This window comes from Rutidosis leptorrhynchoides, chromosome 1 (assembly GCF_046630445.1).
Source record: "Rutidosis leptorrhynchoides isolate AG116_Rl617_1_P2 chromosome 1, CSIRO_AGI_Rlap_v1, whole genome shotgun sequence".
Lineage (NCBI taxonomy): Eukaryota > Viridiplantae > Streptophyta > Magnoliopsida > Asterales > Asteraceae > Rutidosis > Rutidosis leptorrhynchoides.
The window spans coordinates 566,811,943-566,884,031 of NC_092333.1; the positions used below are offsets into that span (position 1 = coordinate 566,811,943).

Sequence of the window (72,089 nt, forward strand, 5' to 3'; positions counted from 1 at the left end):
TTTGGAAAAATGCTGATAAAGCAGCAGAAACTGTAGACAACCGTAACAGTCAAAAGTTTGATGATAAAAAATAGTGTGTTGGCAAAGCTCAGAAAAAGAGAAGGTTTTGAACTGGAAAACGGATTGAGCAAAGTATGAAGGAGGCTGTGGACAAATCACCAAGACTAAATCTACCTTCAAAGAATCCAAATGATTCAGTGTCTGCTGAAGTCTTTAGCGAATACCTTATTCCTTACTCTAAAACTCTTACGGACAATATTCTTCATCATCCTCTTATATTAAATATTCTAAGATATCATCGTATCTTTCATTATAAATATCATCGATATTTCGGGAGATATATTCATAACTATTCTCATATGAGATTATTTATCTCTTCGCGCTATCTGTGTTACATCATAAAAGAAACTATTTTAGTTTCTAAATTATGAAATATTCGAGTTTAAAATATGAATGTTTTGAAGTAGTGTTGGAAACTGAAGCATGAGTTAGTATAATATAATGACACTTGATCAACGTGATTATATTACAGTAAGTCATGCTGAGTTTCTAAATGGAACGTGATGATTCACAGATCATAACGTCATCATGTGCCATGTTACACGACTCTTGTATTCTACTTAACCTCTAAACAGATCAAGAAAATATTTTTCTTGATGATTCGGTCTTTTTCGGGGTATTCTGGTAATTTGACAAATCAAGATCGTGTCATTACAAATTCCTTCTTAGAACATTAACTATGTTCATTTCAAAATCCATATCTACGAATTCTGGACCATTATTCGCTTGACTTGAATTCAGGAAGAGGAGACAAAGTATGGAACTTTTAAATATAAAAGAAAAAATATGAACCTCGACAACAACACATAAATTACAAACCGTGAATATCAATACGTATTGCAACGTAAAGGCACGAGAGAATTAAAAATACTATAATCCCAAGGTAATAGTAAAAGTAAATAAAATCCTCTGGTGGTAGATGAAAAAGAAGAATGACAGATATTAAAGTTAAGAGTATATCAAGAATCAGAACCGGATGGAGCATATTGACGAATGTTTTAAAGTATAAACTGAGGGAGAAAGAATAGAAGGTGTGAGTTGTAAGGAAACGAATGAGGTGGATTTATAGTGAAATATCCGGCAGAGAAATCGAGATGAATTATCGCATTAAATCGAAGAGAATCATAATTTCCTTAACCATCGAAGAATCAAATCCTATATAGATTACAAAGATTTTCTTTAATCCGGAAATCAACCGTGATGACGTTAAAGGATAAGGCAAATATCTATTTTCTCATTTCACTCTTTTACGATAGCTTCATTCATACGCTTCGAGATATCGAATTATTTTATTCGTATTTCTTAATCATGATAAAATTCTATGTATCAGCTTATATTCGTCATAATAACATTCTTACTGTTAGTCATGACGATCTCGATCAAGTTTCGGGGACGAAATTTCTTTAACGGGTAGGTACTGTGACAACCCGGAAATTTCCGACCAAATTTAAACTTTAATCTTTATATGTTTCCGACACGATAAGCAAAGTCTGTAATGTTGAAATCTCAAAAACTTTGAACTGTGTTCATATAATCAATTACCCTTCGACTGCTCTTGACGATTCACGAACAATTATGTGTAAATAGATATATATATATATATATATATATATATATATATATATATATATATATATATATATATATATATATATATATACATATGTATGATTATTAAATTGAGATATATTAATAAAACATTTAACGGTTTAGTTGATATAAATATAAGTTATGAGATCTATTTACGACTTGGAAACGTTAATAAAGTAGTGAATGAATAATACTTTACATGAGCTTATTTTCTTCGATATAAGTTTAATATATTTATCGGCGAGATTATAAGATAATATCAAATGGTTGAGTTATCAAGATTCATTGTGATATGATATGTGTGTCTCTGTTGAGAGGTCCACTTTGATTTAGAAAACCTTTCCTTTTTAACTAGTTTCGGAATAATTGGTAAAGTGATTTACAAATAAGAACAAGACATCAATTATCGAGAGTTAGACAAAAGTTAGTGGAGATTTCTATTTGATCTACAATGCATGCTTTACAATAATTCCCTCGTTACTTTTGATAAAGATAACAATTTAGTTTTTCATATTATTCAATGTGAAAATGAAATTAGAAAATACAGATAACTTAGAAAATGGATATTGACAAATTTAAGTAAATCAACGTTTTTACATTGAAAAGGATTTCATGCAATTGGCTATCCAATGAACTTTAACCTTCGTTTCATAAACAAACTGTAATTTAAAAAAAAAAACAGGAAACTCGTTATACCTTATATATGATTTTATTTCTTGAACAAAATCGTTTTATTATATAACAAGTCCTATTATATATATATATATATATATATATATATATATATATATATATATATATATATATATATATATATATATATATATATATATAATAATAATAAACTTTCAAAAATATATTTTTAGTTTTGATAAACTGTACGTTACATCATTAAATAAAATTTCGATTAAATATATATGTTATACAAATTCTTAGACAAAGATATAAATATATATATATATATAGTATAACATAAGAAAATATAATGTTAACTTCAAAATAAAATGTTTTGATTATGTATATTTTTTTAGAGAGTTAAGTAATATTATATATTTAATAGATAACGAGACTTTGAATTATAGAAGAAAATGACCACAACACTCAAATGAATAAGTTATACTTTGAGTAGAATTGTTTTTCATTAATTTAGGTCTAATTATTGATAATGGTACACGTCGCGAAACGTTAAGGGCTAGTTTTCTAAATGTACGAAACCTCGTTCGATAAACCAAAACCGAGACATAAATCATTTTTCAACGTACGTCTCAACGGAACTAAGGTTACAAGTCATTTATGTTTGTGAATATAAAATATTATATATATAATTGTATTAATTAAATATATATATAATAAATATTAAAATAATGAGTGTCGGCAGGGAATCAAGTGCGATGTGAGCTGGAAAAAGGTACCATGCGATCGTATGGCCCTTAAGCTCAATCCCCATGCGATCGCATGGGGAGGTTTGGTGACAAAAGTCTTTAAAACTCGACAAAATTGGTTCGGATGTTGCACACATTAAACTCCTTCTCTGATCCTCCATATTACTCCGTATGTATTTTATTTATTTTATTATTAATTATTATTATTAATCCAAATATATTATTATGAGTATTAGTATTATTATTAGTAGTATTATTATTGTATTATACATAAAATACTACGACGGAGTGCTGCTCGAGTGATCTAAAACGGATTTTTAAAATTTGTTTTTGCGAGGGATAGGGCTAAGGAAATTATGGGTTATAGCTATGGAGGTGATGGGTAATGTTCGTGGGTATGCTCGTGAGGTCAATCTAGTGTTTATCATCTTCGTTGCGTCTACGTATTTTCCTGCAATATTGAATCTCAGTATTGATACGTGAACACTCGTAACTTAACTTTTATATATTATTAGTGTATCTCTGACTAGTGCTCGAGTATATATGTTTATGCATGCTTGTATGTTTAATTTTGTCGTTAGATAACTTATGATAAATTATGAATTTGATACATATGCGATTGAGATAAGGTATATGATATGCATGTCGTTGGAAAGCTGGCGAAAAACTATAAACTTTTCATTTAGATATCATATGGTTTTGATGAACGGATTAAAAGATATCGTCAATTGAATTATTTATAATTTTAAAGTATTATTGTTAAAATGATTATCGTTATCGTTATCGTTATCGTTATCGTTATCGTTATCGTCGCTATTATCGTTATTATTATTTTTATTTAATAATAATAAATAATAATAATAATAATAATAATAATAATAATAATAATAATAATAATAATATTATTATTATTATTATTATTATTATTATTATTATTATTATCATTATTATTATTAATATTATTAAAATAATTAGTATTTTTTTTATCAAAACTATCAATTTATTATTTTTATCGTCATTATTATTATTAAAAGTATCACTAATATTAAAACCATCATTTTTATTAAAATTATCATTTTTAATAGAAATATCATTGTTATTATAAAATATCATTATTATTATCATTTTAGTATTATTATTATTTAAAAATTATCATTTTGAATAGAAATATTATTTTTATATAAAATATTATTATTACGGTTAATATTTAAAAGTATTGCTATTATTAAGATTGTCATGATTAGAATTATCATTTTATTATAATCATTAGTAAATATAAATATTGTTATTTTTATTAGTAGAATAATAATAATTATTATTACAAAATAATACAACTTTCACTTATTATTGTTATTATCGATAATATTTTATCAAATCAATATGTGATACAAAGATATTTTACTACATGTAATATAATTACATTAATAATACCTATCATTATATTTTTATGATATTAAATGAACTTTATAAATTTTATTACTTAAGATATATAAAAGTATATTTTTATTATATAAATTTTAATATAAAATTTTATTTATTAATAAATGAATTATATTATTACTCTAATAAAATCTGTTAAATATATTATATATAAAACGACTATATTTATGTTATATAATAAACACGTATAAATTTTGGAAATCATTTCTAGTCAGATTGACTTTTGTTGACTTTTGCATGATAATCTCGAGCATTAGGATTGTGGTACACTATGACATGACCTAAATTGTTAGACAGATATTGACCATTATATAAATATATATATACTTAATATAGGTTCGTGAATCCGAGACCAAACTTGCACTTGTTCAATGACGTCATATGTATTTTTACTACGAAATACAGTATTGTGAGTTTCATTTGCTCCCTTTTTAAATGTTTTTGCAATATATATTTTTGGGACTGAGAATACATGCGCTGTTTTATAAATGTTTTACGAAATAGGCACAAGTAATCTAAACTACATTCTATGGTTGGATTATCGAAATCGAATATCACCCCTTTAGCTTGGTAACCTAAGAATTAGGGAACAATACCCTTAATTGACGCGAATTCGAAAGATAGATCTATGGGCCTAACAAACCCCATCCGAGGTACGGATGATTTAGTACTTCGACTTATTATTATACAGATGAGAGGATTCTGTTTTGGGGATATTCTATATGCATCTTGTTAATGTCGGTTACCAGGTGTTCACCATATGAATGATTTTACCTTTATGCAGACGGGAGGATTCTGCTATTGGAATTATGTTTATAAAATAAAAATCTTGTGGTCTATTAAAATTATGGAAATGAATGATTACGATAAACTAATGAACTCACCAACCTTTTGGTTGACACTTTAAAGCATGTTTATTCTCAGGTATTAAAGAAATCTTCCGCTGTGCATTTGCTCATTTTAAAGATATTACTTGGAGTCATTCATGGCATATTTTAAAAGACGTTGCATTCAAGTCGTTGAGTTCAATAAAGATTATGATTAAGTAAATGACAGATTAGGTCATTTATAGTTGGATATTATGAAATGGTATGCATGCCTGTCAACTTTCAATGTAATGAAAGTTTGTCTTTTAAAAACGAATGCAATGTTTGTAAAATGTATCATATAGAGGTCAAATACCTCGCAGTGAAATCATATGTTATTGTATTCGTCCTTATGGATTAGGACGAGTCACTTCAATGTGTTCGACGTGAATCGTATGAGACCAATTTTAAGCCGTTTATACAAAACGGATACCGATCGATTTGTAAAACTCTGATCAGTAATACTATGATGTTGCATATGATTTAGCTGCTGAAGGTGTGAAAAAATCGCATGAATTTGTTGTCTGGTTTTGTGAAGATTGAAGGAGAGAGAGGGGTAATGTAAAGGAATGAAATTATTAGAATAGATGTATGGGACACGTGTTGCGTTCTTGTATTTTAGCTGAGAAAAAAATAAATAAAAGAAAATCAGTGGTGTATTACACGTGTAAGCTTGGAAGTGGGGTACATAAGGTTCTGAAACATTGGATGTGATGTTACGCTTTATGTGTGTAGGGGATATATATAGTAAAGGGATCAAATGAGAACTGATTGTCTCTAAGAACCCTGAGAACTCCCAAATACACCAAAATACACTAAAATTCGAAAAAAGGGCGGGCGAACAAAAAGGTGAAATTCTAACAAAAATTGTGAAAGTCGAACAAAAATAAAATGGCGGGCGAACAAAAAAGAGAAATTCGAACAAAAATGGTGAAATTCGAACAATTTTGTGTTCTACATTTTTCAAATTCGAACAAAAATTTGTAGAACATGTGAAATTCAAACAAAAAATTGAAAATCGAATTCCTTGTTTTTTGCTCGAATTTCAGTGTATTTTGGAGTTCCTAGAGTTCACACACTAAAAAAGTTCTCACTGGATTCTCTCCATATATAAAACAAAATTTGTTTCTTTAACAAAACTTCTACAGAAATATTTGCAGTTTATTTGCAATTATTTTGAAGGCCTTAATATTTTATTCCTTATAATATCTTTATAATTTATGATAATGTACAATTACATAGACATCAGACGTCTTATATAACACACAGTTTAATAAACTTTTAATAAAGATTTTTGTCTAAAAACTTGCAAAATTAACACGAACCTTTTTCACAAATATGTATATTGTCCACCATAAATGTTTATAAACTTTTATGTGAAGTGGTTATTGAAATTACACGTCTCGGACCATTTGTCAAAATGTAATTTTTGTGGTGTTGTGAGGGAAATTTTTGTTGATGTGATATTATTGTAGGATAGAAGGGGAAGTGCGGTAAATGTTGTCTTGTGGGTGTTTTGCTGATGCGATAAAATATAATTGATATTGGATTAATAAATAAATAAAAAAATTTGCTAACGCAATCAAATTTACTCCTTCTCCAAAATATGCATCGTTGTTCGTCCCACGACATTCACCAAGAAGCAGAGCACAACGGTGTCACAAAGGGCCGTTGTAATTGTTGTAACACAACGATTACCATCATTGTCTAGCGTAAGATGTGGTGTTAATGTGGTTTTATAAAGAAAATGTAAAACTGGATCAAAACTGGATCACTTGTAGTTTTTTACTGAAATGAAACATAAAGACTTTGTAACTCGTTATTAAAAGGTCATGAGCCTCTAATTGAACCCCTGACATTCACTTTAAAATCGTCGAGACCCTTAGACCATTTGTAGTGGTAGTTCGTGTTGTGCACTTTTTGTACTTTTTTGATGACTATTACGTGTTGTGTTGTTGAGTGGAGTAGTGGTGGTGCTGTGAGTTGGTGTTGTGTCAGTGGAATGTTGATGTGACATTTAATTTTATATTTTTCTTTTTTATTTATTTGTTTTATTTTATTTTTATTATTAATATGATTATTATATTTATATTTTAAAAATTTTATTTAAATACAACGGCTATATTTCCAACCGTTTGAATTTTTTTTTCTTTTCAAACGGCTATATTTTTCCCTATATAAACACCCACCCATCACAAATTATAACACACACTTCATTTCTCCTAAAAATCTATATAATTTCTCTCAAATTTCAAAATGAGTCCGTTGAATATTTGCGTAAAAGTTCATTACGGAGGTGAATTTGATCGAGAATTGATGAATTATACACCTCACGAAACACGTGATTATTATATTAATGTACGTGAGTATCGTTATTTTTATAGTTTGCTTGAAGTTCTCCATCAAGACATACCATACCCAGTCAGACAAGTATGGTATTTTAAAAAACCAGGAGTTCCCGCCACGCTACTTGAAGATGACCATGATTATTAATGTTTGATTGGAAAAGCTTTGGTACGTAGGCAAGCAATTACGATTTATACCGAATTTAGGGATGAAACCTACGCTCTTTCTGAATCGCCAAAAGAAGTTGCTTCATCTTCGAGTAGCGATGGCGGATTTTAGCAATATGATATCCGCGATTACTTAGATTGATGAAGGTGCTTGTTGAAGATAGCCGTTAGAAAAATAATGTAATCGTTTTAGGAACTAAGTTGTTTTTCAATTTTTAGGAAAATAATGTAATCGTATTTTTGCGAATGAATGAAATAAACGGCTACTTTTTATTAATGAAAATAAAGTACATTAATTCCTAAAACAATACATCAATTTAAAATTCCTAAACGAAAAAATAAAATACATAACATATTATTAATTATCAATATTAATATTAGCGCTACGAAAATAAGGTGATAAGTTCCAAACGTGCTCGGTTAAATCTGACTCTAACCGATTGTGAACTTGCTTATCTCTGATTTCCTTAATCCTGGCATCTCGATCCCTCAAATTCCTTTCCAACCTAATAGGTCGGTTACTTGGGTGAGCAATCATTTTTTCATCCCTTTTCGAAATCACAAACCGTTATTTTCTTGAATCATGTTATGTAATACAACACAAGCGTACATATGTCTTCTAATTTTGTTGAAGTCCATAGATCTTGCCGGAGTCTTTAACATGGCAAATCTACATTGTAGTACTCCAAATGCACGTTCATTATCTTTTCTTGCACTTTCTTGAAACCGTTTAAACTTTTTACGCTGTTCATCAATTGGATTGTGGGGAGCTTTGACCAACATAGCCCAATCTGGGTATATACCAGCACCTAGGTAATACCCTCTCTCGTAGTGATGACCGTTTACATTAAATGGTGAAGGTGGAGCAGTGCCCTCTTTTATAGTGTTAAACAACGGTGAATAATTTAAAACGTTAATGTCGTTGTTTGCACAAGCCATACCAAATAATGCATGCCATATCCACAAATCTTGAGAAGCCACTACTTCAAGCATAATAGATGGGCCTTTTTGATCACCTCGAGTATATTGTCCTTGCCAAGCAATTGGACAATTCTTCTATTGCCAATGCATACAATCAATAATACCGAGCATACCCGGTAGACCATGTTTTTGTTCGTGAAAATTATAAAGTCGGGCAATATCATCGGCGGTTGGTTTTCTCAAATACACGGGAGCAAACAAATGAAATACGCATCTACAAAAATTATCTAGACATAAAGCATCCATTTCTCACTAATTTTTATGTATTCGTCAAACATATCTGGTGTAGTTCCATACGCCATTTGACGTATGGCCGTGGTGCACTTTTGTAGGATCGTCAAACTTTGACGACCAACTGCATCTGGACGTCCCCTAAAATACAAAAAATAATCGGGAATATTTGTACTATTAAAGTTAGATATACGTTCGATGATTCGAAGAAATAATTCACGACTCATTCGAAAACGTCGTTTGAATTTTTTTCCCGGATACACGGGTGTTTCCGAAAAATAATCATTGTATAACCTCACAGCCGCATCTTCACGATCCCTTGCAATATAAACCCGTGTTCGAGGGACTCATGAACTACTCGCTTCTCCCTCCACTTCTTCTTCCGTTAAACTCTTAACAAAAATTAACCACCTTTTCATCATCGGAATCATCAATGATAAAACCGAACATTTTGTATGCATTTTTCATTGTATGTGTTTTTTTTCAAATAATAATAGAAATAGAGAAAGAAAGATATTTGTTGTGTGTGTAAAAATGAAATATAGATTAGGTATATATATAGATAAATAAATAAAAATTATATCCGTATATTTCATTTAAATCGTCAACCGCTAGTAAAAATCAACCCAATCACTCGCGAACACGTGGCCAAAACGGCCGTTGAGCTTCACGTTGGACCAGTCCCAACACCGGCAAAACGCCGGCCGGAAACGCGACGATACGGCTGTTGCTAGGCGTTTTGGTGGTGCCACATGGGATCCAACGGGGTTGGATGGGTGCCGATACAACTGGTCTTAATGTTAGCCTGTTTCTCTGTTAGGCATGGTAACTTGGTAAGTAAAGGAAAAATAAGTTAGAAATACGGAATGGAAGATGATACATTCACTTCCCTTTTTACTTCTTCCACCCAAAATTACTAAAATGCCATTAATGATAAATTTACATGATTTTTTTAAAAAAAATTATTATAATTTATAGAGGGGTATTTTAGAAAAAAAGTGATGAAATGTTAGTGGAAGAAGTAAAAAAAAATGTGAATATATCATCTCCCAATAAGAAAAAAGGAAAACAGCAAAAAGACAAAAATGGATACAGAGATACCAAATACGACGCCGCAGTAGGATGAAACGGGAACATAAACGACAACGTTTACTGGAAGGTGTCGGCCAAGCTGTCAGTCCAGCTAAGACGACATCAATTAGCATTGGTCGCATGCTGGCTATGGGCCCCACCTATTGTTTGAAACTTTCATTTGCAATTTTGCATGTTATACACGTGTCATTCACCTACATTTTACCTCACCCACCACACCATACATTCCTTTTTTTTTTCTTTTTTTCCCTGCTACTCCTATATTTCCGTTTGGTATAATTATATTTTTTTTTGAAAAACAACATTATTAATACGGAGTAATATAATATACGTTCTTTTTTATTCTCTATGAGAAAATCATGTTTTAATACTATCACCTAAAAGCACCTTAGGTTTTGGCCATACACAAAATCTAATGTATTTACGTTTGTGTAGATGTGTAGATTAAATAGCAACTTTTGTAGGAAAATACAAAAATAAAATACTTTTAAAATTATTTTTTTATATATTATATATAAATATACATTTTTTTTAAATACTCCGTAATTTTTTTTTTGTGACAACAGTTAGTTGAGATTATTCAGAAGAGACTTAACCACCATTATTATCCACATTGTAAAAGTTTTCATATTCTCTATTTAATATAATTACATTTGTAGTTTTATAATCACGGAAAATACATGTAATTATCAAATTATTATAATTGTCTATTGTCTATTTGTCTTAAATTACACTCGTAGATAGCTATATTATATGCCATGAATTATTATGTGTGGTTGTTATAGTATTTTCTATCATAATAATCACAATTAACGATTCAAATCTAGCCATATCAAAATATGAGGTCGACTCCTATAAATAGTTATTGAAGTGGATATTCATTTAAACATTACAAGAATAACGACTTTTCGTGAAGATTTTAACCAAAATATATACTGATAACATGTCATTGACAGTTTTATTTAAATTATTTTAATTTAACTCTAATCAAAAAATAAACTCACGATAAATTTACTGACAACATATTGTCAGATTACCTTACATTTTTTTAACATACTTTTTTTTTTTTTATAAATATGTTCATTTTTTATTTTATTTTAAGTTCGCCAACGACAAGTTGTAGGCAGTGTTAAGTTATTTAAATTTATTTTATTTACTTCATTTTTCTTTAATTGTAATTTTTATTTCATTATTTAATAACTATTTAATTATTTAAATACTTCCTAATATTTTATATACTCAATTATTGTCAATTTTGCTATTTTTGTTTATTTCAATAAATTTTTCTACTGATATAAAATAAATATTAAATATCATTAAACTCTTCTATTGATTTTATCAAATACGTTGATGGTATTTCCACCAAATAATCAGATATATCCACAAATTTATGCATTTAAATTTTTATTGTGAAAATATCATACACATGTAATAGTGAGAGAGTAGTAGACTGGTATATTTTAAGTTCAAGTTGCTATTCAAGAATTTCAACTTGATAAACTCGTTTTACAACTTAACTTAGAATTTACATTAGATAATTTAGAGGGTGAATTTTGTACGTTAATATTATTGCGGTGTCGTTGAGTATGAGATTGATTATATATCGTTGTTCATATTTTTTTTTTTTAAAAAAAAACAAAAAGTATTATTATTATTATTCGAATTATAATGTTACAAGTCCCTACACGCATCTATACAATTTATATGAACAATACACAAAGACGGAAATATAAATGGTGAGAATATTATTTTGTATCGATGGAGGCGACGTATACTAACGAACAATATGAGGGAAACGAACTTGGATAACAAGCTGGGAGAGAGGAGATAACCGAGTCGATCGAGCGGCAACATAGCTATGCTCATAAAAAAAATAGTTGTATTTATAGTAGTTCTATATAACTTTGTGTTTTATTTATAACAAAATTATTGCTTTAAGAAAAGCGATATTTCCTTTTATTTTTTTATATATATGTTTTTTCTCCAAAAAAAAAAAAACAAATTTTTGTTATAATAATAATAATAATATAGATATGGATAGTCAATTTTGGTGTATACATATAGTCAATTTTGGTACACAAAGTATGTATTTTTATATTGAGATTTTAGGCTATAAATACTCATGAATGCAAGCATTAAACTTGCACCATTTCTCACACTTACAAAGTGTTTCTTTCTTTCTCTCCATTATCATCTTTGTTCTTACACTTCATTATTAGTATTCTAAATCAAGAATCAAACCACTAAAGGTAGTTATAAGCCTACTGAATTATAACATCAAGAATCAAACCACTAAAGGTAGTTATAAGCCTACTGAATTATAACACGTTATCAGCACGATAATCTTAATACTAAATATGGTTGGCTCTGCCACCAAAATGATATATGGTCGGTTATACCACCAAAATGATATATGGTCGGTTATACCACCAAAATGATATATGGTCGGTTATACCACCAGAATGATATAGGTCGGTTATACCACCTGAAAAAATATATGGTCGACACTGTCGCCAAATTTTCATTTATGTTTACTAATATTTATATTTTTGTTATATAACATTTATTTATGATTGCTTACACATGGTCGACACTGTCACCTACTTATCATTTATGTTATATTAAATTTATGTTTAATGTTTATATACTTATGAATATAAATTGACTCTAATTTATCATGATGTTTGTTTTAATTTTTGATAAAAGAAAATGTCGAATCTGGAAAAGCTTAAATTTACTCCTTTAGAATCAACTGGAAACAACTACATGCCATGGGTTATAAAAGTAAAAATGCATCTTAAATCAATGGGCATTCTTGAAACCATAAATGAAAACAACACTTGTTCTGAAAAAGAACAAGCTACGGCATGTTGCTTTATTCATCAACATATTGATGAATGCTTACAAAATAATTATGTGACTGTAGAAGATCCCCATGTTTTATGGGAAGGTCTCAAAAGCAGATTCAATAATCAAAGAGAAATTTTACTTCCAGCTGCAATGGAACAATGGAGAACATTAAGGTTCCAAGACTTTAAGAAAGTAAATGAATACAGCTCAGCTCTGTATAATACATGTTCACAACTTAAATTCTGTGGACATGAAATTAGTGATGCAGACATGATGGAGAAAACTTTCTCCACAATGAATGCTGCAAACATCACAGTGCAAAGAAATTTGAGAATGCTAAAGTTCAAAACATATCCTGAACTTAATTCATATCTCTTAGTTGCAGAACAAAATGATGAGCTATTAATGAAAAATCAGCAATCCCGTCCTACTGGTACACTTGCAATCCCTGAAGCAAATACTGCAAATAATTATAAACAGGGACAAGGACGCGGGCAAGGTCGTGGTTATAATAACCATCACCATCATCATGCCAAAAGCCATAACTATGGTAGAAACCATCCTTATGGTAATGGTAATGGGCGTGGACGTGGTCGTGGTCGTGGCCGTGGTGGTCAAAGAAATAGTAATCCACGAAAATATAAATATCAACCACAAAACAAGCCCATTAAACAAGATGTTGAAGAAAATTCTTCTAAAAATTCTGAAGAATCTTGCTACAGATGTGGTAGAATGGGCCACTGGGCTAATACTTGCCGAACATCTAAACATCTTGTTAAGATGTATCAGGATTCGCTGAAAGGTAAAGAAAAGGAAGTAAATTTTGTGGATAATATTGATCCAACAGTCACTGAGAAACCATCTGATTTATATGAAGATTTCTTGAATGTTTAAGTTGTGTGTCTTTTGAAAAATAAACGATTTAATATCGTCTGTCTTTGTCATTATGTTTGCTAAATGTTTCAGTACTATCTATTTGCGTTTAAAATATTGTGTAATATTAATGTACTCACTATTTATTTCTTATATATGAAGTTCAATATGAATTTTGCTGGAATACAACATCAATCAAGTGGTGGAGATCTCTGTATAGCAGACAGTGGAACTACACACACTATACTTAAATCCGAGAAATATTTTATTGATCTAAAACCAACGGAAGGAACTATACATACAATATCAGGACCTGCTAACTTGATAAAAGGGATAGGAAAGGCAAACTTCATACTACCAAATGGTACAAAATTTTTAATAAATGATGCCTTATTTTCTCCCAAGTCAAGCAGAAATTTATTGAGTTTCTCCGACATATACCTTAACGGGTATGATTATCAGTCAGTGACAACAGAAAATGAGAAATATTTAAGTATCACTGACAAGAGTCATGTGGTTGAAAAACTGCCAAGACTTAGTTCTGGATTACATTATACACATATAAATGTACCAGAAATACATATGGTAGTTAACGAAAAATATATTGATCCTGGTGTATTAAGTTTATGGCATAACAGATTAGGCCATCCAGGATCAACAATGATGAAAAGGATTATTGAATGTACTCATGGACATCCACTAAAGGATAGAAAAATCCATCATGATACAATGGTTCCATGTACATCTTGCTCTCTTGGAAAATTGATAACTAGACCCTCACCACTTAAGGTTGAGAAAGAATCACCAATGTTTCTTGAAAGAATTCAAGGTGATATATGTGGACCAATTCATCCACCATGTGGACCATTTAGATATTTCATGGTTCTAATAGACGCATCTAGCAGATGGTCTCATGTTTGTCTGTTATCAAGCCGTAATGTGGCATTTGCAAAATTTCTTGCCCAAATTATTAAATTGAGAGCTCATTTTCCTGATTACACCATTAAAAGGGTGAGACTTGATAATGCTGGTGAATTTACATCTCAAGCATTTAATGACTATTGCATGTCTATAGGAATTGTTGTTGAACATTCTGTTGCTCATATGCATACACAAAATGGTTTAGCCGAGTCATTGATTAAACGTTTACAGTTAATCGCTAGACCATTGATAATGAGAACAAAACTCCCTGTATCTATATGGGGTCATGCAATTTTACATGCTGCTGCATTGATTCGCATCAGACCAAGTGCAAGTCATAAATATTCCCCCCTACAACTTACTTTTGGTCAAGAGCCAAATATTTCCCATCTTAGAACATTTGGTTGTGCAGTGTATGTTCCAATTGCGACACCACAACGTACAAAAATGGGTCCTCAAAGGAGGTTGGGAATATATGTTGGATATGAAACATCTTCAATATTAAGGTATATTGAACCTATGACAGGTGACGTTTTTACAGCACGTTTTGCTGATTGTCATTTTAATGAAACATTGTTCCCTAGATTAGGGGGAGAAATGAAAAATAAAGAAAATGATGTTTCATGGTGTGAACCTCAATTAAAGTATCTTGATCCTCGCACAAAAGAATGCGAGACAGAAGTTCAAAAGATAATGCATATACAAGAACTTGCAAATCAATTGCCTGATGCATTTACAGATACAAAAACGATGACAAAATCATATATACCAGCAGTAAATACTCCAGCTCGAATTGAAATTCCAAAAGCTGGCAATAACGTCACTCATGAATCTTTGCCACGTCAGAAACGTGGAAGACCAATCGGTTCAAAGGATAAAAATCCTCGAAAAAGAAAATCAGCTGATAATGAAGTAAAAGAAAGTGTTCAAGAAGAACCACAAATCAGTACTCCTCCTGCAGAGGAGATTGATGATGTCAATACAGAAATTGCAATCAATTATGCATATTCAAAAATATTATGGAACCGAAATGAAATGAAAAATCTTGATGAGAAATTTTCATTTAATGTTGCATATGACATCATGAATAATGATGATGATCCAGAACCAACATCTATGGTTGAATGTCAAAATAGACATGATTGGGCTAAATGGAAAGAAGCAATACGAGCTGAATTAGAATCACTCAATAAAAGAAAAGTTTTCGGATCCATCATTCTCACTCCTAAAGATGTGAAACCTGTAGGATACAGATGGATTTTTGTTCGAAAAAGAAATGAGAAAAATGAAGTTACAAGGTATAAAGCTAGACTTGTAGCTCAAGGTTTTTCTCAAAGACCGGGAATTGATTATGAAGAAACTTATTCTCCTGTTATGGATGCAATTACTTTTAGGTACTTAATCAGTCTGGCAGTTTCTAAAATTTAGAAATGCATCTCATGGATGTTGTGACTGCTTATCTATATGGATCACTTGATAGTGATATATATATGAAGATACCTGAAGGATTTAAGGTACCAGAAGCATCAAATGCAAAACCCAAAGAAATGTATTCGATTAAATTACAAAGATCTTTATATGGGTTAAAACAATCGGGACGTATGTGGTATAACCGATTAAGTGATTACTTGATAAGCAAAGGGTATACAAATAATCTTACTTGCCCTTGTGTTTTCATTAAGAAAACAACATCCGGATATGTGATCATAGCTGTTTATGTTGATGATCTTAACATCATAGGTACAAATAAAGAGATCCATGAAGCCATTCAACTTCTAAAGAAAGAATTTGAAATGAAAGATCTCGGAAAAACCAAGTATTGCCTTGGTTTACAAATTGAGCATATGCCTAATGGTTTACTTGTACATCAAACAACATATACTGAAAAGATTTTGAAACGTTTCAATATGGACAAGGCAAAACCATTAAGTACTCCTATGGTTGTTAGATCACTCAATGTTGAAGCTGATCCATTTCGTCCATGTGAAGATCAAGAAGACATTCTTGGACCAGAAGTACCATATCTTAGTGCAATTGGAGCTCTTATGTATCTTACAAATTGTACAAGACCTGACATTTCTTTTGCAGTTAATTTGTTGGCAAGGTTCAGCTCTGCTCCTACCAAAAGACACTGGAATGGGATCAAACACATATTTCGATACCTTCGAGGAACTACTGATTTAGGATTATTTTATTCTAACGAATCAAAACAAGATTTGGTTGGTTATGCAGATGCAGGTTATTTATCTGATCCACATAAAGCTAAATCTCAAACTGGATATGTATTCCTAAATGGAGGTACTGCAATATCATGGCGTTCTCAAAAACAAACACTTGTTGCTACATCGTCAAATCATGCCGAAGTGATTGCATTACATGAAGCTACTCGAGAATGTTTTTGGTTGAGATCAATGACACAACTCATTACTGATTCTTGTGGACTAGAACGCGATAAAAGTCCAACAACTATCTATGAAGATAATGCAGCTTGCATAGCACAGATGAAAGAAGGGTATATCAAAAGTGACCGAACAAAACACATACCACCTAGATTCTTCTCATACACTCAAAATCTCATTAAGGACAACCAGATTGAAATGAGATATGTGCAATCTAGCAAAAACTCTGCTGATCTTTTCACGAAAGCACTTCCAACTGCTATTTTCAGAACACACGTTCATAACATTGGCATGAGACATGTTCAAAAGATGTAACAGCTGAAGCGATGTCTACTTGAGGGGGAGTCAACTCCATGCTGCACTCTTTTTCCCTTAGCTAAAGTTTTTTCCCACTGGGTTTTCTTTAGCAAGGTTTTTTAACGAGGCAGTAATTTATAGTTGATCTTCAACAAAATAAAATTGCTATCCAAGGGGGAGTGTTATAATAATAATAATAATATAGATATGGATAGTCAATTTTGGTGTATACATATAGTCAATTTTGGTACACAAAGTATGTATTTTTATATTGAGATTTTAGGCTATAAATACTCATGAATGCAAGCATTAAACTTGCACCATTTCTCACACTTACAAAGTGTTTCTTTCTTTCTCTCCATTATCATCTTTGTTCTTACACTTCATTATTAATATTCTAAATCAAGAATCAAACCACTAAAGGTAGTTATAAGCCTACTGAATTATAACATCAAGAATAACATAGGAAGGAATGATTCTTGATGTTATAATTCAGTAGGCTTATAACTACCTTTAGTGGTTTGATTCTTGATTTAGAATACTAATAATGAAGTGTAAGAACAAAGATGATAATGGAGAGAAAGAAAGAAACACTTTGTAAGTGTGAGAAATGGTGCAAGTTTAATGCTTGCATTCATGAGTATTTATAGCCTAAAATCTCAATATAAAAATACATACTTTGTGTACCAAAATTGACTATATGTATACACCAAAATTGACTATCCATATCTATATTATTATTATTATTATAACAATTTTAATAAAAAAGCTCTGTAAAAAGCTTTTATGGGGCATGGTCTTCCTAGTGAAGTAAAGATTAAACAGTAAATTAGCTAAAGATTCGATTATCACCCAAAATTCTTGGCAATTCTGACCGACCTTTTTGTTCTGGGCCTCCTTTATTATTGGCACAAACAAAACCTTTTTACTCCGTAATATTTTCTAGCTAATTTATTTATTTATAGTTAATAGTTATAGTTTTAGTTATAAATAAATAAATAATTTATTAATTGAATACATAAATGAAAGACTTGTAATTATTGTTTTTTTCTCTTCATCTTCCCTCCGTCCTCGTACCCAAACCCCTATTTTTCTACTCAATTTCCACCCCTTGTTTATCGGTGGAGTATTGATTTTAATTTTACATGTCAGGTTTGTATAATCACAATTTCTCTCCAGCAAGAGCTGCATCTCCACTTATCAGAACCAACCCAGATGCTGAAAGGTTTGTATCTTTTTTACACTTATTCTTATTATTGTTTTTATTAGGTTTCTTGATAATTTATTTATTTTGATCTAATACTTTTTATCGGCTAATTTTTAGTTTGATTTATTTGTTTGTTTGTTTGTTTGTTTGTAGTCAATACTTGACTGAACTATTGGAGGAGCATCAAAAGCTTCAACCTTTTATGCAAGTTCTTCCAGTATGCAGCAGATTATTGAATCAAGGTTCCATTTCTTGTTGGATCTTTATTTCTTGGTTTTTGAAATTTTGGTTGTGTGATGTAGATCTCTTTTGATTTTTTGGGGACCAATAATAGAGTGTATGGAGTTTATGAATTGACTAGTGTGATAATTTTAGTCATTTTTGTCAAATTATTTAACAATTTTGTTGCCTTTTTAGTGAAATGTTTAGGTCATAGAGGGATAAAGATAGATAAAGAGTTCATGCAACTATAGTCTGATTGCTCATATATTTGCCAAACTACTAACATAATGTGGAAGACAGAAAATCTGTTAATTATTTAAATTAAATGTGTTGCATTTTTTAATGGGAAAGGAAATTTTATATATATATATATAAAAAAAAAAAACTAGCAAGAAACTGGATGCAACAAAGAGGACAGCCACCACCAACATTTAAATTAGGTTTTGTTTGTTTTTTAAGATGTTTTTGTCTGACCATGTATGTAAAGAAAATGTGACATAAAGGTCTGTAAGTTGAATAAAGAAGACTGTTTGTTTTTACGTCTACAAAATAACTTAATTCTGTCTGCAACACTTTGAAGCATAATTATAAGTCTGCAAATGCGAGTTCGCAGACAGAATAAGACAATATTTCACTTTATGTCTTCAGAAAAACAAATAGTCTGAAACATCTGCGGGTGCACATACATAAGACATAACGAGTTTTGCTGACTGAATAACAAACAACACCTAAGTATTGCATTTGGTCTTGCATAGTGGTTAAAATGCTGATATGTGGACTTTTGAACACATCGATGAAGCATAGTTCTATATGTAGTGTTTGGGCTTTAAGTTACATCCAGCACAAGAATCACAGATACACGATTATTTTTACAATATTTATAAATCAAGGATTTTGATTGATGAAGTGTTTGGAAGTTCAAGTAAATCAAAATTATTATTACCCTTTTTTTAATTTTATAACTAATCAAGTCAAATTCTTGTTGTTTCCAGAGATCATGAGGATTTCGGGTATGCTTCCAAATCAAGGGTTTAATGAGCTCGATAGACTGCGACATAGAAGTCCGAGCCCGATGGCGTCTTCAAATCTGATGGGTGGCTGGAATGGTCTTCCACCGGAGGTACTTATGAATCTTTTGTAATTAATATTTCGAAACATCTACGATATGCCTCTTAATGCGTGTTTGTTTGTTTTCTGTTTTTTTCCTATATATGTTTTTGTGATAATTTTCTGGCTGAGCTTTTTTTGGGTAAAAGGTCAAGACGACCCGGTAAATATGATAACCCGCAAGGAACAATTAAGTACAATGAATGTAGATGAATGCCACACTCAGGCCTAGTTGGGCTTTCTGGAAGCTATTACTATTATAATTCATAACTAGCACATTACCACAACAAAAACACCCGAAACACCTCCCAGCATAGCTTATTACTTACTCATCACTAACCAGTTGGGACCCACATTTTTTATTTATTAACACCGTTTTAGATACAAGAGAAACAAAATGATACACGTTCGATATGTGCACTATGGACACGAGCACTATGAGGCGGTGCAAGGTAGACAACGCACACCACCTCCCCTATGTGGACTGCTCTTAGAGGAGTTTTTATATATTTAACGAGAATTTGGTGAATTAGATGCAATGCTGCTTGTAAATATGTTAATATATAAATTTAAATCTGGACATTGAGGAGTAGCTTTCTAAACAACCTGATTCTAAACGAGGGTTAGGGTCATGGATTAGCAACATATCATCAGTTGTGTTGTAAAACTCGGCCAATTCGGCCGAGTTCTCGGCTTAGATCACCAACCGAGTTTTCGGTGCCCAACTCGGTCAACGACCAAGTTACTTGGTCAACAGCTGAGTTTCTCGGCCAACTCGGGGAGTTCTCGGTCAACTTTGCCAACTCGGCAACTCGGTCAAAAACTCGGAAACTCGGTCAAAAACTCGGCAAATTGGCCGAAGTCTCTTAGAACTTATATTAGAACATATATTTGTTTATTAAAAAACTATAAAGTCAACGTTAGTCAACATCTGAGTTACCCCTCAGTTCTTCCTGAGATCTCCTCGAATTGCCGCGAACTCCCCAAAATTTTCCGACTGAGTGCTCCCTGTGTTCTGAGTTCTCCAACCTTGATCGTCCCGTTTTGTGCTACTTGCCTATTTCTGTGCTGCCCCGGTCATTTTAATTCTAAAAACAGTGTTTGGTCTTGGAGTCCTGGACAACGATGCAGCCTAGTTCGTTAAACAAAATTGATGATTGGAAATTATTTTATTTTGTTATAATTTTATTATAAATAGGGTTAAGGCTACTCAAGGGCCATATACTTTTTATTTTGTCCTGATGTAGTCCATATACCCAAAAAAATACTGTTATAGGCCATAAACTTTGAAAAAGTGTATCGATGTAAACAAAAGGTAACATGTTACTGGCTAAACAGGTCACCTTTTGTTTACATCGATACACTTTTTGAAAATATGTGACCTACATCGATACACTTTTTGAAAGTATGTGAACTACATTAGTACTTTTTTTTGTATAAAGCTTACATTGGAACAATAAAAAATTATACTTTTTTGAATATCAACCTACAAAATCGATCAACCTTATTTATCAGGTCAACGGTTTACATTAACACATTTTTTTAAAGTTTATGGCCTATAATAGTATTTTTTTGGGTATATGGACTACATCGGGACAAAATAAAAAGTATATGGCCCTTCAGTAGCCTTAACCCTTATATATATATATATATATATATATATATATATATATATATATATATATATATATATATATATATATATATATATATAGGGGCAGGATCAATGGGGAAGTAACCAATCGGGGGGAAGCAAAAAAAAAAAAAATTCGTTTTTTTTTTTAATTTTTTTTTTCCGGCATCAAGATCACACGAAAATATGAACATTTAGAAGAGACACTTCGATGAATGTTATTATTTAGGCGGGAAAACGATCGACAAAAATAACATTCAAGATAATATTGTTCGTGAAGAATATGAACGTTTTTTTTCCCATGTTTTATGAAGTAAAATTTAGCCCGATTTAGAGTCTAGGGTTTAGGGTTTAGGGTTTGGTGTTTTGGGTTTATTCCATAAACCCTAAACCCTAAACTCTAAACCGTTCGTGTTAAAAACTCGATCTAAATCCTAAATCTAAACCCTAAACCCTATAAACCCTAATATCTAAACCCTAATATCTAAACCCCAATAGCTAAAACCTCAAAATACGCTCGAAAAACACGATAATTGTTATATATTACTTCTTCGAGCGTTTTCCCGCCAAAATAAAAACATTTATCACAAAGTGTCTCTACTAAATGTTCATATTTTCATCTCATCTATAATGTTCGTGAACAAAGTTTTTTCAAAAAAAGAAAAAAAAAAAAAAAGTTTTTGCTTCCCCCGCTTCCCGCCGAATGGTTACTTCCCTCTTGATCCTACCACTATATATATATATATATATATATATATATATATATATATATATATATATATATATATATATACACACACACACACACACACACAAACAAAAATACAATCATAGCCCTCGAACTTTGGCATAGTGTTTTTGAGTATTTGCGTGCCGGATAAATGGGACATGTTCGGTGAAATGGCACATTTTGATGGTATAAATAGGGTTTTATTATATATTTTTTTGGTTGATCCATGACGATATTTATCGTCCAAAACCAAATGAAGAGAAAAGACATAGTATAAGAAAAGAACGAATGAGGCGATGGTTGTGAGTAAGACCTTGCATATTGGTGCTGTTGAGATCAAGAATTCGAAGATCAGCAGAAGAATGTGGTTGCTTTGCGAAAATAGTTATAGAACACCTAAGTGCCATGTCACTTAAAAAATGTGACAACTTACTATAACATTTCACACACTTTTACCAGGCAATAAGTTACCTTATGATCTGGTTTTCTGCTGACGGTGTACAAAAAGATTTATATATACAATGAATATTTCAGAAGTTATGTTGCAATTTTATGCCATCAACCCTTTAAGTATCTACTCATGCATGATAATAAATTCCCTTTGCTAGTTGTAAGATTTTAGCATTAGCAATAAAAAAATTTTAGGAGGTAAACTTATTTGCTATGTTTTCATTTTGTCAAGCTCGGAGAGCATAAATTTTGTAGTTCCCTACACTCCTGGTTCACTCAGTACACATTGCGGTATCGTCTTCATTTTGACTTTGAATTGATCTAATCCTGTTTCCTCAAAAGAAATTATTTGATACATTTGAGATCTAGTACAGCCCAAATGCACTTTATCTGTAAATGGGTTGAAAATGACACCTCTTAGAGATCATGTAAACCATTATGTTACACCTTTTCTGTTTAAATGATTATGCTACCTCATTTGTTAAATAATAGTTATTGTTAAATTGCAATGTAAAACCTGCGTTTTGCCAGTATGATTGATACAATTTGGGTTGGATATTGTTCATGACCAAATGTCTTGTTTTTCATGGCAGAGGTTAAGTGGGCCACCAGGAACAACTATGGACTGGCAAGGAGCTCCTGCAAGTCCGAGTGCGTACACGGTGAAGAGAATTTTGCGATTAGAGATACCAGTTGATACCTATCCAAATGTCTGCATATTATATTAACTTTTTACTGCTTTTTGGTTATTTAATCACATTGTACTGAGTTTGTCTATCTTTTTGGATTGCAGTTTAACTTTGTTGGAAGGCTTCTCGGTCCCCGAGGCAATTCACTAAAGCGGGTAGAGGGTACAACTGGTTGTCGGGTTTATATTAGAGGAAAAGGATCTATCAAGGACCCAGAACAGGTATAGTTTAATCCCAAAAAACTGTTTTCTTATAGGTGATGTGTTTCTTAAGAACGCAGGTGACAATTTGACCCATTTACATTTGAATGGGTCGATTCGAGTTATGATATAACTTTGACGAATGCAATGGGCACATCCCATAATTTTCTATAATGAAATTGGTCGAAACGGTCGTAAGTCATCAAAATGTGAAATTATAAATATGAAATTTCTAAAACTTTTGTTTAGAAAGTAGTGCTGGGTCAACCTGACCTGTTTTGAACCTTGCAAAAGAACATACCCGTTATGACCCACTACTGAAGCTGTCAGACCCGCCCATTTTACCACCTTTACATGTCAATTGTCAATGCCATTTGTTGATTATTGATTCTACAGGAAGATAAGTTGAGAGGACGACCTGGTTATGAACATCTAAACGAGCCTCTTCACATTTTGATTGAGGCTGATTTACGTGCAAGTGTTGTTGATATCAGGCTGAGGCAGGCACAAGAAATTATCGAAGAACTGCTTAAACCTGTGGTATCTTTCTTTACCATCAATGCTCCTATTTCTCAGTAATAGAGGCCGCGAGACACTGAAACGTGTTGGTTTTGGCAGATTGGGTAACGGGTCAGAGGTAGTTCGGTTAAAAACGAGTATTTTTTTAATGCAGGTTGAGTTGACTCACAAACACTTTGTTGGTTATTTTTGTTCTCCTGAATTGACCCATTTCAATTTTATAGGATTAATTCTCTCACATTGTATACTTGTGTTTACGTATGTGATCATGTACACAGGATGAGTCCCAAGATTATATAAAAAGACAACAATTACGTGAACTAGCAATGCTCAACTCAAATTTCAGAGAAGATAGTCCTGGACCAAGCGGCAGTGTATCACCATTCAATACCAGCAGTGGAATGAAACGTGCAAAAACAGGCCGGTAATTAAAACTGAAACGATTAAAAGTGAATATCATGAAATTAATGAATTTGGCTTCAAGAATCATATACATACATGTACACAGAGCCGGTGGTATGCCATCTTCCTGTACGTACTCCTTCGTATATAACATTACATGGATTTTGAAACAAATATCAAAAGTATAGGATGGAGGGTGTGGCCGGTGAATCTCGTTTTTGTCTCTTTTTTTTTTATTTATCTTTTTTGAAATTTAATGATGGATATAGCAATGAAGTACAAAGTAAAAAAGTTTATCGTTTTTTATTTTTATTATTTTATTTTCTTGGTTCGGTTTTATTTATATTCTTCTGGTGATTTATAAAGGTGATGGGTGTATCGTCACTTTGATTCATTCGATTTATTCTTGTGTTGTTAAGACTGTGAACAGTATCATCATTTATAAATATATAAGTAGATTGGTTGATGTGAACATGTTTTGTTGCTGTGTTATAATATTCGAATTGTGGATAGATCCAGGTCATTCTTGTACTGTCTGAATACATTCTCGCCTTTATAAACATTATGTCGTCGTTATGTTGTTGAATAAATATTTAGTTTGGTAGAGAATGTCTTTATTTTTCTTTATAGAAAGGAGTTAAGTGTACAATGTCAACCCAAACGAGATCTCGAAACTGAATATCACTGAAAACCTCTAAACTCGTACTAAGGAATCATCCATACAACTCTCACATCAGAAGACCATACCATTGTCGGATGAAACCCGAGACAAACGAAGGTATTAATGCCATAATTCAAAACGGCATTTAATGTAGTAAAAGGAGTAGTAGCAGCTTCTTTGTAAGTTTGTAACTGCATTTTGATAGTCCAACAATAGTTGATTATAAAATAAGAGTTTTTCTAAACATAGCACTAAGGGCGATGTTTAAGAAAAGATTGTCTAATGAATGATAGTAAAAAAGGTGTTGAAGGTGGTTATTTAGCAAGTTATTGCGGTAGTTTTGAACTAGTTACAACTATGTAATGCATGTCCTAAAAGCTTAAGTATAGCCCTTAGGGCTATGTCTAGAAAAATTCATAAAATAATGTTTGTCAAACCTTATCATATGAGGTGATCATCACACATTATTTTTTAATTTATGTACACTTAATTAACTATTTTACCTTTAATAATAATAATAATAATAATAATAATATAAATTCAACTTTCTAGGTTAACCATAAATTTATGAGACAATCAAAATGTGGTGTGAGAATCACCTAGCTTTGCTTTGTTTTTTTCACTACTAGTACTACTACTAAATGCGTTTTCTCAACTTCACTCACTTACTTGACTGCCGTCGCGGTCTCATTCCGGTCATCCACTACACCCCTTCAGGTAAATCCAATCCAATATAGGACTATAATATTCTCAGTTCTCCGTTTTATTCATTCATTCATTTTAATTCATTTTAAAAATTATAGTTAAATTATTATTATTATTATTATTATTATTATTATTATTATTATTATTATTATTATTATTATTATTATTATTATTATTATTATTATTATTATTATTATTATTATTATTATTATTATTATATAATTTTAATTATTGTTATTGTAAGTGGATTAGTTTAATATACGTTTTCTTTTTATTGTAAGTTGATACCTCTCCAGTTTGATATTAAGATTGTATCAGTCGTAGTTTGTTAGTAATTACACAAACTACAAACTGTAGTAAAATTGTATCAATTTAATATCGCGTGATTATAATGTTGATTAATTAATTAATTATGATGATCATGATTTTCGTTGATTGTAAGTTTATACCTCAGCATTTTGTTGATAGGGTTTTATCGAATCAAAACACAGATTATAGTTTATAAATGTTAATATTAATTTTATTTTATTCAATGGCTTATTCATTTTCAGGCTCGGTTTTGCTCTTCAACAATTTTGAACCCTTGTTTTATCTTTTGTCAGAGAAAGAGTAGTTTCTATGGCATCTGTAGCTCAGGTTCATTGCTCACACATTATCGGTAACAGTTGTCCTATATTTCGTCCTGCATCACACATTTCTAACCACCATTTACCTAACCTTGCAGATAATAATCAGTTATTTAAATCATCGCTAAAGTCGAAGCCTTTTAAACCTAGTTTACTAGCTTAAATACGGCCACTTCCATGTGCTGGAGGTGGTAGCGACGGTGTTGGTGTTGTTGGCCATGGTGGCGGAGATGGTGGCAGTGGCGGCAGCAGTAGTGGAGGTTTTGATAGTTTTGGACCGTTTGGGGCGTTTCTAAGTGGGTGGAGATCGAGAGTTGCTGCTGATCCTCAGTTTCCGTTTAAGGTCTTAATGGAAGAAGTGGTTGGTGTAAGTTCAGCCGTGATTGGTGACATGGCATCTCGTCCTAGTTTCGGGCTTAATGAGCTCGATTTCGTGTTTTCAACACTTGTTGTAGGATCGATCTAAAATTTCACCCTTATGTATATATTAGCACCTACTGTGGGGTCTACCTCAGCAGGCCTTCCTTCAATTTTCGCTAACTGTCCAACTAGCCACATGTTTGAGCCCGGTTCGTTTACTCTTGTGAATTGTTTAGGAACACTTGTTTGCAAAGGAACCTTATTTGCAGCGGTTGGTTTTGGTGCTGGGCTAGTGGGAACTGCGCTATCGAACGGGTTGATTAAAATGAGGAAAAAGATGGATCCTAAGTTTGAGTCACCAAACAAACCGCCACCTACGTTGTTGAATGCTGTCACGTGGGCTGTTCATATGGGCTTTAAGGTACCAAACTTTGAATGGGATTGAGTTTTTGTTGGAAAAAGGGTTGCACCCTGTTTTATTTAAGTCGTCAGTGGTTGGATTGAGATTGGCGAATAATGTTGTTGGTGGGAGGACGTTTGTGATGTTGGCAGGAGTGACAGGTTCACAAAGTTCCGGTGCTGAAAAGAAGGCAGATAAGGTGGATAGTCTTCTTGATGAAGAGGATTGGGTTCAGGTTAAGTGAGTAGTGTTAGGTATGTATCTATTGTTCTTCAGTATTTATAATTCTATAATTTATAATGAAAGTAAAACAAATGCTATGGTTCTCGATAGCTGAATGATTTTTGATTTCTTTATAGATCTTTAGATAACATCAACTTGTTAATAAGATGTTTTTTTTTTTTTTTTTTTTTTTTTTTTTTTTTTTTTTTACAGTTTTTGTTGCCATGTTCTGCTCAAATCTTTCGGCTTTGGCTTCCTTCGAGTTGTTTGTAGTGCTTTATTTGACTGTCAAATAAAAAAGATTAGGTAGTAATTTCAATCCATTTAGTTAGATGTGTGGGACTTGGTGTCTCAGTCAAATGGGTTTCCAACACCATTGTAACCTTTTTAAAGCGAGCAACAAAGTTTGTGGGTCAAGCTGACCCGCACCAAAAGCAACCCATTTCAGTGAAACTATCATCCAGCATTTGCATTTCGTCATCTACAAGGTTAAAATTGCTAAAAACTTACTACTTTTTGTTACAGAATGAAACTCCATAATCATAATCCTAATAACTTTATTATAACATGATATTTATAGATTACAAAGTAACCCTAATCATCTAATCAACCCTAATGGACTCAAGCCCACATATTGAAATTGAGCCTAACTAATATGCAAGGTTGGAGAACTCGAATCTCGGAGAGATCTTGTTTGGACATTTTTTGGGAGATCTCGGCATCTTGAAAAAATCTCGGAGAGATCTCGGACATTGACTTACGTTGACTTTTTAGTTTTTTTAATATAAATTAATATATAAAAATTAGTATATGTATATTTATACATTTTTACGAGATTTTACAAGAAAATTCGTAAAATGAGTGAGAAAATCCGAGTTTGACCCTATTGATCGAGAAATCTCGGGAGATGGACATCTCATCTCGGTTGCCTTTTAAAATGAGATATCGGGAAGAAATAAGGAGATTTACAACAATGTTAATATGTCTAACACTTTTTTATTCAAAATGTTCATTTTCTAGTATTTTTCTCTAAGGAAACTGTATTTTTATTAGACCTAATCATACTATACTAATTCCTAATCATATAGGAGTACAACAAATGGTGATATATCTTAAGAGAATAAATTCAACTATTTTTCTAAATATATCTTATCCTTCATTTCAAATAGCGAATGGTAGAAATAAGTAGAATAAACTTTAGTTAATTAGGTTTGTGGATATTAAAAGTTCTTCCACGTGATGTCTTTCTTGCTAAAAAGAATAGAAAAAAATTTTAATCAATCGTATCGGGTAACACATTTTATGAGTGGCCAACACCGGGCAAAAAAGTTCAAATGGATCATTTTATAGGGATGGGTCAAAAAAGCATAACCTAATAATCAATTACCATTTAAACCCCTTTCAATTTTACAACTGATAACAACTTATTAGAAAAGCATTATATCATCATTATTTAATTATTTGATTTTTAATAGCTTATGAAAAAAGCATTGTATCATCATTATTTATAATGTAAAATTAAATATCATAGGTGGCTATTTGACGATCCGGAAATTTTCGACCAAATTTAAATTTAATCTTTATATGATTTCGACATGTTAAGTAAAGTCTATTTAAATTAAATTCCAAAATGTTTGAACTATTTTTCATGAATGCATTTGACATTCGACTGTTCCTACGATTCACGAACATTTAATTGTAAATAAATATGTATATATTTTAATATATATATATATATATATATATATATATATATATATATATATATATATATATATATATATATATATATATATAATTGATAACTTGATATATAATTTAAAATAATATATGATTTAATTATTATAACTAAATATGTAAAATAAAAACTATTATGTTATTAAATATATATAGATATATATATATACATAAATACTACTTGTAAGTATATAATATTATTATTTTTGATTAAAAAGATATAATTAATATATTTATTCAATTAATAAAACTTGTTAATTAAAATTGCTTGTAAATATAGAAAGTGTATATTATTATTAATATAGTTATATTTATTAATTATTAAAATCAAATATAATAAAAAAAATATGTACCCGCCTGTCTATCACTTTACTTTATGAGTGTAACAGGTAACAAACTCTTATAATTCACCCGTGAAGTTTGAATTATGAACCTAATTCTTACGTGTATTACTATTATTAAATTGATTGCTGTTTTCTTTTAGTATCTATCCATCTTATATATACATACAAACATGATATATCAAACATATCATCTATCTTCTTCTTGCTTCCTCATAACCTTGAACTACCATTACATGAAACAAATGCTACTGCTTGATTCGTTAATGGGTTGTCTTGCCATGCTCGTTGTATACTTCGGTTTGATCACCAAATTTTCATCACCTTCGAACAGACCACCAAGAACACCTCATATAATCACCAACTAGTTACTGTTTCCATCACCCATCCGTCACCATTTATAGTCGCCATTTTAATGTTTCTACTTGCTGTAAACACCAATCCACAAACCCATCATCGAACCACCACTTACACCATGATCCGTCATCTTTCAATCACCAACCACAACAGTTATTTTAATATTACTATTCGCTGTATTGAGGATACTACTGCAATACTTTCTCGTTTCTGTTTGAACCAAATCATGAATTAACCAAACCGCCACCATTGACTAGCGAATTATTACTACTACTTTTCGCTTTTTCCTTGCTGTATTGCATTTTTCTATATTATTCTTTTTCTCTTTAGCCGACAAGTACCAAAAAGGGGATACCTACTTGTGCAAATTTGGTGATCTAATATTATTGTTAATTGATTTCGGTGGAGCCAGTCAAGGACAATAATACACGCACACCTTCCTATCTCGTTCCTTTTATTTTTTTTCCTTCTTTCTTCGCTGTTACTTTCCAACTCATGAAACCTTTGGTGGCTGCCCTATTTGTGGGCCGAGAAGTTGATTTAAATATTATAATTGAAACAAATGATGTGGGAATAGTCGCATGGTTGCTGCAACTTACATCGTGCGTGTTATATTTTTTTAAACCGAATCCTAAATCCAAACATTTAACATGGTTGGGCCGCACTCCAACTAATTTCTGTTGGGCTGTGATTTTCTGTTTGCAAGATTGGGCCGTGAGATAACTTCTGTTTCTCAGTTGGGCTATGAATGAGTTTTTATTGTTGGGCCATGTTGTTGTGTAGATGGGCCGAAAACTATGATTGATGATCAGATTGGCAATTTAGGTGATGATAGGATGATAAGAGATGGCGAAGTGGTCATGATGATGATTATAAAATGATGATGTTATGGTGATGATAAGGATACATGATATGATAATGATGGTGATAAATAGACAATGATAGATTATGATGACGATTATGATAATGAAGAATGATGGAAGTTGATGATGAGATTAGATGATTAAGATTATGATGATTAGATATTAAGTTACTATAATGATGAGGATGTGACGATGATAATATTGAAATGTCCCGTTCATATTGATTATAAACGTACCATATTAATTGATTTCGTCGCGAGGTTTTGACCTCTATATGAGACGTTTTTCAAAGACTGCATTCATTTTTAAAACAACCATAACCTTTATTTTATCGATAAAGGTTTAAAAAGCATTACGTAGATTATCAAATAATGATAATCTAAAATATACCGTTTACACACGACCATTACATAATGGTTTACAATAAGAATATATTACATCAAAAATAAGTTTCTTGAATGCAGTTTTTACATAATATCATACAAGCATGGACACCAAATCTTGTCCTTATTTTAGCATGCAACATCGGAAGCTCTTAATAATCACCTAAGAATAAACATGCTTAAAACGTCAACAAAAATGTTGGTGAGTTATAGGTTTAACCTATATATTATCAAATCATAATAATAGACCACAAGATTTCATATTTCAATATACATCCCATACATAGAGATAAAAATCATTCATATGGTGAACACCTGGTAACCGACATTAACAAGATGCATGTAAGAATATCTTCATCATTCCGGGACATCCATCAGACATGATATAAAAACTCGAAGTACTAAAGCATCCGCTACAACGGATGGGGTTTGTTGAGCCCAATAGATCTATCTTTAGGATTCGCATCAATTAGTAGACTGGTTTACTAATTCTTAGGTTACCAAGTAAAAAGGGGCATATTCGGCTTCGATCGTTCAACCATAGAAAGTAGTTTCATGTACTTGTGTCTATTTTGTAAAACATTTAAAAAGCTGCAGGTATTCTCATCCCAAAAATATTAGATTTTAAAAGTGGGACTATAACTCACTTTCACAGATTTACTTCGTCGGGAAGTAAGACTTGGCCACTGGTCGATTCACGAACCTATAACAAATATGTACATATATATCAAAGTATGTTCAAAATATATTTACAACATTTTTAATACGTTTTACTATTTTAAGTTTATTAAGTCAGCTGTCCTCGTTACTTTGAGTTGTGATCTAGCCTGAGGCTTGTATACACGAGGTCGTGGATTGATTCGAGATATTATATATTGCTTTATTTTTGTACATCTAATTGTGGACAACTAGTTGTAGGTTACTAAAAAATGGCTTGATGAACCTATAACAAATATGTACATATATATCAAAGTATGTTCAAAATATATTTACAACATTTTTAATACGTTTTACTATTTTAAGTTTATTAAGTCAGCTGTCCTCGTTAGTAACCTATAACTAGTTGTCCACAATTAGATGTACAAAAATAAAGCAATATATAATATCTCGAATCAATCCACGACCTCGTGTATACAAGCCTCAGGCTAGATCACAACTCAAAGTATATAATATTTTGGAATCAACCTCAACCCTGTATAGCTAACTCCAACATTACTGCATATAGAGTGTCTATGGTTGTTCCAAAATATATATATAGATGGGTCGATATGATATGTCAAAACATTTTATTCGTGTCTATGGTATCCCAAGATTACATAATATATTAGAATACATGTATAATACAATATAAGTTAGCTAGGATATGATTTGTATAGAATTGATACAATATTTCCCGTAGCTACAACAATCAAAAAATATCCAATCTTGTTTTACCCATAACTTCTTCGTTTTAAATCCGTTTTGAGTGAATCAAATTGCTATGATTTCATATTGAACTCTATTTTATGAATCTAAACAGAAAAAGTATAGGTTTATAGTTAGAAATATAAGTTACAAGTCGTTTTTGTAAAAGGTAGTCATTTCAGTCGAAAGAACGACGTCTTGATGACCATTTTGAAACACATACTTCCACTTTGAGTTTAACCATGATTTTTGGATATAGTTTCATGTTCATAAGAAAAATCATTTTCACAGATGAACAACTTTTAAATCAAAGTTTATCATAGTTTTTAAGTATCAAACCCAAAACAACCCGCGGTGTTACTACGACGGCGTATGTCCGGTTTTACGGTGTTTTTCGTGCTTCCAGGTTTTAAATCATTAAGTTAGCATATCTGTGACGATCGCTCCAAATCCATATGGACGAACACGTCATTCATTGATTTCATTGCGAGGTATTTGACCTCTATATGATACGTTTTGTAAACATTGTATTCTTTTGAAAAGGCACACCATAAATGAATATTTAAATCAAAGGTTTTTGACATCTGATGATTTCTACATATAGACAATCACCGTAAATAATAGTTTACAATAGTACTTCCGTTAACAATGCAGTCAAAATAAGATACATGGTGATGATTTGGTGAATGCAACGTTTCCTTGAAAAATATGTCATATAAGACTCCATGCACATAGCTTGTCTATCATATAAGCAAACAGCGGAAGACTTCTAGGGAACCTGAGAATAAACATGCTAACAAGTGTCAACACAAAGGTTGGTGAGTTCATAGTTTGTATGTTTCGCATAATCTGTATATAAAGATTGATCACAAGATTTCAGTTGTTTCATCCAGAAACGTTTATCAAAATATTCTACAAAATTGAGCACCCTGGTAACTAAACTTAACGTATATATAATTTATACCCTTTGTATAATCATCTTAATAATACACGCAAACCAACGTGTACGCTTCTCAAATAGCATACGTCCGTTAAAAGGCTAGTGCTCTAGCTCGGACGGGGATATCAAGCCCTATGGATCCATATACTACTACTCGTGCCCACCAGTTCTTATAACTGGCAGTTACTAGTTACCAAAGCTAAGGGATTTTCGGTTCAAACTCGGTGTAGAATTTAGTATGTACTTGTGTCCATTTCATTTAAAACAAAGTGCATGTATTCTCAGCCCAAAAATATAGATTGCAAAAGCAATTAAAAAGGGAGCAAATAAAACTCACCTTAGCAGCATATAAAGTCGTTCACCAAAATGTGACCGAAACTCAGATTACCAAATAACCGTAGATCTCAACGTATCAATATTGTGATTTAATATTTTAGAAAAGTAAGTAGACGCAACAGAGATGATAAACACTAGGTTTGACTTGAGAACAATACCCTTGAACATTACCCATAACCTCCTTGGCAATAACCCATAATTTCCTTAGCTCTAACCCGTTCAAAACTCATTTTGAAAGTGACACTCTCATGACCTCGTCGTAGTATTTTATGTCTAATACTAATATTACTAATAATAATATTAAGATAAATAATAATATTAATCTTAATAATATTAATAATAATAATAATAATAATAATAATAATAATAATAATAATAATAATATATTTATACGGAGGAATATAAGAGAGAAGTGAATGAGCAAACAAAAACAGGATTCGATCGAATTTATAGCACTTGGCCTGAAATCCACTGCCATGCGATCGCATGGCTTGGTAGAAGGATTCCCATGCGATCGCATGGGGTCCTTTTCCAGCTCACAAAACTTTTGTCCAAACGTTTGACGACATAATTTTTATATTAATATATAATATATATAATTTATATAATTAATTATATATTATATTAAATTCACGTGCATAGTTGACTTGTAATTTTTGTTCCGATATGTCGTACGTCGTCACTCGACTTATGTCCCGGTTCCGATTTTTCGAATGTCCTTTCGTACGCTGAGAAAACTTGTACATTACATTTTAGGACACGTACCTTAGTCAAAATATAGCCTTAAATTATCCCTAAATTATATCACTCAAAATATAACTTATATATTTGAGTGTTTTGGTCATTTACTTCTATAAATCATCGTCTCGCTATTTGTTAAAATACATTTTAAAATAGTGTTTTACTGTAGCAAAGTTACTGTAGCAAGGCCAATTTTTTACTGTAGCAATTCGCTGTAGCAAAGCCAATTTTTACTGTAGCAATTCACTGTAGCAAATAGTGATTTTCGAAAACACTGTAGCATTTTGAGTACTGTAGCAATTTGAAAATACTGTAGCAAATTAGTGTTTTACTGGTTCATCTTAAACGCTTTAGTTAACTTATCTAAATATCAATCGAATCAATAAACGAATGTTACTATCGTTTACTAAATAACTTGAAATTATATATATGTATATATCTTTTTAATATACATAAATCAGTTTTTAAATACACATTGGAAGTTATTTATAAATAAATTTTAATAATAAATATTTCAACTTATCATATATATTCAAATAGATATTTAAACCAATAAGTTTAATGTACGGTATCAAACAATTAATACATTGTTACCTTTTCAAGTTATAGTATATATGTATCTATTTACATATAATTGTTCGCGAATCGTTGAAAACAACCGAAGGGTATTTAAATATATAAAAGTAGTTCAAAAATTTTGAGATTCAGTTTTACAGACTTTGCTTTTCGTGTCGGAAATGTTAATCATACAAAGATTAAGTTTAAATTTGGTCAGAAATTTCCGGGTCATCACAGTACCTACCCGTTAAAGAAATTTCGTCCCGAAATTTGAGTGAGGTCGTCATGGCTAACAATAAAAATGTTTTAATGACGAATATGTGTTGATAATAGAGTTTTATCTATGTTTGAATAATATGGATAAAATAATCCAATTACTCGAAGCGTATGAGAGAAGTTATCGTAATCAAGTGAAATGGAGAATAGAGATGCGTCTTATCTCTTGATGTAGTAACGATTGATTTCCGAATTTTAAGGAATAGAAAATCTTCATAATTTAAATAAGATTTGATTTTTCGGAATTTGCGGAAATTAGGATTTTCTTTGATTAAATGCGTAATCTGCCTCTACTGCTGCGTCCGATATTTTGCTATAAATTGACCTCTTCCGTTTCATTATTTTCACTACTCATACATCTTCTTCCTCATTTCATACTTTCAAAAGATTGTGAAATGCTTCATCCAGTTCTGATTCTTGATATACTCCTAACTTTCATATCTGTCATTCTTCTTTTTCATCTACCACCAGAGGAAATTACTTTCTTCTACCATTACCTTGGGGTTATAGTATTTTTCATTCTCCCGTGTCTTTATATTGCTATACGCATTGATATAAACGGTTTGTAATATATGTGTTGTTGTCAGGCTTTATATTTTCCCTTATATTTAGGAGCTCGATGCTTTCGTTTTTCCTTCCCAACTTCAAGTCAAGCGAATAATGGTCCAGAATTCATAGCTATATATTTCGGAATGAACATAGTTAATGTTCTAAGAAAGAAATTGTAATGACACGATCTTGATTTGTCAAATTACCAGAATATCTGGAAAAGACCGAATCATCAAGAAAAGTATTTTCTTGATATATTTAGAGATTAAATAGAATGAAAGAGTTATGTAACATGGTTCATAATGAGGGTGAGATCTGTGAACCTTTATCACGTTCCATTAGAAACTCAGCATGATTTACTGTAATATAATCATGTTGATCAAGTGTCATTATATTATACTAACTCATGCTTCTGCTCCCAACACCACTTCTAAAATATTCATATTTTAAACTTGAAAGTTTCAGAATTTAAAAACTAAAATAGTTTCTTTTATGATGTAACACAGATATCGCAAGAAGAAAATTGATTTCCGATACGAATGATTATGAAATTATCTCCAGAAATATGGAGGATATTTATAATGAAAGATACGATGATATCTTAGAATTTCTAATATCAGAGGATGATGAAGAATATTGTCCGCAAAGGTTTAGATTCAGAAGCAAGGTATTCGTTAATGGCTTCAGTAGATACTGAATCATTTGGATTCTTTGAAGGCAGATTTCGTCCTTGTGATTTATCCACAGCCTCTTTCATGCTTTGCTCAATCCGTTTTCCAGTTCCAAACTTTCTCTTTTTCTGAACTTTGCCAGCACACTATCCTTTGTCATCAAACTTTTTACTGTTAAGGTTGTTTACAGTTTTTGCTGCTTCATCAGCATTTTTCAAGATTTCGAGAACTAGTTCGTAGTTTAAGGTGTTTTTAGAAACTTCTCATTCAAAATCTGTAAGTCTAGAAGATCGATGTTATCTATATATAACTGTTGTCGTAGAAAATGCTGCGAGATTCAAAATACTGATTGTTAATTCCCGGTAGTTGTAATGGAAATTACCGTTACAAGATGTGGATGAGTACATGATAGGGTTTCAATGAACAATTATAATGGTTTTTTGGAGAGACTTTATGTCACAGATTAATGAATTTGATGGTACCTTTACTGTTAATGTGGTGCAACATGAAAGGTTCCCCAAGTAACAAAAACGTATATGCCAAAGTTACAAGTCTGAAAGGTCGTCGTTGACTGGTTGAACAGTTGATAATACTGGATACTTTTGAAAAGGAATTGCAAAGTTATTTTCGGTAAAAACAATGCTAAAGGATCTTACACAGATTTAAAGTCAAAGTATAGCTTTGAAAGATGTAGAGATCTAAGAATGATGTCACTTGTTAAATCTTGACTTGGATTCTGCTCTGTCAATATCAGAATATGTAATTGAATTTGTATGGAAACGATTGTATATCGCTGTGAGCATAGTTAATAATTTTTGAATCAAAGTTGAAGAATGTACAGTGTAATATATTAATTGCGAACTTATATATTTCCCGGGTATTACCTACCCGTTAAATATTTCACAATTAATACTTTGTACAAAAGAATTTTTATTACCATCTTTATGAAAATATATGTATGTATATTTTTTTCAGATGTAATACAGATTTAATGAGTTAATATCATATTAAGCTAATTTAATTTTCGACTTGACTTAGAAATGATTAATCTCTAAAACATTAAAGATTACATAATCTTTGCGGAGTTTTTCACTAATGAAATCAACACTTTATTATTTATTCTTATTGATATTCCTCGGTGAAGGATGTTGGTGCTCGTGGAATTTTTGTGAAGCTTACAAGGCACAGATGATGTTTTCTGAAAAGTTTCGAGTATATTGAAATTGAAAATGTAAAATCAATTATGTAATTGATTAATACACTTGGTTTATTATGAAATGGAATTCATGGAGTTGAAACAGAGATTGTAGTTAACGAAGGTTAAGTTGTTAACGAAGGATGTACATCATAGCATATTAGTAATATGAATTTAACCGAGTAGTATTTACCCTTTTTTAATTCATACTTAATAGCTTAGTACGAAAATATTTATGATGGTTTTAAAATATATATAAGATATACATATAAATTCTTCAGAGGGAATGAGTTAATATTTCATAACTCGTTGATACAAATATACGCGTTGTTGACTTGTAATAATATCCACGGTGCTTTCTTGAACTGGCGGAGCTTGTGATGTTAGAGGTGCTGATGATTCTAATGATGTTGACAGCACTGACTATGCTGGTGAGGCTAAGGGTACTATTGATGCTGTTGGTAAAACAAGTCTAACTTGTACCTTACGCATCATTCTTGTCAGGGTTTCTATTCTTCCTTCTATTCATCTGAATTGCGGTTAGAACTGGGATAAATAATCTCTAAGATTTTAGAGATTACATAATCGCCGTAGAATATTTCTTCGATGAAGTTATGAATCAATACTTCATCATTTATTGTTGTTGGCACTCCTTCGTATCTACGGTGCGTATGATGGTGATATCCGAAGTACAATTTTTATATGTGATATTGAGGTGTGGGATACGGATGTGGTTGTTGGTGGTGGTAATGGTACTGTTGTTGTTGATGATGGTGGTACTGGTTATGCTGCTGGTGCTGCTGCTGGTGTTTGTAACCTTCGCACCATATTCTCCAAAGCCACTACCCGAACGCGAAGCTCGTTGACTTCTTCTATTATACCGGGATGATCGGTGGTTCGGACGAGCGGACGAATAAGATTCAGAATTTGAGATATTATATTATCGTGATGAGATACTCTGGAAATGAGAGAGAAAATGGTATTACGAATAGGTTCGCCGGTAAGTGCTTCAGGTTCTTCGCCAAGAGGACAATGTGGTGGATGGAAGGGATCGCCTTCTTCTTGTCTCCAATGACTAAGTAAGCTACGAACCCATCCCCAATTCATCCAGAATAGATGATGGCTAATTGGTTGATCCATTTCGGTTACACTGTCTTCGGAGTTCAGGTGAATATCCATATCGGAATAGCGGTCAGAATTTAAGGAATTTGGACTAGATACATGATCCATCTTGTATAATCAGGGAATTGATTTTTGATATGAATTAGATTATAGAATTTAGTTTGGTATTCTTCAATACATAATTTACATATGTATATATAATACCAAATTCGATAAATCACGGAGAAATTTTCGGAAGATGTCAGGAAAAGTTTACAGTAACAGATACGCTAAGATATGAATTTTTGTCTATACACTATTTATGCAATAAATGCAAGAAAACGTGTCTAGACTTAAGAATGATAAGTATGTAATTTCCGACAAGAAATGATAAGCAAAACTTTTAACATGCAGACACGGTCGAAGTCCAGACTTACTGATGCATCCTAACAACTATCAGTTAGACACACTCATGCAAGACCTGGTTCACTAGGACCAACGCTCTGATACCAACTGTGACGATCACTCCAAATCCATATGGACGAACAAGTCATTCATTGATTTCATTGCGAGGTATTTGACCTCTATATGATACGTTTTGTAAACATTGCATTCTTTTGAAAAGGCACACCATAAATGAATATTTAAATCAAAGGTTTTCAACATCTGATAATTTCTACATATAGACAATCACCGTAAATAATAGTTTACAATAGTACTTCCGTTAACAATGCAGTCAAAATAAGATACATGGTGATGATTTGGTGAATGCAACGTTTCCTTGAAAAATATGTCATATAAGACTCCATGCACATAGCTTGTCTATCATATAAGCAAACAGCGGAAGACTTCTAGGGAACCTGAGAATAAACATGCTAACAAGTGTCAACACAAAGGTTGGTGAGTTCATAGTTTGTATGTTTCGCATAATCTGTATATAAAGATGGATTACAAGATTTCAGTTGTTTCATCCAGAAACGTTTATCAAAATATTCTACAAAATTGAGCACCCTGGTAACTAAACTTAACGTATATATAATTTATACCCTTTGTATAATCATCTTAATAATACACGCAAACCAACGTGTAAGCTTCTCAAATAGCATACGTCCGTTAAAAGGCTAGTGCTCTAGCTCGAATGGGGATATCAAGCCCTATGGATCCATATACTACTACTCGCGCCCACCAATTCTTATAACTGGCAGTTACTAGTTACCAAAGCTAAGGGATTTTCGGTTCAAACTCGGTGTAGAATTTAGTATGTACTTGTGTCCATTTCGTTTAAAACAAAGTGCATGTATTTTCAGCCCAAAAATATAGATTTCAAAAGCAATTAAAAAGGGAGCAAATGAAACTCACCTTAGCAGCATATAAAGTCGTTCACCAAAATGTGACCGAAACTCGGATTACCAAATAACCGTAGATCTCAACGTATCAATATTGTGATTTAATATTTTAGAAAAGTAAGTAGACGCAACAGAGATGATAAACACTAGGTTTGACTTGAGAACAATACCCTTGAACATTACCCATAACCTCCTTGGCAATAACCCATAGTTTCCTTAGCTCTAACCCGTTCAAAACTCATTTTGAAAGTGACACTCTCATGACCTCGTCGTAGTATTTTATGTCTAATACTAATATTACTAATAATAATATTAAGATAAATAATAATATTAATCTTAATAATATTAATAATAATAATAATAATAATAATAATAATAATAATAATAATAATAATAATATATTTATACGGAGGAATATAAGAGAGAAGTGAATGAGCAAACAAAAACAGAATTCGATCGAATTTATAGCACTTGGCCTGAAATCCACTGCCATGCGATCGCATGGCTTGGTAGAAGGATTCCCATGCGATCGCATGAGGTCCTTTTCCAGCTCACAAAACTTTTGTCCAAACGTTTGTCGACATAATTTTTATATTAATATATAATATATATAATTTATATAATTAATTATATATTATATTAAATTCACGTGCATAGTTGACTTGTAATTTTTGTTCCGATATGTCGTACGTCGTCACTCGACTTATGTTCCGGTTCCGGTTTTTCGAATGTCCTTTCGTACGCTGAGAAAACTTGTACATTACATTTTAGGACACGTACCTTAGTCAAAATATAGCCTTAAATTATCCCTAAATTATATCACTCGAAATATAACTTATATATTTGAGTGTTTTGGTCATTTACTTCTATAAATCATCGTCTCGCTATTTGCTAAAATACATTTTAAAATAGTGTTTTACTGTAGCAAAGTACTGTAGCAAGGCCAATTTTTTACTGTAGCAAAGACAATTTTTACTGTAGCAATTCACTGTAGCAAATAGTGATTTTCGATAACACTGTAGCATTTTGGATACTGTAGCAATTTGAAAATACTGTAGCAAATTAGTGTTTTACTGGTTCATCTTAAACGCTTTAGTTAACTTATCTAAATATCAATCGAATCAATAAACGAATGTTACTATCGTTTACTAAATAACTTGAAATTATATATATGTATATATCTTTTTAATATACATAAATCAGTTTTTAAATACACATTGGAAGTTATTTATAAATAAATTTTAATAATAAATATTTCAACTTATCATATACATTCAAATAGATATTTAAACCAATAAGTTTAATGTACGGTATCAAACAATTAATACATTGTTACCTTTTCAAGTTATAGTATATATGTATCTATTTACATATAATTGTTCGCGAATCGTTGAAAACAACCGAAGGGTATTTAAATATATAAAAGTAGTTCAAAAATTTTGAGATTCAGTTTTACAGACTTTGCTTTTCGTATCGGAAATGTTAATCATACAAAGATTAAGTTTAAATTTGGTCAGAAATTTCCGGGTCATCACAATATCATATAGATATAGAACATGTGTTTAGTTGATTTTAAAAGTCAAGTTAGAAGGATTAACTTTATTTGCGAACAAGTTTATAATTAACTAAACTATGTTCTAGTGATTGCAAGTTTAAATCTTCGAATAAGATAGTTTTATATGTATGAATTGAGTGATGTTATGAACATCATTACTAGCTTAATTTTAGTAGGTAAACCTACTGGAAATGAGAAAAATAGGTCTAGCTTCAAAGGATCCTTGGATGGCTTGAAAGTTCTTGAAGCAGAATCATGACACGAAAACAAGTTCAAGTAAGATTTCTACTCGAAATAAGATTGTTATAGTTATAGAAATTGAATCAAAGTTTGAATATGAGTATTACCTTGTATTAGAAAGATATCTTACTATAAATAAGAAAGATTTCTTGAGGTTGGATGATCATTTTACAAGACTGGAAGTAAGCTAGCAAACTTGGAAGTATTCTTGATTTTATGAAACTAGAACTTATAGAATTTATGAAGAACACTTAGAACTTGAAGATAGAACTTGAGAGAGATCAATTAGATGAAGAAAATTGAAGAATGAAAGTGTTTGTAGGTGTTTTTGGTCGTTGGTATATGGATTAGATATAAAGGATGTGTAATTTTGTTTACTTGTAAATAAGTCATGAATGATTACTAATATTTTTGTAATTTTATGAGATATTTCATGCTAGTTGCCAAATGATGGTTCCAACATGTGTTAGGTGACTCACATGGGCTGATAAGAGCTGATCATTGGAGTGTATATAACAATAGTACATACATCTAAAAGCTGTGTATTGTACGCGTACGAATTGTTGATGAAACTGAACGAGGATGTAATTGTAAGCATTTTTGTTAAGTAGAAATATTTTGATAAGTGTATTGAAGTCTTTCAAAAGTGTAAGAATACATATTAAAACACTACATGTATATACATTTTAACTGAGTCGTTAAGTCATCGTTAGTCGTTACATGTAAATGTTGTTTTGAAACCTTTAGGTTAACGATCTTGTTAAATGTTGTTAACCCATTGTTTATTATATCTAAAGAGATGTTAAATTATCACATTATCATGATATTATGATATATTAATATATCTTAGTATGATATATATACAGTTAAATGTTGTTACAACGATAATCGTTACACATATGTCTCGTTTCGAAATCATTAATTTAGTAGTCTTGTTTTTACATATGTAGTTCATTGTTAATACACTTAATGACATGTTTAATTATCATTTATCATGATTAAACATAGTGTATCAATATCTTAATATGATTCATATGTATTTAGTAAGACGTTATAACGATAATCATTATATATATCGTTTCGAGTTTCTTAATTCAATAAACTCAATTTTATGTATATAACTCATTGTTAAAATACCTAATGAGATACTTACTTATCATAATATCATGTTAACTATATATATATAATCATATATATGTCATCATATAGTTTTTACAAGTTTTAATGTTCGTGAATCACCGGTCAACTTGGGTGGTCAATTGTATATATGAAACCTATTTCAATTAATCAAGTCTTAACAAGTTTGATTGCTTAACATATTGGTAACACTTAATCATGTAAATAACAATTTCATTTAATATATATAAACATGGAAAAGTTCGGGTCACTATAGTACCTACCCGTTAAATAAATTTCGTCCCGAAATTTTAAGCAGTTGGAGGTGTTGACGTATCTTCTGGAAATAAGTGCGGGTATTTCTTCTTCATCTGATCTTCTCATTCCTAGGTGAACTCGGGTCCTATACGAGCATTCCATCGAACCTTAACAATTGGTATCTTGTTTTGTTTAAGTCTTTTAACCTCACGATCCATTATTTCGATGGGTTCTTCGATGAATTGAAGTTTTTCGTTGATTTGAATTTCGTCTAACGGAATAGTGAGTTCTTCTTTAGCAAAACATTTATTCAAATTCGAGACGTGGAAAGTGTTATGTACAGCCGCGAGTTGTTGAGGTAACTCAAGTCGGTAAGCTACTGGTCCGACACGATCAATAATCTTGAATGGTCCTATATACCTTGGATTTAATTTCCCCCATTTACCAAATCGAACAACGCCTTTCCAAGGTGCAACCTTAAGCATGACCATCTCTCCAATTTCAAATTCTATATCTTTTCTTTTAATGTCGGCGTAGCTCTTTTGTCGACTTTGGACGGTTTTCAACCGTTGTTGAATTTGGATGATCTTCTCGGTAATTTCTTATATTATCTCCGGACCCGTAATCTGTCTATCCCCCACTTCACTCCAACAAATCGGAGACCTGCACTTTCTACCATAAAGTGCTTCAAACGGCGCCATCTCAATGCTTGAATGGTAGCTGTTGTTGTAGGAAAATTCTGCTAACGGTAGATGTCGATCCCAACTGTTTCTGAAATCAATAACACATGCTTGTAGCATGTCTTCCAGTGTTTGTATCATCCTTTCGCTCTGCCCATCAGTTTGTGGATGATAGGCAGTACTCATGTCTAGACGAGTTCCTAATGCTTGCTATAATGTCTGCCAGAATCTTGAAATAAATCTGCCATCCCTATAAGAGATAATAGAGATTGGTATTCCATGTCTGGAGACAAATTCCTTCAAATACAGTCGTGCTAACTTCTCCATCTTGTGTCTTCTCTTATTGGCAGGAAGTGTGCTGATTTGGTGAGACGATCAACTATTACCCAAATAGTATCAAAACCACTTGCAGTCCTTGGCAATTTAGTGATGAAATCCATGGTAATGTTTTCTCATTTCCATTCCGGGATTTCGGGTTGTTGAAGTAGACCTGATGGTTTCTGATGTTCCGCTTTGACCTTAGAACACGTCAACCATTCTCCTACGTATTTAGTAACATCGGCTTTCATACCCAGCCACCAAAAATGTTTCTTGAGATCCTTGTACATCTTCCCCGTTCCAGGGTGTATTGAGTATCTGGTTTTATGAGCTTCTCTAAGTACGATTTCTCTCATATCTCCAAATTTTGGTACCCAAATTCTTTCAGCCCTATACCGGGTTCCGTCTTCCCGAATATTAAGATGCTTCTCTGATCCTTTAGGTATTTCATCCTTTAAATTTCCCTCTTTTAAAACTCCTTATTGCACCTCCTTTATTTGAGTTGTAAGGTTATTGTGAATCATTATATTCATAGCTTTTACTCGAATGGGTTCTCTGTCCTTTCTGCTCAAAGCGTCGGCTACCACATTCGCCTTCCCCAGGTGGTAACAAATCTCAAAGTCGTAATCATTCAACAATTCAATCCACCTGCGCTGCCTCATGCTCAGTTGTTTCTGATTAAATATGTGTTGAAGACTTTTGTGGTCGGTATATATAATACTTTTGACCCCATATAAGTAGTGCCTCCAAGTCTTTAATGCAAAAACAACCGCGCCTAATTCCAAATCATGCGTCGTATAATTCCGCTCGTGAATCTTCAATTGTCTAGACGCATAAGCAATTACCTTCGTTCGTTGCATTAATACACAACCGAGACCTTGCTTTGAAGCGTCACAATATATCACAAAATCATCATTCCCTTCAGGTAATGATAATATAGATGCCGTAGTTAACTTTTTCTTTAACAATTGAAACGCTTTCTCTTGTTCATCCTTCCATTCAAATTTCCTCCCTTTATGCGTTAATGCAGTCAAGGGTTTTGCTATTCTGGAAAAATCTTGGATGAATCTTCTGTAGTACTCAGCTAGTCCTAAAAATTGGCGTATATGCTTCGGAGTTTTCGAGGTTTTCCATTTTTCAACGGTTTCAATCTTTGCTGGATCCACCTGAATACCTTCTTTGTTCACTATGTGACCGAGGAATTGAACTTCTTCTAACCAAAATGCACACTTTGAAAACTTAGCGTACAGTTTTTCTTTTCTTAACAACTCTAGCACTTTTTTCAAATGTTCTTCGTGCTCTTGGTCATTCTTTGAGTAAATAAGTATGTCATCGATGAAAACAGTGACAAATTTGTCAAGGTATGGTCCACACACTCGGTTCATGAGGTCCATGAATACAGCTGGTGCGTTAGTCAACCCAAACGGCATTACCATAAACTCGTAATGACCGTAACGCGTCCTAAAAGCAGTCTTTGGAATATCATCCTCCTTCACCCGCATTTGATGATACCCAGAACGTAAAACAATATTAGAATAAACCAATGAGCCTTGTAGTTGATCAAATAAGTCGTCGATTCTCGGTAGTGGGTAGCGATTCTTGATGGTAAGTTTGTTCAACTCTCGGTAGTCGATACATAACCTAAATGTACCATCCTTCTTCTTGACAAACAAAATAGGAGCTCCCCATGGTGATGTGCTTGGTCGAATAAAACACGCTTTAAAAGTTCTTGTAATTGGCTCTGAAGTTCCTTCATTTTGCTGGGTGCGAGTCTGTATGGAGCACGAGCTATTGGTGCAGCTCCCGGTACAAGGTCTATTTGAAATTCAACGGATCGGTGTGGAGGTAGTCCCGGTAATTTTTTCGGAAATACATCAGGAAATTCTTTTACTACGGGAACATCATTGATGTTCTTTTCTTCGGAATTGACTTTCTCGACATGTTCTAGCACAGCATAGCAACATTTTCTTATTAGTTTTTGTGCCTTTAGGTTACTAATAAGATTTAACTTCGCGTTGCTCTTTTCTCCGTACACCATTAAGGGTTTTCCTTTTTCTCGTATAATACGAATTGCATTTTTGTAACAAACGATCTCTGCTTTTACTTCTTTCAACTAGTCCATACCGATTATCACATCAAAACTCCCTAACTCTACTGGTATCAAGTCAATCTTATATGTTTCGCTAACCAGTTTAATTTCTCGATTCCGACATATATTATCTGTTGTAATTAATTTACCGTTTGCTAATTCGAGTAAAAATTTATTATCCAAGGGCGTCGGTGAACAACTTAGTTTAGCACAAAAATCTCTACTCATATAGCTTCTATCCGCACCCGAATCAAATAAAACATAAGCAGATTTATTGTCAATGAGAAACGTACCCGTAACAAGCTCCGGGTCTTCCTGCGCTTCTGCCGTATTAATATTGAAAACTCTTCCGCGGCCCTGCCCATTAGTATTCCCCTGATTCGGGAAATTTCTACTAAAGTGGCCCGGTTTTCCACATCCAAAACAAACTATGGCGGTGTTATTGGTTCCGACATTATTTGTTCCTTTAGTTCTGTTATGCATTGGTCTGTAGATTTCGCACTTCTTCGCGCTATGACCATTTCTTTTACACCTGTTGCAAAATGTCATGCAGAACCCCAGGTGATGCTCTTCACATCTTTGGCATGGCTGTTTTTGGTTTTTATTGCCATTGTTGTTATTGAGATTGTTGTTGGGATTGTTATTGTTGTTGTTGTTATTGTTGTTGGGACGGTTATTGTAGTTGTTGTTGGGACATTTGTTGAAATTATTGTTGCGATTGATGTTGCGGTTATTGGGATAGTTATTACGATTGTGGTTGTGATTGTTGTTGTTGTATTGGTGACTCTTGTCATTGGTTTCTTCCCACTTTCTCTTGACTTGTTTCATGTTAGCCTCTTCAGTCGCCTGCTCTTTAATCCTTCCTTCGATCTGGTTCACTAATTTGTGAGCCATTCGACTTGCCTTTTGTATGGAGGCGGGCTCGTGTGAACTCACATCTTCTTGAATTCTTTCCGGTAACCCTTTTACAAATGCGTCGATCTTCTCTTCTTCGTCTTCGAACGTTCTGGGACACAATAGGCACAATTCTGTGAATCGTCGTTCGTACGTGGTGATATCAAAACCTTGTGTTCATAATCCTCTAAGCTCTACCTTGAGCTTATTGACCTCGTTTCTGGGACGATACTGCTCGTTCATCAATTACTTGAATGCTGACCATGGTAGTGCGTAAGCAGCATCTTGTCCTACCTGCTCGAGATAGGTATTCCACCATGTTAACGCCGTACCTATGAAGGTATGTGTAGCGTACTTAACTTTGTCCTCTTCGGTCCACCGTTTCAATCCAATTGGTCCTTCGGTTCCATCAAATTCCAAAGGTTTGCAGGCAGTGAATTCTTTGTAGGAGCATCCTACACGATTTCTTGCGGAATTAGTTCCACTGCTAGATCCAGAGTTATTGTTATTTTGCATCGCAGCCTGCACTACGGCTATGTATGCAGCAAGGAAAACACGAAAATCTTCCTCACTCATGTTCAAGTTCTGACGAGTCGCCGGTGCCATTTCCTTCTAAAATAGCCAAAAGAATTGAGTTAATCATATAGAATTTAAGAGTAGTCAATAGTATTTCATAGCATAATATGAACTTATTTATAAAAGCCTTTTCTTCATATTAGCATTTTATAGTTTTAATTCGGGTAACACCTACTCGTTAAGTTCATACTTAGTAGCTATTATACAATTCAACTACTACGATTCTATATGAAAAACTTATTACAATAATATTTCGCGTCCAAACTTTATACAATATTTTACAAACTTACAATACCGCTAATAAACATATATGATGAAATATAGCACATAATAACTTTGCTACTCGGCAGCTATGAAGGCAATTTTAGTTAATACGCAAGTTGTTCAGCAAAAGAAATAAAGACACATAATTCATAAGTCCAGAAACAAGTCATGCATTCAGGTTTTACTAAGACGACTTCCCATCCTTGATCTTGTGGAAAGTAACCGTTATGACCATTGGCTAGGCAGCATGTTGTAATGTCGTCAAAAGGACGAGGGTTTCGTAATGTCCATCAGCCCTGTAATAATCTAAAAACCTTGTTTCTCACCCCAATTACTGAATCCGTCACTTGTGGGAAGGTTTTATTTAAAAGTTGTAATTTGATGTTTCTTTTCTCACTTTGGTAAGAAGCGAACATCACTAACCCGTAAGTATAACATGCTTCTTAAAGTTGCATGTTAGAAGCTCTTTCTAACTCACGAAATCCTATGTTGGGATATGTTGAGTCAAAATAGGTTATTAACCCGTAGCGTAAAATTGCATTTGGGTTTCCCGCATTTAACGCTTTAAAGAAAACACGGCGTAACTTACGGTCTCCCCAATGTGATATACCCCACCTATCAAAGGAAAGCCTTTTATAAACTAAGGCATTTATGGAAAGTCTTTCAAATGTTTGACAAGTTAATTTCGCCATAACTAAATGTGCTTATGAATTCTGACCGACTCTAGACAAGATTTCCTCAATCATATCCTCTGGTAGGTCTTCTAAAATATTCGGTTGTCTACCCTTAACGTCCATTTTGTTTTTATATTGTAAAATAGACAAGGATTAGATTCGTAAAAGATAATTACTAAATAATACAAGCAATTTTTACATAGAACATAAAAGTACAAGCACACTACAATATATATAATACACAACATGATTACAACCTTCTAATCTGAATCACGGGTTTCTTCTTCTTCGGACTTGGTTCGTTTTCTTAATTTTCTAGGGATATATGGTGTTCCTCTAATACGAGCCATCGTTTTCCACAATGGTTTAGAAAAACCTGGTGGTTTAGAGGTTCCCGGGTTATTGTTACATTTTAGGAAATACGGACGTTGCCGATACATATAAAGTTCATCGGGGTTGGAATCAGGTTTCTATATTTTTATACCTTTTCCCTTATTATTTTCTTTTTCTTTATTAAATTGGGTCGAGGTAATTTCTATAACATCATCAGAATCCTCATCGGGATCCGATTCATCGGAAAATTGGTAATCTTCCCAATATTTTGCTTCCTCGGCGGAAACAACATTGACCAATTTTAACTTTGGTCCGTTGGTTGATGATTTTCTTTTATTTAATCTATTTATTGTAGGAATCAATATTTCTTCACCTCTTCTTCTTCTTCCGGTTCATCCTCTTCCGGTTCCTCCTCTTCTAATTCCTCTTCTTCCGGTTCCTCTTCTTCCGGTTCCTCTTCGGGAATTTGTGAATCTTTCCAAATTATATTCGACTCTTCATTATTATTAGGTGAGTCGATGGGATTTGTACTAGTGGTAGACATCTATCACACAATATCAAACATATTAAGAGGTTAATATATCACATAATATTTATATGTTAATAATATATAGTTTCCAACAAAAGTGTTAAGCAATCGTTTTTAAAGAAAACACGGTCGAAGTCCAGACTCACTAATGTATCCTAACAAACTCAATAAAACACACTAATGCAAATTTATGGTTCTCTAAGACCAACGCTCGGATACCAACTGAATTGTCCCGTTCATATTGATTATAAACGTTCCATATTAATTGATTTCGTCGCGAGGTTTTGACCTCTATATGAGACGTTTTTCAAACACTGCATTCATTTTTAAAACAACCATAACATTTATTTTATCGATAAAGGTTTAAAAAGCATTACGTAGATTATCAAATAATGATAATCTAAAATATACCGTTTACACATGACCATTACATAATGGTTTACAATAAGAATATATTACATCAAAAATAAGTTTCTTGAATGCAGTTTTTACATAATATCATACAAGCATGGACTCCAAATCTTGTCCTTATTTTAGTATGCAATAGCGGAAGCTCTTAATAATCACCTGAGAATAAACATGCATAAAACGTCAACAAAAATGTTGGTGAGTTATAGGTTTAACCTATATATTATCAAATCATAATAATAGACCACAAGATTTCATATTTCAATATACATCCCATACATAGAGATAAAAATCATTCATATGGTGAACACCTGGTAACCGACATTAACAAGATGCATATAAGAATATCCCCATCATTCTGGGACATCCATCGAACATGATATAAAAACTCGAAGTACTAAAGCATCCGCTACAACGGATGGGGTTTATTGAGCTAAATAGATCTATCTTTAGGATTCGGGTCAATTAGTAGACTGGTTTACTAATTCTTAGGCTACCAAGTAAAAAGGGGCATATTCGGCTTCGATCGTTCAACCATAGAAAGTAGTTTCATGTACTTGTGTCTATTTTGTAAAACATTTAAAAAGCTGTATGTATTCTCATCCCAAAAGTATTAGATTTTAAAAGTGAGACTATAACTCACTTTCACAGATTTACTTCGTCGGGAAGTAAGACTTGGCCACTGGTCGATTCACGAACCTATAACAAATATGTACATATATATCAAAGTATGTTCAAAATATATTTATAACATTTTTAATACGTTTTACTGTTTTAAGTTTATTAAGTCAGTTGTCCTCGTTAGTAACCTACAACTAGTTGTCCACAGTTAGATGTACAGAAATAAAGCAATATATAATATCTCGAATCAATCCACGACCTCGTGTATACAAGCCTCATGCTAGATCACAACTCAAAGTATATAATATTTTGGAATCAACCTCAACCCGGTATAGCTAACTCCAACATTACTACATATTGAGTGTCTATGGTTGTTCCAAAATATATATGTAGATGGGTCGATATGATATGTCAAAACATTGTATTCGTGTCTATGGTATCCCAAGATTACATAATATATTAAAATACATGTATAATACAATATAAGTTAGTTAGGATATGATTTGTATAGAATTGTTACAATATTTCTTGTAGCTACAATAATCAAAAAATATCCTATCTTGTTTTACCCATAACTTCTTCGTTTTAAATCCGTTTTGAGTGAATCAAATTGCTATGATTTCATATTGAACTCTATTTTATGAATCTAAACAGAAAAATTATAGGTTTATAGTCGGAAATATAAGTTACAAGTCATTTTTGTAAGAGGTAGTCATTTCAGTCGAAAGAACGACGTCTTGATGACCATTTTGAAAAACATACTTCCATTTTGAGTTTAACCATGATTTTTAGATATAGTTTCATGTTCATAAGAAAAATAATTTTTCCATAAAAAAACTTTTAAATCAAAGTTTATCATAGTTTTTAATTATCAAACCCAAAACAACCAGCGGTGTTACTACGACGGCGTATGTCCGGTTTTACGGTATTTTTCGTGTTTCCAGGTTTTAAATCATTAAGTTAGCATGTCATATAGATATAGAACATGTGTTTAGTTGATTTTAAATTTCAAGTTAGAAGGATTAACTTTATTTGCGAACAAGTTTAGAATTAAATAAACTATGTTCTAGTGATTACAAGTTTAAATCTTCGAATAAGATAGTTTTATATGTATGAATCGAGTGATGTTATGAACATCATTACTACCTTAATTTTAGTAGGTAAACCTACTAGAAATGAGAAAAATAGATCTAGCTTCAAAGGATCCTTGGATGGCTTGAAAGTTCTTGAAGCAAAATCATGACACGAAAACAAGTTCAAGTAAGATTTCCACTCGAAATAAGATTGTTATAGTTATAGAAATTGAATCAAAGTTTGAATATGAGTATTACCTTGTATTAGAAAGATATCTTACTGTAAATAAAAAAGATTTCTTGAGGTTGGATGATCACTTTACAAGATTGGAAGTAAGCTAGCAAACTTGGAAGTATTCTTGATTTTATGAAACTAGAACTTGTAGAATTTATGAAGAACACTTAGAACTTGAAGATAGAAATTGAGAGAGATCAATTAGATGAAGAAAATTGAAGAATGAAAGTGTTTGTAGGTGTTTTTGGTCGTTGGTATATGGATTAGATATAAAGGATGTGTAATTTTGCTTACTTGTAAATAAGTCATGAATGATTACTAATATTTTTGTAATTTTATGAGATATTTCATGCTAGTTGCCAAATGATGGTTCCCACATGTGTTAGATGACTCACATGGGCTGCTAAGAGCTGATCATTAGAGTGTATATACCAATAGTACATACATCTAAAAGCTTTGTATTGTAGAGTACGAATACGGGTGCATACGAGTAGAATTGTTGATGAAACTGAACGAGGATGTAATTGTAAGCATTTTTGTTAAGTAGAAGTATTTTGATAAGTGTCTTGAAGTCTTTCAAAAGTTTAAGAATACATATTAAAACACTACATGTATATACATTTTAACTGAGTCGTTAAGTCATCGTTAGTCGTTACAAGTAAATATTGTTTTGAAACCTTTAGGTTAACGATCTTGTTAAATGTTGTTAACCCATTGTTTATTATATCTAAAGAGATGTTAAATTATTACATTATTATGATATTATGATATATTAATATATCTTAGTATGATATATATACAGTTAAATGTTGTTACAACGATAATCGTTACATATATGTCTCGTTTCGAAATCATTAAGTTAGTAGTCTTGTTTTTACATATGTATTTCATTGTTAATACACTTAATGACATGTTTACTTATCATTTATCATGATTAAACATAGTGTATCAATATCTTAATATGATTCATATGTATAATGTATTTAGTAAGACGTTGTTATAACGATAATCGTTATATATATCGTTTCGAGTTTCTTAATTCAATAAACTCAATTTTATGTATATAACTCATTGTTAAAATACCTAATGAGATACTTACTTATCATAATATCATGTTAACTATATATATATATATATATAATCATATATATGTCATCATATAGTTTTTACAAGTTTTAACGTTCGTGAATCACCGGTCAACTTGGGTGGTCAATTGTCTATATGAAACATATTTCAATTAATCAAGTCTTAACAAGTTTGATTGCTTAACATGTTGGAAACACTTAATCATGTAAATAACAATTTCATTTAATATATATAAACATGGAAAAGTTCGGGTCACTACAAATATGATCATAATGATGATCATGATTTTGTTGTATGCATGAGAATGAGGTTGATTACGTACATGATAACCATAATGATGTGATTATAATACATAATGATCATGGAGATTTGATTATAATAATAATGGTTACAGATATGATAAAATTTGTAGTGACCCGAACTTTTCCATGTTTATATATATTAAATGAAATTGTTATTTACATGATTAAGTGTTTCCAACATGTTAAGTAATCAAACTTGTTAAGACTTGATTAATTGAAATAGGTTTCATATAGACAATTGACCACCCAAGTTGACCGGTGATTCACGAACGTTAAAACTTGTAAAAACTATATGATGTCATATATATGGATATATATATATATATATATATATAGTTAACATGGTATTATGATAAGTAAACATATCATTAAGTATATTAACAATGAACTACATATGTAAAAACAAGACTACTAATTTAAGGATTTCGAAACGAGGCATATATGCAACGATTATCGTTGTAACGACATTTAATTGTATATATATCATATTAAGATATATTAATACATCATAATATCATGATAATGTAATAATTTAACATCTCTTTAAATATAATAAACAATGGGTTAATAACATTTAACAAGATCGTTAACCTAAAGGTTTCAAAACAACACTTACATGTAACGACTAACGATAACTTAACGACTCAGTTAAAATGTATATACATGTAGTGTTTTAATATGTATTCTTACACTTTTGAAAGACTTCAAGACACTTATCAAAATACTTCTACTTAACAAAAATGCTTACAATTACATCCTCGTTCAGTTTCATCAACAATTCTACTCGTATGCACCCGTATTCGTACTCATACAATACACAGCTTTTAGATGTATGTACTATTGGTACATACACTCTAATGATTAGCTCTTAGCAGCCCATATGAGTCACCTAACACATGGAGGAACCATCATTTGGCAATTAGCATGAAATATCTCATAAAATTACAAAAATATTAGTAATCATTCATGACTTATTTACAAGTAAACAAAATTACACATCCTTTATATCTAATCCATATACCAACGACCAAAAACACCTACAAACACTTTTATTCTTCAATTTGCTTCATCTAATTGATCTCTCTCAAGTTCTATCTTTAAGTTCTAAGTGTTCTTCATAAATTCTATAAGTTCTAGTTTCATAAAATCAAGAATACTTCCAAGTTTGCTAGCTTACTTCCAATCTTGTAAAGTGATCATCCAACCTAAAGAAATCTTTCTTATTTACAGTAAGATATCTTTCTAATACAAGGTAATACTCATATTCAAACTTTGATTCAATTTCTATAACTATAACAATCTTATTTCGAGTGGAAATCTTACTTGAACTTGTTTTCGTGTCATGATTCTGCTTCAAGAACTTTCAAGCCATCCAAGGATCCTTTGAAGCTGGATCTATTTTTCTCATTTCCAGTAGGTTTACCTACTAAAATTAAGGTAGTAATGATGTTCATAACATCATTCAATTCATACATATAAAACTATCTTATTCGAAGATTTAAACTTGTGATCACTAGAACATAGTTTAGTTAATTCCAAACTTGTTCGCAAATAAAGTTAATTCTTCTAACTTGACTTTTAAAATCAACTAAAAACATGTTCTATATCTATATGATATGCTAACTTAATGATTTAAAACCTGGAAACACGAAAAACACCGTAAAACCGGATATACGCCGTCGTAGTAACACCGCGGGCTGTTTTGGATTAGTTAATTAAAAACAATGATAAACTTTGATTTAAAAGTTGTTCTTCTGGGAAAATGATTTTTCTTATGAACATGAAACTATATCCAAAAATCATGATTAAACTCAAAGTGGAAGTATGTTTTCCAAAATGGTCATCTAGACGTCGTTCTTTCGACAGAAATGACTACCTTTACAAAAAAGACTTGTAACCATAGCAACTTGAAACACTCAAAACGGATTTAAAACGAAGAAGTTATGGGTAAAACAAGATTGGATAATTTTTCTTGTTGTAGCTACGTGAAAATTGGTAACAAATCTATATTAATCATATCCTAGCTAACTCATATTGTATTATACATGTATTCTAATATATTATGTAATCTTGGGATACCATAGACACGAATACAATGTTTTGACATATCATATCGACCCATCTATATATATATTTCGGAACAACCATAGACACACTATATGCAGTAATGTTGGAGTTAGCTATACAGGGTTGAGGTTGATTCCAAAATATTATATATATTTAGAGTTGTGATCTAGCCTGAGGCTTGTATACACGAGGTCGTGGATTGATTCAAGATAATATATATTGCTTTATTTTCTGTACATCTAACTGTGAACAACTAGCTGTAGGTTACTAACGAGGACAACTGACTTAATAAACTTAAAATAGCAAAACGTATTAAAAATGTTATAAATATATTTTGAACATACTTTGATATATATATATATATATATATATATATATATATATATATATATATATATATATATATATATATATATATATATATATATATATATATATATATATATATATATATATATATATATATATATATATATATATATATATTTGTTATAGGTTCGTGAATCGACCAGTAGCCAAGTTTTACTTCCCGACGAAGTAAAAATCTGTGAAAGTGAGTTATAGTCCAATTTTTAAAATCTAATATTTTGGGATGAGAATACATGCAGTTTTATAAATGTTTTACAAAATAGACACAAGTAAATGAAACTACATTCTATGGCTGGATTATTAAACCGAATATGCCCCTTTTTAGTCTGGTAATCTAAGAATTAGGGAACAGACACCCTAATTGATGCGAATCCTAAAGATAAATCTATTGGGCCCAACGAGCCCCATCCAAAGTACCGGATGCTTTTGTACTTCGAATTCATCATGTCCGAAGGGAGTCCCGGAATGATAGGGGATATTCTATATGCATCTTGTTAAGGTCGGTTACCAGGTGTTCACCATATGAATGATTTTTATCTCTATGTATGGGATGTATATTGAAATATGAAATCTTGTGGTCTATTATTACGATTTGATAAATATAGGTTAAACCTATAACTCACCAACATTTTTATTGACGTTTAAAGCATGTTTATTCTCAGGTGATTACTAAGAGCTTCCGCTGTTGCATGCTATTATATGGACAAGATTTGGTGTCAGCATGCTTGCATAATATTGTTTAAAACTGCATTCGAGATTTATTTTGTTGTAACATATTAATATTTGTAAACCAATATGTATTGGTAGTGTGTAAGTGTGATATTTGTTAGATTATCATTTCTGGATAATCTAAGTGGTGTCTTGTTAACCTTGTCGATAAAATAAAGGTTATGGTTTATTTTAAAAACGAATGCAGTCTTTGAAAAACGTCTCATATAGAGGTCAAAACCTCGCAACGAAATCAATTAATATGGAACGTTTATAATCAATATAAACGGGACATTTCAGTTGGTATCTGAGCGTTGGTCTTAGAGAACCAGAATTTTTGCATTAGTGTGTCTTACCGAGTTTGTTAGGATGCATTAGTGAGTCTGGACTTCGACCGTGTTTTTCTTCAAAAAAACGATTGCTTAACTTTTTTGTTGGAAACTATATATTATTAACATGTAAATATTATGTGATATATTAATCTCTTAACGTGTTTGATATTGTGTGATAGATGTCTACCTCTAGTACAAATCTCATCGACTCACCTAATAATAATGTAGAGTCGAATATACTTTGGGAAGATTCACAAATTCCCGAAGAGGAACCGGAAGAGGAGGAACCGGAAGAAGAGGAATCGGAAGAGGAGGAACCGGAAGAGGAAGAACCGGAAGAAGAAGAGGTTTCGGAGGAAGAAATATTGATACCTACAGTAAATCGGTTAAATAAAAGAAAATCCTCAACCAACGGACCAAAGTCAATAATGGTCAATGGTGTTTCCGCCGAGGAAGCAAAATATTGGGAAGATTACCAATTTTCTGATGAATCGGATCCCGATGAGGATTCCGATAATGTTATTGAAATTACCTCGACCCAATTTAATAAAGCAAAAGAAAATAATAAGGGAAAACGTATAAAAATAGAGAAACCTGATTCCAACCCCGATGAACTTTATATGTATCGGCAACGTCTGTATTTCCTAAAATGTAACAATAACCCGGGAACCTCTAAACCACCAGGTTTTTCTAAACCATTATGGAAAACGACAGCTCGTATTAGGGGAGCATCATATATCCCTAGGAAATTAGCAAAACGAACCAAGTCCGAAGAAGAAAAAGCGAGTGAGTCGGATTAAAGAGTTGTAATCATGTTGTGTAATAGATGTAATATAGTGTGCTTGTGTTTTTTTTTGATAAATGTAAAATTGCTTGTATTGTTTGTTAATTATCTTTTATGAATCTAACCCTCGTCTATTTTTAAAGTATAAAAACACAAAATGGACGTTAAGGGTAAACAACCGAATATTTTAGAAGACCTACCAGAGGATATCATTGATAAAATCTTGTCTAGAGTCGGTCAGAATTCATCAGCACAATTAGTTATGGCGAAATTAACTTGTCAAATATTTGAAAGACTTTCCAGAAATGCCTTAGTTTATAAAAGGCTTTCCTTTGATAGGTGGGGTATATCATATTGGGGAGACCGTAAGTTACGCCGTGTTTTCTTTAAAGCGTTAAATGCAGGGAACCCAAATGCAATTTTTCGCTACGGGTTAAGAACCTATTTTGACTCAACATATCCCAACATAGGATTTCGTGAATTAGAAAGAGCTTCTAACATGCAACATAAAGAAGCATGTTATGCTTACGGGGTTAGTGATGTTCGCTTCTCACCAAAGTGAGAAAAAGAACATCGGATTACAACTATTAAATGAAATATTCCCACAAGTGACGGACTCAGTAGTTGGGGTAAGAAACAAGGTTTTTAGATTGCTACGAGGCTGTTGGGCATTACGAAACCCTCGTCCTTTTGACGACATTACAACATTCTGCCTAGCCAATGGTCATAACGGTTACTTTCCACAAGATCAAGGATGGAAAGTCATTTTAGTAAAACCAGAATGCATGACCTGTTTCTGGACTTATGAATTACGTGTCTTTATTGCCTTTGCTGAACAACTTGCGTATTAATTAGAATTACCTTTATAGCTGCCGTGTAGAAAGTTATTATGTGCTATATTTCATCCTATATGTATAATAGTGGTATTGTATGTTTGTAAAATATTGTATAAAAGTTTGAACGCGAAATATTATTGTAATAAGTTTTTCATATAGAATCGTAGTAGTTGAATTGTATAATAGCTACTAAGTATGAACTTAACGAGTAAGTACTACCCGAATTAAAACTATAAAATGCTAATATGAAGAAAAATCTTTTATAGATAAGTTCATATTATGCTATGAAATACTATTGACTACTCTTAAATTCTATATGATTAACTCAATTCTTTTGGGCTATTTTTAAAGGAAATGGCACCGACGACTCGTCAGAATTTGAACATGAGCGAGGAAGACTTCCGTGTTTTCCTTGCAGCAAACATAGCCGCAGTACAGGCTGCGATGCAAAATAACAATAACTTTGGATCTAGCAGTGGAACTAATTCCACAAGAAATCGTGTAGGATGCTCCTACAAAGAATTCACTGCCTGCAAACCTTTGGAATTTGATGGAACCGAAGGACCAATTGGATTGAAACGGTGGACCGAGAAGGTCGAATCGGTGTTTGCCATAAGTAAGTGTACTGAAGAGGACAAAGTTAAGTACGCTACGCATACCTTCACAGGTACTGCGTTAACGTGGTGGAACACCTATCTTGAACAGGTAGGACAAAATGCTGCTTACGCACTACCGTGGTCGGCATTCAAGCAATTGATGAACGAGCAGTACCGTCCTAGAAACGAAGTCAATAACCTCAAGGTAGAACTTAGAGATTTACAAACACAAGGATTCGATATTACCACATATGAACGACGATTCACAGAGTTGTGCCTATTGTGTCCGGGAGCGTTCGAAGATTAAGAAGAGAAGATTGACACGTTTGTAAAAGGGTTACCAGTAAGGATTCAAGAAGATGTGAGTTCACACGAGCCCGCTTCCATATAGAAGGCAAGTCGAATGGCTCATAAACTCATAAATCAGATTGAGGGGAGAATTAAAGAACAAGCGGCCGAAGAAGCCAACACGAAACAACTCAAGAGGAAGTGGGAGGAAAACGGTGACAAGAGTCACCAGTACAACAACAATAACAATTACAACCACAATCGCAACAACAATCGCAACAATAACCGCAATCCTAACAATAACTACAACAAACGTCCCAACAACAACAATAACTACAACAACTACAACAACCATTTCAACAACAATAACAATCCCAACAACAACCTCAATAACAACAAACAACAGAAACAACCATGCTTCAGGTGTGCAGAGTACCATCCGAACGTGTTTTGTACAACAGTTTGCACCAAGTGTAAGAGAAGTGATCATGGCGCGGTAAAATGTGAGATTTATGGACCAAAGAACAACAAAAATAAAGAAACAAATAAGGTCGGAACAAATAATGCCGACGTAGTTTGTTATAAATGTGGAAAACTAGGCCACATTATTAGAAATTGCCCAAACCAAGGGAATACTAATGGGCAAGGCCGCGGAAGAGTTTTCAATATTAATGCGGCAGAAGCGCAGGAAGACCCGGAGCTTGTTACGAGTACGTTTCTTATTGACAATACATCTGCTTATGTTTTATTTGATTCGGGTGTGGATAGAAGCTATATGAGTAAAGATTTTTGTGATAAATTAAGTTGCCCATTGACGCCTTTGGATAGTAAATTTTTACTCGAATTAGCAAACGGTAAATTAATTTCAGTAGATAATATATGTCGGGATAGAGAAATTAAACTGGGGGATGAAACATTTAAAATTGATTTAATACCAGTCGAGTTAGGGAGTTTTGATGTAATAATTGGCATGGACTGGTTGAAAAAGGTGAGAGCAGAGGTCGTTTGTTACAAAAATGCGATTCACATTATGCGTGAAAAGGGAAAACCTTTAATGGTGTATGGAGAAAAGAACAATGCGAAATTAAATCTTATTAGTAGTTTGAAGGCGCAAAAACTAATAAGAAAAGGTTGTTACGTCATTTTAGCACACATCAAGGAAGTTAAACCTGAAGAAAAGAACATCAGTGATGTTCCCGTCGCAAAAGAATTTTCTGATGTATTTCCGAAAGAATTACCGGGATTACCCCCACATCGATCCGTTGAATTTCAAATAGATCTTCTACCAGGAGCTGCACCAATAGCTCGTGCTCCATACAGACTCGCACCCAGCGAAATGAAAGAATTACAAAGTCAGTTACAAGAACTTTTAGATGGTTTCTTTCGACCAAGTACATCACCATGGGGAGCTCCTGTTTTATTTGTCAAGAAGAAGGATGGTACATTTAGGTTGTGTATTGACTACCAAGAGTTTAACAAACTTACCATCAAGAACCGCTACCCACTACCTAGAATCGACAACCTATTTGATCAACTACAAGGCTCGTCGGTTTATTCGAAGATTGATTTACGTTCTGGGTATCATCAAATGCGGGTGAAGGAGGATGATATTACAAAGACTGCTTTTAGGACGCGTTACGGTCATTACGAGTTTATGGTTATGCCGTTTGGGTTGACCAACACACCAGCTGTGTTCATGGACCTCATGAACCGAGTGTGTGGACCATACCTTGACAAGTTTGTCATTGTTTTCATCGATGACATACTTATTTACTCAAAGAATGACCAAGAGCATGAAGAACATTTGAGAAAAGTGCTAGAGTTGTTAAGGAAGGAAAAACTGTACGCTAAGTTTTCAAAGTGTGCATTTTGGTTGGAAGAAGTTCAATTTCTCGGTCACATAGTGAACAAAGAAGTTATTCAGGTGGATCCAGCAATGATTGAAACCGTTGAAAAGTGGGAAACCCCGAAAACTCCGAAGCATATACGCAAATTTTTAGGACTGGCTGGTTACTACAGAAGGTTCATCCAAGACTTTTCCAGAATAGCAAAACCCTTGACTGCATTAACGCATAAAGGGAAGAAATTTGAATGGAAAGATGAACAAGAAAAAGCGTTTCAATTGTTAAAGAAAAAGTTAACTACGGCACCTATATTGTCATTACCTGAAGGGAATGATGATTTTGTGATATATTGTGATGCCTCAAAGCAAGGTCTCGGTTGTGTATTAATGCAACGAACAAAAGTAATTTCTTATGCGTCTAGACAATTGAAGATTCACGAGCAGAATTATACGATGCATGATTTGGAATTAGGCGCGGTTGTTTTTGCATTAAAGACTTGGAGGCACTACTTATATGGGGTCAAAAGTATTATATATACCAACCACAAAAGTCTTCAACACATATTTAATCAGAAACAACTGAACATGAGGCAGCGCAGGTGGATTGAATTGTTGAATGATTACGACTTTGAGATTCGTTATCACCCGGGGAAGGCAAGTGTAGTGACCCGAACTTTTCCATGTTTATATATATTAATTGAGATTGATATTTACATGATTAAATGTTTCCAACATGTTAAGCAATCAAACTTGTTAAGACTTGATTAATTGAAATAGGTTTCATATAGACAATTGACCACCCAAGTTGACCGGTGATTCACGAACGTTAAAACTTGTAAAAACTATATGATGATATATATATGGTTATATATATAGTTAACATGATATTATGATAAGTAAACATATCATTAATTATATTAACAATGAACTACATATGTAAAAACAAGACTACTAACTTAATGATTTTGAAACGAGACATATATGTAACGATTATCGTTGTAACGACATTTAATGTATATATATCATATTAAGAGATATTCGTACATCATAATATCATGATAATATAATAATTTAAAATCTCTTTTGATATTATAAACATTGGGTTAACAACATTTAACAAGATCGTTAACCTAAAGGTTTCAAAACAACATTTACATGTAACGACTAACGATGACTTAACGACTCAGTTAAAATGTATATACATGTAGTGTTTTAATATGTATTCATACACTTTTGAAAGACTTCAAGACACTTATCAAAATACTTCTACTTAACAAAAATGCTTACAATTACATCCTCGTTCAGTTTCATCAACAATTCTACTCGTATGCACCCGTATTCGTACTCGTACAATACACAGCTTTTAGATGTATGTACTATTGGTATATACACTCCAATGATCAGCTCTTAGCAGCCCATGTGAGTCACCTAACACATGTGGGAACCATCATTTGGCAACTAGCATGAAATATCTCATAAAATTACAAAAATATGAGTAATCATTCATGACTTATTTACATGAAAACAAAATAACATATCCTTTATATCTAATCCATACACCAACGACCAAAAACACCTACAAACACTTTCATTCTTCACTTTTCTTCATCTAATTGATCTCTCTCAAGTTCTATCTTCAAGTTCTAAGTGTTCTTCATAAATTCCAAAAGTTCTAGTTTCATAAAATCAAGAATACTTTCAAGTTTGCTAGCTCACTTCCAATCTTGTAAGGTGATCATCCAACCTCAAGAAATCTTTGTTTCTTACAGTAGGTTATCATTCTAAAACAAGGTAATAATCATATTCAAACTTTGGTTCAATTTCTATAACTATAACAATCTTATTTTAAGTGATGTTCTTACTTGAACTTGTTTTCGTGTCATGATTCTGCTTCAAGAACTTCGAGCCATCCAAGGATCCATTGAAGCTAGATCCATTTTTCTATTTTCTAGTAGGTTTATCCAAGGAACTTAAGGTAGTAATGATGTTCATAACATCATTCGATTCATACATATAAAGCTATCTTATTTGAAGGTTTAAACTTGTAATCACTAGAACATAGTTTAGTTAATTCTAAACTTGTTCGCAAACAAAAGTTAATCCTTCTAACTTGACTTTTAAAATAAACTAAACACATGTTATATATCTATATTATATGCTAACTTAATGATTTAAAACCTGGAAACACGAAAAACACCGTAAAACCGGATTTACGCCGTCGTAGTAACACCGCGGGCTGTTTTGGGTTAGTTAATTAAAAACTATGATAAACTTTGATTTAAAAGTTGTTATTCTGAGAAAATGATTTTTATTATGAACATGAAACTATATCCAAAAATTATGGTTAAACTCAAAGTGGAAGTATGTTTTCTAAAATGGTCATCTAGACGTCGTTCTTTCGACTGAAATGACTACCTTTACAAAAATGACTTGTAACTTATTTTTCCGACTATAAACCTATAATTTTTCTGTTTATATTCATAAAATAGGGTTCAATATGAAACCATAGCAATTTGATTCACTCAAAACGGATTTAAAATGAAGAAGTTATGGGTAAAACAAGATTGGATAATTTTTCTCATTTTAGCTACGTGAAAATTGGTAACAAATCTATTCCAACCATAACTTAATCAACTTGTATTGTATATTATGTAATCTTGAGATACCATAGACACGTATACAATGTTTTGACCTATCATGTCGACACATCTATATATATTTCGGAACAACCATAGACACTCTATATGTGAATGTTGGAGTTAGCTATACAGGGTTGAGGTTGATTCCAAAATATATATAGTTTGAGTTGTGATCAATACTGAGATACGTATACACTGGGTCGTGGATTGATTCAAGATAATATTTATCGATTTATTTCTGTACATCTAACTGTGGACAACTAGTTGTAGGTTACTAACGAGGACAGCTGACTTAATAAACTTAAAACATCAAAATATATTAAAAGTGTTGTAAATATATTTTGAACATACTTTGATATATATGTATATATTGTTATAGGTTCGTGAATCAACTAGTGGCCAAGTCTTACTTCCCGACGAAGTAAAAATTTGTGAAAGTGAGTTATAGTCCCACTTTTAAAATCTAATATTTTTGGGATGAGAATACATGCAGGTTTTATAAATGATTTACAAAATAGACACAAGTACGTGAAACTACATTCTATGGTTGAATTATCGAAATCGAATATGCCCCTTTTTATTAAGTCTGGTAATCTAAGAATTAGGGAACAGACACCCTAATTGACGCGAATCCTAAAGATAGATCTATTGGGCTTAACAAACCCCATCCAAAGTACCGGATGCTTTAGTACTTCGAAATTTATATCATATCCGAAGGGTGTCCCAGAATGATGGGGATATTCTTATATATGCATCTTGTTAATGTCGGTTACCAGGTGTTCACCATATAAATGATTTTTATCTCTATGTATGGGATGTGTATTGAAATATGAAATCTTGTGGTCTATTATTATGATTTGATATATATAGGTTAAACCTATAACTCACCAACATTTTTGTTGACGTTTTAAGCATGTTTATTCTCAGGTGATTATTAAGAGCTTCCGCTGTCGCATACTTAAATAAGGACGAGATTTGGAGTCCATGCTTGTATGATATTGTGTAAAAACTGCATTCAAGAAACTTATTTTGTTGTAACATATTTGTATTGTAAACCATTATGTAATGGTCGTGTGTAAACAGGATATTTTAGATTATCATTATTTGATAATCTACGTAAAGCTTTTTAAACCTTTATTGATGAAATAAAGGTTATGGTTTGTTTTAAAATGAATGCAGTCTTTGAAAAACGTCTCATATAGAGGTCAAAACCTCGCAACGAAATCAATTAATATGGAACGTTTTTAATCAATAAGAACGGGACATTTCAGTTAGTGAACCAGAATTTTGCATTAGTGTGTCTTATCGAGTTTGTTAGGATGCATTAGTGAGTCTGGACTTCGACCGTGTTTACTTGAAAAATGATTGCTTAACAAATTTTGTTGGAAACTATATATTTTTAACATGTGAATATTATGTGATATATTAATCTCTTAACGCGTTTGATATTATGTGATAGATGTCTACCTCTAGAACAAGTCCCATTGACTCACCTAATAATAATGAAGAGTCAAATGTAAATTGGAATGATTCGTGGACTGATTCACAAGTTCTCGAAGAGGAACCGAAAGAAGAGTCGGAACCGGAAGAAGAATCGGAACCGGAAGAAGAATCGGAACTGGATGAAGAAATAGAACCGGTGGGGGAAATAATAAAACGGTTAAGTAAAAGAAAATCCTCAACCAACCGACCAAGGTTAATTATGGTCAATGGTGTTTCCGCCAAGGAAGCAAAATATTGGGAGGATTACCAATTCTCCGATGAATCGAATTCCGACGAGAATTCCGATGATGTTATAGAAATTACCCCAACTGAATTTAAAAAGGCAAAAGAAAATAATAAGGGAAAGGGCATAAAAATAGAGAAATCTAATTCCAACCCCGATGAACTTTATATGTATCGTCAACCCCCGAAGTCCTTAAGTTGTAACAATGACCCGGGAACCTCTAAACCACCAGGTTTTTCTAAACCAATGTGGATTACGACGGGTCGTATTAGGGGAACATCATATATCCCTAGAAAATTGGCAAAACGAACCAAAACCGAAGAAGAAGAAACAAGCGAGTCGGAATAAGATAGTTGTATTCGTGTGGTGTAATATATGTAATATAGTGTGCTTATGCTTTATGATATATGTAAAAATTGCTTGTATTAATAAGTATTTTTTTTATGAATCTAACTCTTGTCTATTTTACAGTATAAAAACACAAAATGGATAGACAACCCAATAATTTAAGAGACCTACCCGGAGACATGATTGATGAAATCTTGTCTAGAGTCGGTCAGAATTCTTCGGCACAACTATTTAAGGCGAGATCAGTTTGTAAGACATTCGAAGAACGTTCCAAGAATGCCTTGGTTTATAAAAGGCTTTCGTTCGAAAGATGGAGGATATCACATTGGGAAATCCATAAGTTACGATGTGTTTACTTTGACGCATATATTGCGGGGAACCCAAATGCTATTTTACGCAATGGGTTAAGAAATTATTTTGACTCAATATATCCGAATATTGGACTTCGTGATTTAGAAAAAGCGGCTAACATGCAACATAAAGAAGCATGTTATGCTTACAGATTAGTAATGTTCGCTTCTCACCAAAGTGAGAACAAGAACATCGGGCTACAACTATTAAACAAAACGTTCCCACAAGTGACGGAGTCGGTAATTGGGGTAAGAAATGAGGTTTTTAGATTGTTACGGGACTGTTGGACATTACGTAACCCTCGCCCCTTTGACGACGTTACAACACGCTGTCTTATCAACGGCCATAACGGTTATGTTCCACAAGACCAAGGATGGGAAGTAATCCTAGTAAAACCAGAATGCATGACTTGTTTCTGGACGTATGAATTACGTGTCTTTATTGCCTTTGCTGAACGACTTGTGTACTAGCTAGAATTATCTTCACAACCATCTTGTATCAAATTTATTGTGTGCTATATTTCATGATATATGTAAAATAAGCGGTATTGTAAGTTTGTAAAATATTGTGTAAAAGTTTGAACGCGAAATATTATTATAATCAGTTTTTCATATAGAATTGTAGTAGTTGAATTGTATATTAGCTACTAAGTATGAACTTAACGGGTAGGTACTACCCGAATTTAAACTTATAAAACGCTGATATGAAGAAAAAGCTTTTATAAATGAGTTCATATTATGCTACGAAATACTATTAACTACTCTTAATATTCTGTATGATTAACTTGTTCCATTTGACTATTTTGAAGGAAATGGCACCGACTACTCGACACACCGTGAATATGAATGAAGAGGAATTTCGTACTTTTCTAGCTTCAAACATAGCCGCAGTACAGGCTGCGCTACATACCAACAATAACCTTGGATCTAGCAGTACAGGAAATCATGTAGGATACACCTACAAAGAATTTACTGCCTGCAAACCTTTGGAATTTGATGGAACCGAAGGACCGATCGGATTGAAACGGTGGACCGAGAAGGTCAAATCGGTGTTTTCCATAAGTAAGTGTACTGAAGAGGACAAAGTGAAGTACGCTACGCATACCTTCACAGGTTCTGCGTTAACATGGTGGAATACCTATCTAGAGCAAGTGGGACAAGACGATGCGTACGCACTACCGTGGTCAGCATTCAAGCACTTGATGAACGAGAAGTACCGTCCCAGAACCGAGGTCAATAAGCTCAAGACAGAACTTAGAGGGTTACGAACCCAAGGATTTGATATTACCACGTACGAAAGACGATTCACAGAATTGTGCCTATTGTGTCCGGGAGCATTCGAAGATGAGGAAGAGAAGATTGACGCGTTTGTGAAAGGATTACCGGAAAGAATCCAAGAAGATATAAGTTCACACGAGCCTGCCTCCATACAACAGGCATGTTGAATGGCTTACAAACTAGTGAACCAGATTGAAGAAAGAATTAAAGAACAGACTGCTGAAGAGGCCAATGTGAAGCAAGTCAAAAGAAAGTGAGAGGAAAACGGTGATAACAACAACAACAATAATCGCAGCAATTATCCCAACAATCGCAACATTAATCGCAACTACAACAAACGGCCCAACAACAACAACAGCAACTACAACAATCATCCCAACAACAATAATAACCGCAATAACAACAACAATCAGAAGCAGCTATGCCAAAGGTGTGAAAAGTATCACTCGGGGTTCTGCACCAAATTTTGCAACAAGTGTAAAAGAAATGGTCATAGCGCGGCGAAGTGTGAGGTCTACGGACCAGGGGTTAATAGAACGAAAGGAACAAATGGTGTCGGAATGAGTAATGGAGGAGCAAGTAGTGTCGGAGCAAGTTATGCCAATGTAGTTTGTTATAAATGTGGAAAACCGGGCCACATTATTAGAAATTGCCCGAACCAGGAGAACACGAATGGACAAGGCCGCGGAAGAGTTTTCAATATTAATGCGGCAGAGGCACAAGAAGACCCGGAGCTTGTTACGGGTACGTTTCTTATTGACAATAAATCTGCTTACGTTTTATTTGATTCGGGTACGGATAGAAGCTATATGAGTAGAGATTTTTGTGCTAAATTAAGTTGTCCATTGACGCCTTTGGATAGTAAATTTTTACTCGAATTAGCAAATGGTAAATTAATTTCAGCAGATAATATATGTCGGAATCGAGAAATTAAACTGGTTAGCGAAACATTTAAGATTGATTTGATACCAGTAGAGTTAGGGAGTTTTGATGTGATAATCGGTATGGACTGGTTGAAAGAAGTGAAAGCAGATATCGTTTGTTACAAAAATGCAATTCGCATTATACGAGAAAAAGGAAAACCCTTAATGGTGTACGGAGAAAAGGGCAACACGAAGCTACATCTTATTAGTAATTTGAAGGCACAAAAACTAATAAGAAAAGGTTGCTATGCTGTTCTAGCACACGTCGAGAAAGTACAAACTGAAGAAAAGAGCATCAATGATGTTCCCATTGCAAAAGAATTTCCCGATGTATTTCCGAAAGAATTACCGGGATTACCCCCACATCGATCCGTTGAATTTCAAATAGATCTTGTACCAGGAGCTGCACCAATAGCTCGTGCTCCTTACAGACTCGCACCCAGCGAGATGAAAGAACTGCAAAGCCAATTACAAGAACTTTTAGAGCGTGGTTTCATTCGACCAAGCACATCACCGTGGGGAGCTCCTGTTTTGTTTGTCAAGAAGAAAGATGGTACATTCAGGTTGTGTATCGACTACCGAGAGTTGAACAACTTACCATCAAGAACCGCTACCCACTACCGAGAATCGACGACTTATTTGATCAACTACAAGGCTCGTCTGTTTATTCAAAGATTGACTTACGTTCCTGGTATCATCAAATGCGGGTGAAAGAAGATGATATTCCAAAGACTGCTTTCAGAACACGTTACGGTCATTACGAGTTTATGGTCATGCCATTTGGTTTAACTAATGCACCAGCTGTGTTCATGGACCTTATGAACCGAGTGTGTGGACCATACCTTGACAAGTTTGTCATTGTTTTCATTAATGACATACTTATTTACTCAAAGAATGACCAAGAACACGGTGAACATTTGAGAAAGGTGTTAGAAGTATTGAGGAAGGAAGAATTGTACGCTAAGTTTTCAAAGTGTGCATTTTGGTTGGAAGAAGTTCAATTCCTCGGTCACATAGTGAACAAAGAAGGTATTAAGGTGGATCCGGCAAAGATAGAAACTGTTGAAAAGTGGGAAACCCCAAAAACTCCGAAATACATACGCCAGTTTTTAGGACTAGCTGGTTACTACAGAAGGTTCATCCAAGACTTTTCCAGAATAGCAAAACCCTTGACTGCATTAACGCATAAAGGGAAGAAATTTGAATGGAATGATGAACAAGAGAAAGCGTTTCAGTTATTGAAGAAAAAGCTAACTACGGCACCTATATTGTCATTGCCTGAAGGGAATGATGATTTTGTGATTTATTGTGACGCATCAAAGCAAGGTCTCGGTTGTGTATTAATGCAACGAACGAAGGTGATTGCTTATGCGTCTAGACAATTGAAGATTCACGAACAAAATTATACAACGCATGATTTGGAATTAGGCGCAGTTGTTTTTGCATTAAAGACTTGGAGGTACTACTTATATGGGGTTAAAAGTATTATATATACCGACCACAAAAGTCTTCAACACATATTTAATCAGAAACAACTGAATATGAGGCAGCGTAGGTGGATTGAATTATTGAATGATTACGACTTTGAGATTCGTTACCACCCGGGGAAGGCAAATGTGGTAGCCGATGCCTTGAGCAGGAAGGACAAAGAACCCATTCGAGTAAAATCTATGAATATAATGATTCATAATAACCTTACTACTCAAATAAAGGAGGCGCAACAAGGAGTTTTAAAAGAGGGAAATTTAAAGGATGAAATACCCAAAGGATCGGAGAAGCATCTTAATATTCAGGAAGACGGAACCCGGTATAGGGCTGAAAGGATTTGGGTACCAAAATTTGGAGATATGAGAGAAATGGTACTTAGAGAAGCTCATAAAACCAGATACTCAATACATCCTGGAACGGGGAAGATGTACAAGGATCTCAAGAAACATTTTTGGTGGCCGGGTATGAAAGCCGATGTTGCTAAATACGTAGGAGAATGTTTGACGTGTTCTAAGGTCAAAGCTGAGCATCAAAAACCATCAGGTCTACTTCAACAACCCGAAATCCCGGAATGGAAATGGGAAAACATTACCATGGATTTCATCACTAAATTGCCAAGGACTGCAAGTGGTTTTGATACTATTTGGATAATAGTTGATCGTCTCACCAAATCAGCACACTTCCTGCCAATAAGAGAAGATGACAAGATGGAGAAGTTAGCACGACTGTATTTGAAGGAAGTCATCTCCAGACATGGAATACCAATCTCTATTATCTCTGATAGGGATGACAGATTTATTTCAAGATTCTGGCAGACATTACAGTAAGCATTAGGAACTCGTCTAGACATGAGTACTGCCTATCATCCACAAACTGATGGGCAGAGCGAAAGGATGATATAAACGCTTGAAGACATGCTACGAGCATGTGTTATTGATTTCGGAAACAGTTGGGATCGACATCTACCGTTAGTAGAATTTTCCTACAACAACAGCTACCATTCAAGCATTGAGATGGCGCCGTTTGAAGCACTTTATGGTAGAAAGTGCAGGTCTCTGATTTGTTGGAGTGAAGTGGGGGATAGACAGATTGCGGGTCCGGAGATTATACAAGAAACTACCGAGAAGATCATCCAAATTCAACAACGGTTGAAAACCGCCCAAAGTCGACAAAAGAGCTACGCTGACATTAAAAGAAAAGATATAGAATTTGAAATTGGAGAGATGGTCATGCTTAAAGTTGCACCTTGGAAAGGCGTTGTTCGATTTGGTAAACGAGGGAAATTAAATCCAAGGTATATTGGACCATTCAAGATTATTGATCGTGTCGGACCAGTAGCTTACTGACTTGAGTTACCTCAACAACTCGCGGCTGTACATAACACTTTCCACGTCTCGAATTTGAAGAAATGTTTTGCTAAAGAAGATCTCACTATTCCGTTTGATGAAATCCAAATCAACGAAAAACTTCAATTCATCGAAGAACCCGTCGAAATAATGGATCGTGAGGTTAAAAGACTTAAGCAAAACAAGATACCAATTGTTAAGGTTCGATGGAATGCTCGTAGAGGACCCGAGTTCACCTGGGAGCGTGAAGATCAGATGAAGAAGAAATACCCGCATCTATTTCCAGAAGATTCGTCAACACCTTCAACAGCTTAAAATTTCGGGACGAAATTTATTTAACGGGTAGGTACTGTAGTGACCCGAACTTTTCCATGTTTATATATATTAATTGAGATTGATATTTACATGATTAAATGTTTCCAACATGTTAAGCAATCAAACTTGTTAAGACTTGATTAATTGAAATAGGTTTCATATAGACAATTGACCAC

The 72,089-nt window shown here is 32.8% G+C and overlaps 2 protein-coding genes and 1 pseudogene across 2 annotated transcripts; 2 read left to right on the forward strand and 1 right to left on the reverse strand.

Annotated features, from left to right (window-relative positions):
- Positions 1 to 8,409: 8,409 nt before the first annotated feature.
- On the reverse strand, positions 8,410 to 10,381 carry LOC139844683 (uncharacterized). The gene is made up of 3 exons (XM_071834908.1): positions 10,361 to 10,381; positions 9,706 to 9,876; positions 8,410 to 8,907 (listed from the first exon to the last, which is right to left on the reverse strand). Exons 1-3 carry the CDS (start codon positions 10,379 to 10,381, stop codon positions 8,410 to 8,412), a joined length of 690 nt encoding a protein of 229 aa, XP_071691009.1.
- An 8,185-nt stretch (positions 10,382 to 18,566) lies between these two features.
- LOC139881597 (KH domain-containing protein At3g08620-like) lies at positions 18,567 to 24,965 on the forward strand. Its single transcript, XM_071866044.1, has 7 exons — positions 18,567 to 18,720; positions 18,856 to 18,944; positions 19,917 to 20,044; positions 23,438 to 23,554; positions 23,638 to 23,754; positions 24,130 to 24,273; positions 24,531 to 24,965. Exons 1-7 carry the CDS (start codon positions 18,641 to 18,643, stop codon positions 24,678 to 24,680), a joined length of 825 nt encoding a protein of 274 aa, XP_071722145.1. The 5' UTR covers positions 18,567 to 18,640; the 3' UTR covers positions 24,681 to 24,965.
- Positions 24,966 to 26,638: 1,673 nt separating this feature from the next.
- Positions 26,639 to 27,901, forward strand: LOC139844694 (protein RETICULATA-RELATED 3, chloroplastic-like; annotated as a pseudogene).
- The last annotated feature ends 44,188 nt before the right edge of the window (positions 27,902 to 72,089 follow it).

What these genes read in the sequence shown, in the direction of transcription:
- LOC139844683 (XM_071834908.1), bottom strand. Translation starts at nt 10,381, where the DNA reads ATGTATGGTGTGGTGGGTGAG. An exon ending in TGTATGGTGTGGTGGGTGAG is followed by an intron (nt 9,877 to 10,360) that starts GTAAAATGTAGG and finishes CATGCCTAACAG; the next exon opens with AGAAACAGGCTAACATTAAG. An exon ending in AACGGCCGTTTTGGCCACGT is followed by an intron (nt 8,908 to 9,705) that starts GTTCGCGAGTGA and finishes CATTGGCAATAG; the next exon opens with AAGAATTGTCCAATTGCTTG.
- LOC139881597 (XM_071866044.1), top strand. Translation starts at nt 18,641, where the DNA reads ATGTCAGGTTTGTATAATCACAATTTCTCTCCAGCAAGAGCTGCATCT. An exon ending in GGAATGGTCTTCCACCGGAG is followed by an intron (nt 20,045 to 23,437) that starts GTACTTATGAAT and finishes TTTTCATGGCAG; the next exon opens with AGGTTAAGTGGGCCACCAGG. An exon ending in AAGAACTGCTTAAACCTGTG is followed by an intron (nt 24,274 to 24,530) that starts GTATCTTTCTTT and finishes TCATGTACACAG; the next exon opens with GATGAGTCCCAAGATTATAT.